Source organism: Coffea arabica, chromosome 3e (genome assembly GCF_036785885.1).
Source record: "Coffea arabica cultivar ET-39 chromosome 3e, Coffea Arabica ET-39 HiFi, whole genome shotgun sequence".
Taxonomy (NCBI): domain Eukaryota; kingdom Viridiplantae; phylum Streptophyta; class Magnoliopsida; order Gentianales; family Rubiaceae; genus Coffea; species Coffea arabica.
The window spans coordinates 44,669,092-44,741,180 of NC_092315.1; the positions used below are offsets into that span (position 1 = coordinate 44,669,092).

At 34.5% G+C, this 72,089-nt stretch overlaps 4 protein-coding genes, 1 long non-coding RNA gene and 1 pseudogene across 8 annotated transcripts in view; 1 reads left to right on the top strand and 5 right to left on the bottom strand.

The window, feature by feature from the left end:
• Window positions 1-1,691, bottom strand: part of LOC113737770 (tabersonine 16-hydroxylase 2-like) — a 2,789-nt gene extending 1,098 nt beyond the window's left edge. The window contains exon 1 of the mRNA XM_027264946.2: window positions 761-1,691. Within this exon, the coding sequence (XP_027120747.1) occupies window positions 761-1,660 (900 nt within the window). The 5' untranslated portion in view covers window positions 1,661-1,691. The remainder of the gene's footprint in view (window positions 1-760) is intronic.
• Window positions 1,692-10,416: 8,725 nt separating this feature from the next.
• Window positions 10,417-15,528, bottom strand: LOC113736879 (uncharacterized). Its single transcript, XM_027264071.2, has 4 exons — window positions 15,235-15,528; window positions 12,201-12,259; window positions 11,152-11,333; window positions 10,417-10,823 (listed from the first exon to the last, which is right to left on the bottom strand). Exons 1-4 carry the CDS (start codon window positions 15,434-15,436, stop codon window positions 10,751-10,753), a joined length of 516 nt encoding a protein of 171 aa, XP_027119872.1. The 5' UTR covers window positions 15,437-15,528; the 3' UTR covers window positions 10,417-10,750.
• Window positions 15,529-16,550: 1,022 nt separating this feature from the next.
• LOC140038289 (uncharacterized) lies at window positions 16,551-19,283 on the top strand. Of its 2 annotated transcripts, XR_011842123.1 has the most exons (4): window positions 16,551-17,044; window positions 17,718-17,974; window positions 18,070-18,390; window positions 18,843-19,283. It is a non-coding gene; the product is annotated as an uncharacterized lncRNA (long non-coding RNA). The 2 variants fall into 2 exon arrangements; XR_011842122.1 differs by having other exon boundaries at window positions 16,568-17,974.
• A 7,061-nt stretch (window positions 19,284-26,344) lies between these two features.
• Window positions 26,345-26,925, bottom strand: LOC113735927 (cytochrome P450 81Q32-like; annotated as a pseudogene).
• A 3,705-nt stretch (window positions 26,926-30,630) lies between these two features.
• On the bottom strand, window positions 30,631-48,356 carry LOC113736880 (BAG-associated GRAM protein 1-like). 3 transcript variants are annotated; one of them, XM_072083521.1, is made up of 18 exons: window positions 47,850-48,356; window positions 45,413-45,463; window positions 45,128-45,225; window positions 42,983-43,058; window positions 42,370-42,498; window positions 42,216-42,262; window positions 41,043-41,163; window positions 40,792-40,908; window positions 39,615-39,644; window positions 39,403-39,502; window positions 38,806-38,912; window positions 37,393-37,527; window positions 37,197-37,301; window positions 35,121-35,267; window positions 34,957-35,010; window positions 32,998-33,061; window positions 31,130-31,191; window positions 30,631-31,003 (listed from the first exon to the last, which is right to left on the bottom strand). In XM_072083521.1, the coding sequence occupies exons 1-18, from the start codon at window positions 48,054-48,056 to the stop codon at window positions 30,884-30,886; spliced, it is 1,770 nt and encodes a 589-aa protein (XP_071939622.1). In that variant the 5' UTR covers window positions 48,057-48,356; the 3' UTR covers window positions 30,631-30,883. The 3 variants fall into 3 exon arrangements, with proteins under 3 accessions (XP_071939622.1, XP_071939624.1, XP_071939623.1); XM_072083523.1 differs by having other exon boundaries at window positions 45,413-45,511; window positions 47,850-47,868; XM_072083522.1 differs by lacking the exon at window positions 40,792-40,908.
• An 11,000-nt stretch (window positions 48,357-59,356) lies between these two features.
• Window positions 59,357-62,249, bottom strand: LOC140038555 (uncharacterized). Its single transcript, XM_072083938.1, has 2 exons — window positions 60,685-62,249; window positions 59,357-60,614 (listed from the first exon to the last, which is right to left on the bottom strand). Exons 1-2 carry the CDS (start codon window positions 62,247-62,249, stop codon window positions 59,357-59,359), a joined length of 2,823 nt encoding a protein of 940 aa, XP_071940039.1.
• Between the last annotated feature and the right edge of the window lie 9,840 nt (window positions 62,250-72,089).

A 72,089-nucleotide genomic window follows, 5' to 3' on the forward strand; every position in this document is an offset into this window, starting at 1 on the left:
TGCCCCATGCATTGAACCTTGTATACTGTAGCCTGACCAATTCAAAGTTTTTCATCGATTAAACAAATGATCATTTCAATTAGATGGGTATACATCTTGTCTCCATGTGACAGTTAGGCTATAAGGTGAAGCTGAAGGACAAAGTAAAAAATTACATTGAAGTTAAGAGAATATTGTACGTAAAGAATTTTTAAATTAGTGATTAAATAGGGAAAAAAAACTCAGGTATAGACTTCACACATGGATTAATCAAGTGATGATAAATCAAAGAATGAGCACAACAGGGTTCTATTCTCACCAAAAGCAAATTGTTGGAGCCACCCATACAACACAAACTTGGCCAGCCATAGGGTATGGAGTCTTGTTGGGTGGTACTTGGACAGTAGCAGATTAAATTGTGATCAAACACTTCGCTACCCAAAAAAAATAAAAAATAAAAAATCCAACGTTTTCTTTTTCTTTTATTTTTTGTATTTTTAGGCAAACAACAGGTAATATTGGTGATTGCTATCTAATAACTTTGATTAAAAATTTAAATTGTCTTGCAACAAAAAAGTATTTAACCTTAGGATTAATTTGATGGTACTAATTTGGTTTTTTGCCCCGGTTCTTGATGTTCAATTGGCAGGATTAAATGTTCAGTGAATTACTTCCATTGGCCAAATTAGTGGGTCTTAACATCACAACATGCAATGCAGCAATTCAAGAACCAAAACAAATGAGAAAGATCAAAGAATTTAAGAGGTGAGTCGTTACTTACAAAGATAACTGCTTTGATGATTGTGTCAGTAAGTTCAGGATCAAAGTCTCCACGTTTCTGAATTTTGAGAAGAACATCAACAATAGTCTCCTTCGTTTCTTCTGTACTTGCCTGATTTGCCTCTTTCAATAATTTCTCTTTATGATCTTTGAGAATGTTTTCGACTATTTCATCAACCTGTTTGTGCACAATCTCCTTCTTATACCTCGTGATGCTCAAAACTTGAAGCAGTTTCACAGAAGGATACATGTCAGCTAAGCTGAAGCCTGATGTCAACTTACTTATTTCCTCTGTTAGTTGGATGTATTTTTCTGTATTTCTATCTTTTTTCCCAAATGCAATGCAGCCCGTGATGCCATAACTGAGAGAGAAAAGGCTTTTGCTAATATTGATGATGGATCCCTTTTGAGAATGTATTGATTTGATGAGATTGAAGACTTCCTCTTCCCTAATTGATTTGAAAGCCTGGACGCGATTTCGACTTAGGAGCTCAACAGTGCATATCTTTCGCAGCTGTCTCCAATGATTTCCATATGGTGCAAGGACAAGATCTGTAAAACCATAGGAGATGATATTGAATGCAACATGATGATTAGGTCTTGAAGCAAATAACATATCATTGGTTTTGTAGATCTCTTTTGCCATTTCTGGTGAAGTTACAATGATGGTTGAAATTTCACCAAGCTTTAGATGCATTAATGGTCCATATCTTCCTGCCAAGTCTCTGAGCATGAGATGGAGTTGTGATCCAAAAAGTTGATGTATGTTTCCTATGATAGGAAGTGGCTTAGGACCAGGGGGAAGCTTCAATCTTGAGTTCTTACGTATGGGTTTTGAGAGCATTTTTATTAATATGATATAGAAGATAAGGAACAGACTGAGGAAAAAGATGAGCTCCATGGAGAATGGATAAACAGCAGTGCAATTTGAGTTGATTTCCTCAAGGAAGAGGAGAATTTATAAGCACAATAGAAGGATAAGAGAATGAGACGTATCACCAATAATAATATTTATTTTAATAATCAATCACTAATGTCAAAATATGACAACAGAAATTCTAAAGTAAAACAAAATTATCTTCAAAAAAGTGGTGTTTGAAGTGAGATTATTATGAGACTAAGAATTGGACTGTTATAGGACAATTTTTGCAAAGAGAAATTGAACGAAATTCCTCATGAAATAGCTATACAGTAGATGAGCAACTCCTAATTAAGTCTTTCTTGGCTGCCGTTCGAGGGTTAGTCAATTTCTAGGTGCGTTATGAAAAGTATGGCCTCAGCCAATTCTTAGCACATACTAATTTATCCAAAGTATTCAGCTATTCAAACCTTGTAATATCTATTTGGAAATTTGTCCTTTTCTCTAATAGGGAAAAGTTAGAAACTGCATACCAACGGAACTTGTAACCAAGCTTCCATTGAACAAAGTTGAACGAGCCTTTTGTTCAACTTAGGACTGATTCACATGCAATATTGGCATCATTTGCTAATTTGTTACTAAATGTTCATGGGATATCTTGTAAGTCCTTTTTTGATTCTTTTTAAGTAAGCAATAAAACATTGTAATAGTTGTTTTCTGATTCAGGTAAACACCGACCTTGAAGCACATCAATTCATAAACATGTAGCTATAAAAATGTTATACTCAATTCATTCACATCAATCCACGAACGTTGTGATAGTTGTTCATGGGATAGGCAAGAGGGATTTGAATTTAGAATCTTTAATTCCTGATATCTCAACTTTAATCACTAGGTTAATACCTTCTTGGTTGAAGTTATTTAGTTGATGTAGTGTGTATGCTTCTCGGGTTTAATGCAAAGTTATTTTTTCCTTAAAAAATATTAAAATTCAATAAGAAACTTGCAGACTTGATTTTATTTTCAACACCACAAGGCACGATTACGTGTAGCAAGAACACCAAATTTTTGAATAAAATTTAATTTTTTATTTATTTTGGCATTAAGAAATTTGAATAAAACTAAAATATTTATTTTAAAAAATAAAAATTTAATAAAAATCGATTGAACCTTTTGATTTTTACCAATTTAACTGATTCTTAACCATATTTGACCAGTTCAATTGATTCTTTGAGTTATTAATTGAATCAGACCGGAGACATGATCGATTCGTAGTTTGAGCAGTTCAACTGGCCGGTCCAATCCGTTTTTCAAAACACTGCTCCTTAGATTGGATTGGTGAATTCTAGATCTTCTACGACAGAGTAAATATCTCAAAAGCCAAGTACGCTTGCGTGATGAATGCCGAATTGTTTCAGTTGACAGTGAACCCCTCACAATCACACGCGCGTTGTCTCCAGACAATTGGTAGTCTTATCTACCTTACTGCTGCTCGATGAAATGCTATCAATTTTAGTATTCCGTGTAACAAAGTTATGAATGTTCGACTTTACATTTTATCAAACAGTTCTCAAAGAGGAAATAAATGGAATCCTTCTTTGAAACTACTAGAAATAATCAGTATAAGAAACACAGAAAGGAAGAAAAAATAGCAAAATCAGAATCGAAACCTCAAGAAAAGAACACCCTATATTGTGCATTATGTAATCAAAATTAGCTGATCACTTCTTTTTTTATTTTTAAAAATTTTTTCCCCCAGGAGAAGCGCGAGATTTATGGATTAGCTAATCTCTTATTGTTGGGAGCCAACATATTTTTATGCTATATGGAGATCAGTGCAAGCTATGATATGATATATCTATCATAAGCCATCTCCTTGGCTATTTGAACTTCAGCAGTGGTTCCGTCAGGGAAAGTCCCGATCTTGTTTTGATAAATCAACTAGGTTAGGTTTGCAGTAGCTCTCCATGTGGAAGGAATCGCTTTACAGTAGGAACTATGAAATGTCTCAGGATCATGCTTTGTGCATTTTGGACCAGAAGCTCGGATCGCTCAGGAATCGTCTGGCTAAAAGCCGCAGAATGGGTGGAATAGACGGGATATGCTTGGATTTGAGATAGTATTGAGGAATATAGGTTTGGATGCAATCTATTTATATGTATTTTGAGATTAATTTGAGCGGGATTACTTTGGGATGAGTTTGGATTAATCTCGTCTAATACTCAGATTTATTTTCTACATTCTTTTTTCCTTTAATTCTTTTTTTTTTTATATAACTTTTCATATCTTTAATTTATTAAATTTCTTTTGGTTTTATTGTGAATTTATATTTTCCTAAATTTTTTTTCCTCAAATTTTTTTTTATTTTTTTTCTATGTATATATTTTTTTATATTTAATTTCCAATGTTGCTAAATTTTAGTTGGGGAAAAAATAAGTTCTATAAAACATAAAAAGACTCATACTTATGATTACAAAGAAATGGCTTCAAAAGTATTCGGCAGAACTAAATTCAGGTTAAATTACACGTGCAACAACTCACTACCATCATTAACTACAATAGCTAAGCTCTTCCCAATGAGAATGCATCAATTCATTTTTTTTTTCCTTTTTGAATGTGGTGCTTCACACACAAAAGAATGAACCTTACCAGAGGACTAAAAGTAACAACCCTCGATTACTTCAGATTTAGAATGGCTCAAATCACTAACATGGCCACTAATGTAATATAACTATCATTTGGGACAGAGGAACTAATAGATGAATTAAATTTTTGGTGAGAAGTTTGGATCCCAACAAGTGTCCAAGAGTTTTTTAAGAATTTCCAATATTTGAAGGGTATAAATGGTATTAGTGTCATTTCAGGTCTAAACTCAAAACTAGAAAGCCCATCGCACCCAAAGTTCCTTTGGATATAAGTAATTCATTAAGACTTGGGATAAATTACCATCTCTACGTCTAGCATTTCCCATTATCGATGGTGTCACGTGTCCAAACAACCAATTGACATGGAAGATGGTGTCCAATCACGACTACATTGTGATGGGGAGATCAAGTCTCGTGCAATCACGCGCGATGTGCCTAGTTCTGGAGTATAGGTAACTAAAATTTGGTATTTTGGCAAATAAAAACTAGTAATTCTTCAGAACTTTATATTATACAATAGTAGAATTTAACTATTTTGTAGCATAAATTGTTTCCACATGGTGTGTTAACTTTTTGTAAGAAATTTTGCATGAACCATTAAGCATGATTTGTTAGTGAAAATATGTTGAACTATTGAAACATTCACTACTTTTACTAACATAAATATTTACAATTACAACGTTGCTAGTGATAAATCATTTTTTCAGTGTCGACGTTCCATTTCAATTGATAGCATGATTTATTTGTTTTCCAATACAAAAGTTCTTTTTATGGTACGTTTTAAAAATGTAATCCCTTTTTACTATTCATTTTTGTTATTTGGTTGTATGAAGCAATTTCTTGACGATACATTGTCTTTACAAAAAGGGATAATTTCACATACCTCTCGGGAGATTTCTGACACTTGCACTGACACCCTTCAAGGTTATAAAAATTTCACTGACCTCCCCTGACAGAAATTTGGAGCACTTTGCTTATATCATGATAGCTAAAATTACCACTTTGTCCTATGAAATTGGGACTAATAACTAATGTAAATTTGGGGGGAAATGCATCAAAATTAGTTAATTACATTTAACTAGAATAACATAAATTTGATGCCTAATTAAAACTCCATTATAGAAAGGTGCCAATTGAGGAAGAAATTTGGTGCCATTTTTGTGACTGGTATGATTTGACAAAGATGATTGAACAAATTTCTAATATTGTAGCCATGTAACTAGAAGGGAAGAAATAGAGAAGAAAAAGACAAAGGAAAAAGAAGAAGAAAATGGAGACAAAGTGAAGATGCTATTCATTTATTAGGAGTAAAGGTGATTTAAAGCAGAGACCAAGGTATAAATTTCCTTTAGCCTACTATTACAAATTGTTCTTGTGAATTGATTTCAAGAAAACTAGTATATTATCTACAATACATTATGAATTGCTTTGCTTGATCAGTAGATTTTTTTTGTTGGTAATAAAACTAAATTCTTGTTCTTCATGTATCTTGTTATTATGTGTAAATTTATACTATGAGAAAGGGATAATAGAAAGATATTAAGAGTTGAAATAAATATTGGTGTGTTATTTTAAATCTTATATTAAGTAAAAGTTGTATTTTGTTGTTGAAATATGAGGGTGAATTCCATGATTCTCCCTTATGGTTTGAAGAGGCCATAATTTCTACTAAATGTTTTCACTATGAACTCTAAATGCAGCACAAAACAATAACTTTATATGCACCCAAACCCTTGCTGCTCATAATCATAATCTTGAGGGTGTAGATGCAATTGTGATATTTATATACACTTTCACCTGAATAAAAAATCTAGCAGTTAAAACTTGCAGGTAGCCGTTGGTATGGCTGTTAAAACATTACTTATGTTTCCATGTGATGTTTGAAAGTTTTTGAATTATGCTGACACTCCCTCAACTTTACTAATCATTTCAACCTTTTAATAACTTGCAATCTTCTACTCATACATGGACCAAGAGGGCATTCATGGAAAAAAAATCTCATCTTACTCATGAAAATAATATTTTAATCATATTTGGACTAAATTGTTACCAAAATCTCAAAAGCAAGGGTGGTTGTGAAATTTTTAAAACCTTAGGGGGTGTCAGTGCAAGTGTCAGAAACCTCAGGGGAGGTTTGTGAAATTATCCCTTACAAAAATCAGTAATTACAAAAAAAAAAGGGATAAATTTCAAATGCATTCCCTATTTTAAACGGTTTTTAAGATACATTTCTTGTAGTTTAAAAACATCCATTTATACCTATGACGCTCTAGATTTAAGTGGCAAACAGATAGAAACGGACTCTATTAGTGAAATTTTAACCACATACAATCCAATAATACAACTGATTATTTGTTTTTAATAATGTCGTACCTTAGTCACTTTCTTATTTCGAAAATACCCCCAAATGAATGTTTGTACTCTATAAAAAAAAAAGGATCAAATGTTTGCATTCTAATAGTAATGATTTGCAATTTTTTTATAGACTGCAAACGTTGATTTGGAGGTATTTGTGGAAGAAAAATGTTATTAAGGTCTCACATAATTAGAATCAAGTAATTAGTTGCACTATTGGATCGCATATGGTGAAATCTCCATTAATTTCACAGATTCCACTTAGATTCCTGCGTCTCCATTAATTCATGAAATCTCCATTAATTTCATACGTCTTCCACTTAGATTCAAAGCACAGGAGATGTAATTGGATTTTTTTAATCATAAGGGATGTATTTTAAGAAGTGCTTAATCACAGGGGACTTGTTCCTCTCCCCCCCCCCCCCCCCCCCAACAAAAAAAATTGAGACTACATAGTGGTGAGTTCTCACCGTTTGAGTGGCGATTAATTCTCTATATTGTCAAATTTGACATAATAATAGAAATCCGTAATCATAGTTGATAGGGAAACCTCAATAGATTCCGCACATTTTCGCCACTTAGTTTAGTAGTCTTCCCCACTTAAGTGCTTGTTTAGGGTTGCGGTAGCTTATTGAAATATACTTTTCTAATAAAGTTTTAAATAAAAATAATTATTAACTATTTAATCGATTTTAAATATATTATTTAGAAATATAGTGTAATAAGTAATTATTATATTGGATAATTTTTAAAAGTGTTTATCTCTTTATTTGGTTCATAATATAGAATAAAATGATTAAATTTGATGTTTTATTTTTTAAATCGCAAAAATTACTCTTAAAGCACCAAATTTTAGTTTTTGTTAAAAATATTTTTAACATCAAAAACTCTACTCCTAATTTTATGGGATAATATTTACCAAACACTTTAAAAATACTTTTAACACCTAAAAATGCTTTTTATCAAAAGCACTGCAACCCAAAGCCGGACTAACGATCACTTGATGAAACGCTAGCAATGTCGACACTCAGGTGAGCCATTCATGTCTACTCCACTACAGTACTGTTACTAATTTCCATGACTTAGCCTTCTTACAGGACGAGACTTTTCTGATGTTAACTAGAGTGATGGATTCCTTGTTAATTAACCGTTCACACATCTCCTTAGATTATTTTCTCTTAATTTGATTACGACGGTTCTAAATCTGCAAGAGACTACCATAACTTTGAAGCCAGGTGTGTTTCAGATCTTCTTTCTGACATTGGGTCAATAGATACTAAAACTACTCACTCTCCAGTTGAGACAAATGTCAAATTACTTGGTTGATAAAAAGCCCTTACAGATCACACGCGTTGCCACCGGTTGGTTGGTAATCTTCTCTTTCTGCCTGGTACTTGATGAGATTGTAGTAGCGTTGGCACTCAGGTGAACCATCCATGTCTACTCCATTCTGTTGCTGATTACAAATCTTGAGTCAGGTGGACCATCCATGCTTACTCCATTCTGCTGCTGATTTACAAATCTTGGGATACGTAAGAGAGACAATTTTCGTGGCTTAGAATTCTTTTGCTCTTCTTATAAGTCAAGAGCCTTTTTTTGACGTTAATTGCCAGTGATTATTACTGATTGTTATTCTACAAAAAAGGGTATTGTTTCTTTCTTGGCGGCTCTCTCATCTTTGGCGCAAGTAAGAAGTCGTCTGTAGTTTCTTGCTGTACTTCATGGCCAAGTATACATATTAAGGATAATTGCAGAAACTTCCTTTGAGATTTCTAACATTTGCACTCATCTCCCCTAAGGTTTGAAAAATAGCACTAACCTCCCCTGAACTTAAGAGATGGAAACAATTAGTGAAATTCAAAAAATATATATGCAAAGAGAACAAGAGTAGCAGTAAAATTTGAAAGAAATAACAAACATATATTCAGAAATATGAGATTTTAAAGCATATAAAGAGACTGTTGATTAAGCAAGGAAATTCAACTTTAATCAGTACAAGAGAGTTTCTTATTATCATACTTTATAATATATCGATCTTACACTATTTACCATATTTCATAAATAGTTATGCTATCTCATGATCGACACAGTAATTTCATCATACTATAACTAGCACCACAACTTTGTGTATTAAGTTGAGAAGATAAAGGATTGCTTACCTATTATCTTTTGATTGGCACAGATTTTTAACAGAAAAATTCTCAAATTTTGCCTTGATTTATGCTTGCTTTCTCCTTTTGTTTCATGAATACATAAGATGAAATAAACTCAACCAAAACCACCAAAACTTATTCTTTTATGAAGCCTTATCTCAAGGTTTCTTTCTCCTACATTTTCTTGCTTCTGTTTCTCTTCTATGTAGAAAATATATTATTTGCATCGTCCTTTCAAGTGTTGTCAATCACAAAATGGTACCATGTTGGAGCATCAAAATGGCACCATTTTGTAAGTGCACTTACAGTGCCTAATAAAACAAAAAATAACCGTTAATCTTATTTAATTAGTTATCTTAAACTTTTTTATTGCCCTAATTTTTTGCCCTAAATTTGTTTACTAACAACCTTAAACTCTTAGGGTATAGAAGTAAATTCATCCGATCTTATGTCAACTATAGGCTCCAAATTCATGTTCGGGGAGGTTAGTGCTATTTTTCAAATTTTAAGGGTGCTGAGTGCAACTATTAGAAATCTCAGGGGAGGTTTATGCAATTATCCCTACATATTATATGCTCTCGCTAATACTAAACTAAGCTCTTCTAGTTGTAATGGCTTCTTCATGACATAGGGGTTTCATTTCCATTAAGCAGATCTATTTGTCAGGAGAGGACGCTGGGAGTCAGTTGCCAGTTCAACTGTTCTGGAACGGTTTTGTCCAATTGAACAAAAAGTAAGATCATTTCTTCAAGATGTAAATAACTTTGAACACAAAATAAGCATGGAACAAATTTTGTGAATTCCATGTATAACATTAAAAATGATGTACATTGTGTAATTTGAGTCTTACATTTTTTTTTTTACGATCAAACTTAACTATTAACCTTCCAGGAACGCAAACTATAGCAACCATCCCTGCCCTAAATTCCTATTTATTATGTTAGCCAAAGTGCTATCCAAACTAACCTTAGTAAAGTCTTTCTTGATCATACCAATCACACTGAGACTGATTAGCATATCATTTGACATCATTCTATATGCATTACCTTCTCTCATCTCCCTGTTATTCTCCATGTTATCCAAGCATCAGATGTTTGATCTTTTTTGCCAGACCCTCAGAAGGAGGTTTTCATGATCTTTGGCTTCAGTTGATTTTTACCTTCCCACCTTGAATTTGAAGCGTTTGAGGGAATGTTGGATATCAATACGCTGTTGCATTACTTTTTTACCTGCAGTCCAATACACTCATCCACATGTATTTAGCATATAAAACTTATCATTGAATTCTAATGAGCCGAACAAGAATACTTCTTTCCACTATTTACCCTAGACATTATTATTTTCTCTTAATTAAAAAAATGATTTATTTTAATTTTACCCTTTCCACCAATTCAAAAAATTTTTAATTCCTATTTTAGTTATTTTTGGGGTTTTTAAGTCCAGGATATTTCCTAGGAAGAATGAATACAAACGTCATGCATTTATCTGTCAATATAACTAAAGGAAGGAAGAAACTATGTCTCCAATTGAAAAAGTCACAGATAGGTTTGGAAGGAACTCTTTTAGTTTTTTTCTAATGCGTTGCAAATGTGCATCAGAACACAATATAAAAAATAAAAACAAAAACTATTAAAAGACCAGCATATCAAGATCCAGTCCCTTAAATTTGTTTCTCATACATAATGGATAATATCATCGGTTTTACAGACCTACAGATAACGGATAGCCAAAGACAAAGGATTGGAACTGCTTGCACAAGAGTAACAGCAATTAAAATTATGTTTTCTGAAGTATATCAGATGAAATGTTTCTAAAAATGTTCATGTAATTGAATTCTGCTATCCAAAGCTAAACGCTAAGCAGCTTTTCCTTTACTGCAGCAAGCTTTGATTTCTTCAACACTGGATGAGCTCAGCAAAAGTCTCAGACCAAGAATATCACCAAGGATCAACTGAAAGATGATCTGAGTACCTTTTCCATCAACTATCAGAAGTTTGCTTAACCTTGCCATTCAAGAACTGCAGTATGTGTTCCCTTTTCCAATTATCGATTCTGCAGGAGAAAACAGGAATAGCATAAAATGTCAATAGATCATGCTCAACGAGCCATCATCATCTCAATGAAACAACTCTGTTCAAGTTGTGAGACGTGAAGCATAAAAAATGTGAATCAAACAAGTCCAGGCAATGAAAAGAACTAAACCTAGGAGCTTGAAATTATCGTAGTTTATTCTGTGTCTTAGCTGGGAAGATACTGGTTATAAAGAGCATAAAATATCTCGAGGTAATCAATCTGGTACTTAATTCTTCATACATACTAGGTAAATGCAGTTATCAAAATTAACTTAATCAAAGTACAACGAATAATTCGCCTAACTCACCTAATTGTTTCCTTCTGTTCTCCATCATCATCCAGCATTATCAACTTTGGTGGCGAGTTAAATGCATATCGAACTTTAACCGATGGGAACTTGTCCTTCTCTTCTTCGATGAAGCCCACAATTTCAGGATAAAAGACCAATTTTCTCATGCAGACCTCCAAGATCGCTCCAGAATATATAATCTGAAATAGCATAAGCAAAGTACCTTTTACTTGAGCTGTGATAAAACACCAGAAAAAAAAAAGACGGAAAAGTTCCTTGAAATTGACATCTAATAAAAAAGAAATATATTCCACTCATATAATTAGAGAAAATGAAGAACAAGTACACATGTTTAGGCAACTCTAGAACAGAAAAACATTGAAAGACACATGATTCTCTAAAGGAAGTAGTATTTCAACTTTGATGTAAATCCACTTTTACTATCTGCATAACCTAGGCCCAGAAAATTCTATATCAACGTTCAAGTCTTTACTTACTTTTCGTTGGAAAAAGGTAAGTCTGTTCAAATTTTTGTGCACTGTTTGTTTCTAATCCTATAAACGAACAAATCGCAGTTCATAAGATTCTATTCACCCAGACGCCCGTTCTTAACTGTTTGAACCATAACCTAGTAAGCAGAGATTCTAGTTTCAAGTACACAATATGTGACCATCTCATGGTGGGGCAACTCATGTTGTTGTGGTAAGGCTTCAGAAGTAAGCACGCATGTATATGTATAGTAATATGATTCTTTGAGAGCTAGGGACAGTGAGATCAAGTATTTACCATCAATGAGATTAGGCAGAATATGATTAACATATACACAAATAAAGAAATAAATGGATGATAAGGTGAAAAAGTATCATTATTATCCAGAAATTTAAGACAAGTATCCTTCTCTCTCAGCCTGACACACATACTAAATAGTATAGGCATGTATTAAGACCACAATAGGAGGAAGAACAAGAACAGCCTACGTACAAGACCGCTTAAGTTCAACAAGCAAGAAAATCAGATTTAACACAGCAAATCTGAACAGATAATATGCCAAACCAGTCCAAAATTACCTTACTCATACCATCATCAGAATCTTCCGTGCAACACCTTCGACAATCAGACACCAATTCTGAAATTAATAGTTAAAAAAGATGATGAGTTCAATGTATTCTACTGGAGAAAACATACATAATATAAGAATTTCTTGGATAAAAGAACAGAAGGATGATGCAAATAACTTCCCTATCTCGGTCCATAATGCATACTGAATATCATCTACTAATCACATTGGCATTAAAATGTCATAATCATCCAGTATCATAACAAATTGATTTGGATAAGTGTGTCCAACAACCTATTTTTTTATTAAGTAGTAGAAGGTTCCTGGTTTTGCGGATACAAAGTTATTGTAAAGCAAGCATGGCAATTTGCATTAGATGTTCGCCTGGTGAAAAATGGAAGAAATAAAGGAAAGTGCATCTAGTAATCTGGCAAGCAGTACAATGAACTGATGCATACTATCACAAGAACCTTTAAGATAGCCATCACAATTACAGTTCAATCCTTCACATCCAAGTCATCAATAGTTGGACATTCACGTCTGTAATAAGCTCTATACTTGATCCCATAGTCAGTGGTCGGCAACCATGAGAAGATGTTTACTCCTTTTCACCCATACTTCTCTATTGTGAAACCGAAGAATTAAGAAAAGGAACAGTGAATAAGTATTAACCAAGGTATTATTCTAGCCTCTAGAATTCAACTGTAAAATCATCATTGAGACTAAACAAATCGATAGTTAAAATGTCCAACTGATGCTAAATTGGACTTTTGAGAGCCAAAATAGAATACTGTGAACAGGCTATGGTGCTAGGAAACACCGAAACAAGCTAATAGTTTTTTCACTTAGTAATCATACTGAGTTCCATAAAACAATATTGCCAAAATTGTCACATCATTCAGCCATAAATGGTTCGGAGATCCTCCATCCAACAACACTCTAATCACCATGTTTCCTAGCCTCATTTCACCTTTCCATGTCCAAATATAATTCTCCTAAATAGCAGACCTAAAGTATAAAAGTTTCTATGAGGCACTACACTTGTGCAGTATTTAATTCTCCAAAACCGAGCATCTCTAGAAAACAAATACGTCAACCAATTCTATGCAGCTAAGCATATGAGAAAGCAAAGAGAAAAGGAGCAAAAGCAAGATGACAAGGATATGCAGATCTCATCCTGAGTAACCAAAACACAGAAAGGATAACCCTCAATGCAAAGTTAAGTCAATAAATTGTACTAAAACCTAACATTCTATGCTAATTTATTATTTTCTCTGTTGCTTTTCATTGATACTTCTTTTAACAATGCAATATACTAAGCCACACCAACTATCCAATTGAAAACATGTAAAGGACAAATGCATGGACACACAAGCCACCTCAATACAAAAAACATGTAAAGGAAAAATACATGGACATATAAGCCACCTCAATACAAGTGTCACCATGACAACAGTTGCAATAGCCCCTCAACCTTCAATGCAAAGTTAAGTCAATAAATTGTACTAAAACCTAACATTCTATGCTAATTTATTATTTTCTCTGTTGCTTTTCATTGATACTTCTTTTAACAATGCAATATACTAAGCCACACCAACTATCCAATTGAAAACATGTAAGGGACAAATGCATGGACACACAAGCCACCTCAATACAAAAAATATGTAAAGGAAAAATACATGGACATATAAGCCACCTCAATACAAGTGTCACCATGACAACAGTTGCAATAGCCCCTTAAACCATACTCATTTACCAAGACAATTGTAAATCTCTACTACTATCAACAAGGATAAATTCGTCATTAAATATAAGCCTCAAACTTTCTTATGATTAAAGTGAGACTCCAAACCTTTCTAGGTTAGTCACTCACAATTGATAAAGCATCAAGAGCCCAAGGGTGCAGTAGCATAACTATTCTAGGTCCAATAGTAGAACTTAGAGGATCCACACCAAACAAAGAACTAAATAGAAGCCTTCCCAGTTCCACCCTTGTTCATCTCAGCAATGGCTACCCTCTAGGGCATATCCATGGGTAATAAAAGAGTATACGCAAACCATGGATACTCCTCTAGTTGCAAGTGAATCATGGTAGTCCTGCATCCTTTCTCCAAAAGAGCAATCTTCGGATGAGGAAGCTTCAAGTTCAATATGTTCTTATTTGACAAGTCCCATAGACTTTGAATTAGAGTTCATCACACTGATGAGCGTGCAAACTCCTTACAAATACATATACAGACAGCCAGACAGACAGACAGAACACTAGCTCACTACAATCTCAAGATCTCTAAAAGAGATCAATAGGTATGGTCCTAATCATCAAATATAAGGAACTACAAGTCGTAACTTAGGAAGTCGTGATCGTTGAACTCTTGTTCTTGCATGGCTTGATCATCGTCAGCACAGGTGCAACACATCCTCAAGAGCAAGAAAACAGAACCATTACCATAATCCAGGCTAGTTACTTAGAATTCTACAGATTACAATTTAAGGCCACTAATTGCATGAGATAATTTAAGAATCCCAATAAAGATCTTATTTTGATTTCTGTGATTGTGCTTAAGCTATCTGAGGCACAAAAACAAAAAAGAGAAATATTCCGAAATAGACTACTATTTACCCATCCATCTTTGATCAAACTTAATCACAAAAAACTACAGCGAAAACAATAAAAATCAAAATACACTTACTGACTGTTATAAGCATAATAGCTCAATCTGATTGGTATAAAAACATAGCCTTTTTCAACTTCTCGTTTCAAATTATCACGATTGACATCTCACACATAAATAAGCAATTCAGAAATCCATCAAAAAACCCAGACCTTAAATCAACTAAAACCGACAAGAATCGCATCTTTTTCCCACTATTCTTTAATTTCGACAACCAATCAGCTATAGTAAAGAAACAAGAATCCCAAATATTACCATCTTACAACCCATGTGAGTAATCAATTCAAAAAACCCATCAAAACCCAGAAATAAAATCCACCAAAAGCCATAAATATCTAAGGATCAACAAAATTCATATAATAAAGGTACAACCTTGGTCCTTGACATACTCAGCAAAGGTGTTACAGTCTGAGCAGAGAGCCAGACCATTGAATCCCAGACTCTCACACTCTTTGGTGCTAAGTTGCTGCTCTTCTTCTCCTCTCACCGAAACCGCCCAAAGCAATGCTAGCAACATCACGGCGTAGATCAGCAACCTGCCCATTGTGGTGAATTTGCAAAAACACACACTCATACAGTCCTTGCCTGGAAGGGAAAGAAAATAGAAGAACAAAGTCGGTCAATGAAGGGCATTTGCTCGATATATTTTACCCTTTTGGGGACCACGCTGAATTTAAACAAAATACATATACATAAATATTTGCCTCTCAGGTATTACTTTTGAGTTTTCACTACTCCTTTGACCCCAAATGGTGGAATTTGGTTTGTACAAAATTCATTTTTTTAAGTTTTAGGAACTAATTTTTTTCTTTTGTATACTTCTATAATTTAATTAAGTTTAAAAACTCGAATTTTTTTCCCCAAAGCTTAGGGACCCTAGGGTACTGATAATAATCAAATATTCATATTAAGTTGTTATATGGTTATTTTATTAATGGTCAATTCCAATAAACCCCCTCAAAGAAGGCTTCTTTGTTACATTACCCCTTGAATGTTTAATTGAATCAATCCACCTCTGTATTATTATAATTTTTCTCAATCAAGTACAATTGGGCAGCAGCCCCTCCTGGGCAGCTCATCTGGCAGCGCACGCCTCCTTAGGAGCGCTTGCCAGGGGTTCGAGTCGTGCAGGGTTACCGTGCTTGGGGGGATGGGGCCTCTCCTCCCGGGCCGCTGGGGATTAATCGGGCCGCCTTCGGGTCTTGACCCGGACACCCCAGTGTCGACAAAAAAAAAAAAAAAAAAGTACAATTGGGCAGCACAGCCCAATTTGGAGCTGAATTTGGCATATGATACGCACATGTTTTTGTTGGGATAAGTTATGTCGATCAAAGGACGGTGGTGGTCTTGGTTTTAGGAATATGAAAGCCTTCAATTATGCAATGCTAGCTAATCAAGCATGGCAAATTCTCCATAATCCTAACTCTCTTCTAAGTCTCATTTTGAAAGCCAAGTACTTTCCTGATACTGAGTGTGTTTGGATAGTCCATTATTCTGATTTTTCCAAATAATCTGACAGAAAGGTGTTTGAACAACACCGCAAATAACCCAAAAATGCATGACGCATGCCGCGTAAGAAGTAATCCCATGTGGAATTGTTACTGCAAACCAAAAAGGGCCCGCATCCACGTGGAGAAAACTCTAGACCCACATCGTGTCGTGTCATGTTTGCTGGCCGTGTAAGACACAGCTGAGCGGCTTCTTTTTAATTTTTTACTGTTACGTCCACCCGTGAAGAAGAAAAGTAAAACTAAAGCTGCGATTCCTTGCTATTGCACAGAATTTATTCGCCATAACCGTCCTCCTGCTCTTGATTTCTCCTTGTCTTCTCCCATCAAAACCTGCAAAAGCTAGGCCTGCATTTTCATCCAAGGCCAGAAAGCTAGAAAAATCCGGCAAAGGATTCGATTTCTCTGCTCAAAATCCACCTGAAAGGAGAGCAATTTCCCACTGTGCTACTGGAAGCTTGGAGCATTTTATAAAGTTGCTCTCCCTTGGGTTTTTTTCACAAGAATACCACGATAGTTCCTCTAGTAGCCGTGGTTGGGTGACGGATCGCGATTGTGCACTACACATCGCGTATTCCTAGCCGCTGTCTTCTTGTATGCAGCGTTTACGGAAAAGAGCGATTGAACGAAGGTGGAGATTGCCCTAACACAAGCTGTTATGAGCGATTCGATTAGTAATTCACTATTCCTTTGTCGGAATTTCCAATTATATATCCTCAATTTGATTTCTCTTGTGGTCTGTATAACGAAAACATATGTCGAAAACTCCAGTATCTATTGGTAGAACTTGGAGGTTGTTAGGGTTTTTGGGATTGCTACATTTATGCTTTTTTTTCAAATTATGTTTGACGGAATTAAAATTCATGGTGAAAATGATAATCTCCTTGTCCTTTCATTTGGCTAGTTCACTATCCCCGCAAGAAATACCAAAGTAGTTGGCCTGCTAGTTTGATTCAATACCGAGTAGTTTTAGAATGCCATGTTGAATGAGCAAATTGGATTCTCCAAATTTGCAGCTGTTTTGCATTGGATAAGGTTTCATGTAAATAACTGATTTATTCTGACTTCCTAGGTAGAGATGTCTATGTCCAAATAATGCATTTCACTTGCCATGGGTGCTGTATTCAAGCACGAAACTGACCTAACAAGGGTAGTAATAGGCCCACTTCGCTCAGTTTTTTAGCTTGCTTAATTTGACTGAACTTTCCACCTCATACAAAGTTTTGATATCCATGAGACCACCAAGTGTTTCCTATATGCATATCTTCTCCAATGCATTTATTGGTTTCCCTTTTGTTCATTTGTTATGGACATGTTTCTCTCACTGTTTTTGTCATATTTTTTTAGTGTTGAAACTACAAAGTTATAAGCTACACATCAAACGGAAGTGTTCATGCCCACTGCAAAAAGGAAAAAGGCTTTGAAGGTCACGTGGACAGTTGGTTGTAGCATATCTTGTCTTACAAATGCATCTCAGTTAATAAAGTTGAATGCTATGCTTGTTCTTTTGATCAGAATCCCTATCCAGCCCTTTAAGTTTTGTCAGTGCCCATTTTTTGTGCGACTCAAACGACTTTGAAGAAAGCCTAATAAACTACTTTGAGGTGAATTTTTAATTTCCCTGAAGATACGAATTTAAAGGCTTGTCTGCTCCCCGAAAATTTTTCTGTTAAATCCATACTTTTCTGTTCATCCATAGATGTCTGAAAAAAAGTACTGGCTGGACTAGGAAGAGAAGTTGTATATCCGCACCTATGTTGAGTGGCAGAAAAATGGAAAGTGAGAGGCAACTTGGAGCACCTTAGCAAATCACACTGCAATGGTAATGTACTTGACTCAAGCATGCGGGGTAACTTACACTGGAACTCAATTCCAGTCCAAGTATTATTAAGTGGTCGATAAGTGGAGATTGTTCAAACATCTCCGGGGTGATTGTGCCAAGCCAGAGACGGGGATAGGATGGGATGAGAAACACAAATGCTTCTTAGCCGGAGCAGATCAATGGGCATATTTGTACCAGGTATGGTATTCCTTTATACCATGAATCGATATTGGCAAACGACTTCTGTTGTCTATTATTGGTAGATGTCAATGTATGGTTATAGTTGATAGTTTAAATTTGCGAACTTTTTTTGTGGTTGGAAATTTGCAATCCACGTTGGTTTTAAGGTGTGTGTTATTGTAGCAATTTATTTGATGCACTAACTTCAATCTTCTGGGGTCGTTAATAAACCAGTTTGAAAAATGTTACAAAATATGATCATTCAATTACTACTCTCAAAGATGTTGTGAAATGAATGTGCCTTGGAATTATCCCAAACAATGACAGTTCGACCATGCTTTTATTACTTCAATCTTTTTGATAGGGTGCATTTTAGTAGATTATTTCGTTAATATTTCATAATTGTTTTGACTAAATATTGCACTATTTGGAGGATTCTACTTAGGTTTTGTGTTTGGTGTTAATTGCAGAAATTGGAGGAAGAAAGGTGCTAAAAATCAATATTTCAGAAGACTTTCTGACAGTTAGACGTGGGCACGCCGAAGTCACGTCCCAGGACAGGATTGTCGGGATCGCACACACACGGGAGCAGTTTCCAAAGAATTACGGACTCCAAGTCCGAGGCTATGCTGGAATAGTTACTGCCTTTTTCTATTAGGTAGTTGAGTACTATTAGGAATCATTTTTCTTTCCTGTTAGGATTTTGTGAGATTAGGAAAGTGGAGAAAAAATCCGGACTAGCATGAGTTTTCTTTCTCTAGTGGGCTTGGCCGCAAGAGGAATCAATTCATTAACCTTTTTGGTGGCTAGAAACGCAGAGGAGAGAAAATTGTACTTTTGATCTTTGACATTTCTTGCCTTTTGGCAAAATTTGGAGAAAATCAACGAAAGCCACAATTGTTGACTTGTTCTACTTTTTCTTTCTTTGACCGAAATTGTGAGACAAGATTTGACAATTTTTCCCAATTCTCTTCGCATGTTCTGTTCTCTACTTATAGAGAACTAAATTCTTATTTTTAGTCAAAGGGACAACTGAAGATTTGGTTTGGCGATAACTGTGAGATCTAAATTATTTTAATTGCTCCTTTCATTCATTGATATTTGTATGTTTTCTGCTTTTAATGGTTGTAGCTATTGTGTATGATTAAATAGTGCGCAATATTTGATTATTCACGTAGTCTACTTGCTAATTGAGGGTAGTTGAATCCGTAATTGTTCGATTACTTTTGTTCCGGTGGCAACTGGATTTAGGTCAAGGAAACATACAATCTAATTTAAATAAATTCTCGTAGCGTGTTTATTAATTAGAGTAGGGTTTCTCTAGTTTCTAATACAATTGGGGAGTAAACCCTATGGTCATATCTAGGGTTATTCCTGAATTCGGGAAATAGTCAATGGTCGTACCTTGATTATCGAAACAGTAAGGAGAGACTGACTGTCAGATCGTATTGGCAGTTAAAAACCTACTTATTAATGAATGTCAGGATTATATCTGAATCGACGATCAGTTGTCTGAACCATTTCTGAAGTATACCCTTGGCTAGAGTTTTTTCCAATTATTTCTCTTAATTAATTATTTTTCACAGTTAATTTATTTAGTTAACAATTCATTAGCATTTGATTTTCAAACCCGTTGTTTGTCTTAAAAAGAAACAACTTTTCCCCAGTCCCTGAGGAGACGACCCTACTTGCCACTGTCTACTAGTTAGTAAATTTTGTCAATTGATTAATTCTGGTATATTGGATTAAGCAAACTCTTCGGAACCAGGGTGAATCAAGTAACCCATTGCACATCCAAAATCCCTGCTCCAGTACTTGGAATTGATTGTTGACTAATTTTAGTGATAGTTAGGTTTTTTTTTTATTATTGCACAAGTTCAATACCTGTCACTTTTACAGAATACATTTTCACTGTGTGTCAGTACAATTCTAGATGGTAGGTCACGGTCTGTACCAACTTGTGAATATCTTTTTGGTATAAAATTACACCAAACAAAGTGGAGATTTGCCTTATTACAGAAATTTGTAGTGCTGACCCTGATTTTACTTCGTGTTTAGCTGACTAACTCCTGCCTTGTGAAAGATCACAAGTTCAACTGATTTTGTTATAGCTTTTGGACTTGTCCCAATGCTAATTTCGTTGCCCATTTGAGCAGAAAACTATTGCTTTTACCTAATAAACTTTGTCCTGGTGTTTGCTTAATAGCTAAATCATCAATATGTGGACTTTCAACACCCACATAGTACTAATTTGACGATTCTATGAGATGAGGTGATGTATGGCAAATAAGCCACAGGCAATCGAACTCAATCTTCGGCTCAACTCCCACCTCAATATGTGCCTCCTGGAATCCGCAGACGTAGGGATGATTCGAACATTAAAGGCAAAGGCATGGTTTCAAGTTCTATCATCAACCATCCAAATTTTCAGGGAACATCTGATGATGATGGAAGACCTATTCTAAGAAATCCGGGCAAGCGACCATTGGGTAGTGCTGCCTACAGTTTTGATAAGGAAGGCTCAAGAGAAACCAAGTCCCGAAGGTCGGATTCGAATAACTACCAAGGGGCACTTAGCAATTTCAATAGATTTTCATCCATCGTTTTGAATGAAAAAGTAGCAAAGGAGAAATATTCAACTGAAGTAGCCAAAAAAATTGTGGAAGGACTGAAATTAGAGAGAAGACTGCACATGTATCTGTTGAAAGAATTGTTAGATGAAGAGTTTCGTGCTTTATTTCTTAACTTCAGTGAGAGTGAGCGGATGGCATGGATTGAGTTGTTCATCATGCCGAAGATGGAGGGGAAGTAAGGAAGTTCGGATAACTTTAAGTTTTAAAATGTCACCTAACTTATATGTTGTGATGGATGACGTTTGTATTTGATATTTATGATTAAATTGTTGTCTGTGATAGATTTTATTTGCAATTTACCACCAGATTTTGGCCCGGATATCCATTTTTCCAACTTTTGATGTAATTAAGTTACTTTTTATTTAAGTAGTCCCGGATATCCTATATGATTCGGCATTATTGAACTTATAACTGATTCAGGCATATACAAGCTTTTAATTTAAGAACGCTATGCAATGTACACGTGAATTTTTTTTCCTACCTGAAGATCAGTTGGTTCATCGGCTCATTTGTGAAACAAACAAGCCATTATAGCATACTTTTTAACTTAAAGAAGTGACCAAATAAAGCATGGCCATTCTCACGGTTCATTCAACTTTTAGGGCCAATAATATGACTGACATGTCTAGTAATATGGGTAACTTTTATTTGAAACCTATGTGACTTTCATTTAAAACCATTTATATATCTATGATTCATATTGGGGTAACTTTTGGCAGACCCGCTAACATGGACTATACATTTTTTTCTTAATATAATCAATTAAAAAATAAAATAGGCAACCGCTTTGAAATGAATCACCATGGCTTTATATCTATTTCTCTGTTAAATATGCTGGATACTACAACTTTAAATGTTACGACAAAAGCAATGCAAGCCTCCCTTTTGTCTATGTCGTTGAAATGAATCACTACATATTAATGATCTCTGAAACGATAGGAATTATATTGATAAAATCATAATTGTACACTTGTAGAGTAACGGCTCCAAGAGACTATACAAAGGTGTTAGACACCTTGAGAATTGTTCCATTCTTTATCACCATAAATGCCTACTGCATAAATACTACATATTAATGATCGACCACGCATTTTTATCTCTATTTGAATAACGTTAAATTTGACTTGTCGTTTCTAACTTCCTTCAAAAGCAGTGCATTGACGGTTCTTTATTGGAATTTCCTGTATTTAAATGGCAGCAGAGTAAGTTGTAGCCTTGCCTTTGATATATGTTACTGCTACATCCTCTATTTAAAGCCCTATCATGTATTAATGTTCCACCTCACCATCATTCAATTAGCCTATCGTTCACTATCTGTATAGTCTTGGTCTTTTTTTTGTGTTCACTATCATTCAATTAACAGTTGTTTTTGTGTCCTCAATTGCAGGCTTTTGTCCAAGTTCATATATGGCCAACTTTAATCCATATTTTGCTTCCTCCTCTTCTGGCTCAAGCTCTCAAGAAGATGAAGAGGCCATTCTGAACGGTGCAACTATGCTGCTTTTTTCACTGGATACGGAACATTATGATGGGTCTCTTATCAAAATACCATGTCGCAATGGAGACATGCCTGGTTGGAAGTGGGTTCAAGAGCTAATAACAGGTCACCCACTACATATATTGGAGAATTGTCAAATCACAGTCGATAATTTCATGCAACTTTGTGAAATTCTAGTAGGCAATAACTACGTTCTTCAAAATCTACACAAGCATGTGTTGATCGAGGAATCGCTAGCCATGACTTTAGTTATGTTAAGCCATAGCATGCGAACTCGTGTACTAGCTGAAAGATTTCAACATTCAACGGAAACCATCCATAGAAATGTAGTGGAAGTACTGTTGGGGTTATGTCCATTTTCAGAAAGAATTATTCGACCAAAACAAAGTGACGATGTGCATCCACGAATACGATATAGCACCAAGTACTATCCTTGGTTCAAGGTAAAAAATGTTTTCACTCTCTCCAATAAATGAACTAAGGATGGAATACAACAAAACACTGATATTTTCATGGTACTTTCTATACTTAACTTGTGGATATTTTTGTTCCTCCATTTCCAATTGTTATGCTGTGACTGAGGCCCAATCATTCAATTTACCTCCAAATTGTATAGGCATATCAGAAGCTCTCAACAAAATCGCTTCCTCTTAATAGTGCCACCTAAGCCTAATATTTTAATACTAAGATTTTTTAATAATTGGATTTATAACTGGCTATGCTTCAAATTATAAACTGCAGGACTGTTTAGGTACTTTGGACGACACTCATATCCCTGTTTCATTTCCGGCAGTAGAGCAGATGGCCTACACTAATAGGCATGGGACTCAATCACAAAACGTATTAGCTGTATGTGACCATGATATGCGATTTATTTTTGTCTATGTCGGATAGGAAGGTAGCGCATATGATGCACGGGTGCTAGAAAGTGCAATGAGAATGCACACCGACTTCCCAGTTCCTCCGCAAAGTTATAACTAAGTTGTATTATTTATACAACTTGGATGCACATATATATTGGGGTATTTGATGGTTTAAAATTTTATACCTTAAAATAAATATATTTATGCCACTATTTTGATTTTCGCAAATGTAGGCAAGTTCTATCTCGTTGACGCGGCTTATAGGATGGTGCCAGATTTTTTTAGCACCGTTCAAGGAAGGACGTAATATAAGAGTTGGACAAGAACGTGGTCGAGGTCAAGGGCCGAAAGAGCTATTTAATACTCATCACTCTCAACTTTGTATGTAATTGAACGCACTTTCGGTGTCTTGAAGCAATGATTTGCCTATTTAAGAGGGTCGATTCTATATTCATAGATGCAAAAATAAATTAATGTAGTGATTGTGTGTTATGCACTACACAATTTTCTAAGGAAAAATCAACTTTCGGATGATCATTTTATGCTGTATGAACAAGAGGGTATGCAATTCGAAGGCGAATGTGGAGCTCCTCCATACTCATAGATACAACTGTTGACAGTGTCCCTGCAAGAAATAGAAGATTGGAAGGCAATGAGAGAAGAAATGGCTAATCAAATGCATGCCACGTCATGAAGGCGAAGACAGTAATTGAATGAGCATCATTGACCAACACGCTACATGCGTAGGTGACGACGAAATAAGCATAAAAACGGATGAGGGGTATGGTGGAATTTACCTCAAAATGCATGCTATTTTAAACTCTTTCTATATGGATGAGTTAAATTTAAGAAGTTATTAAATTCATATAGTAGGAGATGTAGGATGAGTGAAATAAATTGTGCAATTGCTTGTTTTTGTCACTCTCCTTGGTCTTTACTTTCTTGGAAACCCGTATTTACGCCCGATGTACTGGTGTATTTCAAGCATTCTATATTAATAGAAGTTGTTTCATTATTCACCACAACCGCCTATACTCACAACTTTCAAAGTAGGCCACTCACAACTCCAGACACACATCCAAGGAGAAACGGATAAGACCCAAGATGTAAATCCACCTAAGAAGCATTCCTCCTACAATGGCCACATTTTAGAACTTTGCTCCTGGATTTTTCTGAATTGTCCTCGTCAACATTACATTTTGTTAATACATGCAGTCTGCAAACTGCAAAGCCAAATGTATTTTTCGTTATCTGAAATAATTTGAAGGAGTGGTAAATATTATGTCGAATATTATTCCAAATATTATCTATCCAAACACTCTCACTGATTTTTCCATGCTAAGTTAGGTCACCGACCATCACTTACCTGGAAGGGTATTCTCAAAGGAAGGAAAGTCCTAGAATTGGGCTGTAGACTTCATGTGGGTTCGGGAGATTCTATCCGGATTTGGAATGATAGATGGCTCCCAAGACCAAAGTCCTTTCGCATCTGTTCTCCTCCTCGCTTTCACGCATATGTATCTGAACTAATTGACCATGGCACTCACTGCTGGAACTTAGGTTTGATCGATAGCATTTTTTGGGCGGAGGAAGCTGAACTTATCAAAAGTATACCGCTGGCAAAGTGTCAGACGAGGGACAGATAGATTTGGCACTACTCAAAGAATGGAAAGCTCTTAGTTAAAAGTGCCTATCATGCAATCATGGATTCCAGCATTTTTCATGTGGGGTGGCAAGAGCAGGCTAGCACTAGTTCTAACAACGACAAGGTTTGGATGAAGATTTGGGCTTTCGATATCCCCAACAAAGCCAAGCACCTCCTTTGGAGAGCCTGTCACAACTCCTTACCATCAAATGATAATCTGATGAAGCGTGAAATCATATCGGATCTCACTTGTGCTATTTGAAAAGAGAGCTATGGCAATCTATCCCATACTTTCTTCTACTGTCCAACGGCAATGCAAGTCTGGGCACTTGTCCTCCTAGAAAGAAAAATTCACAATTGCCATCACTTCAGTTTTGAACTCTGGTATAAAGAAATTTTTGCTCTACGGAAATTATTGCTCTGGTATAAAGAAATTATTCGCTCATTAACGTCTGCGGAATGTGAAATTTTTGCTATGTTGTGCTATGCAATTTGAAACAATAGGAATGCAGCTTTGTTCAATGGTAAAATTTGAAATCCTCTATCCTTAGTCAACTTGGCGGCTCACAACCTTAGAGAACTTCATGAGGCCAATACCCAACCTATTATGTTTCCACCCCAAACTGCTCAACTGAGATGGTTAGCCCCGCCTTCTCCCCATTTTAAAATTAATTTTGATGCTGCCATATCCACAGCTCAAAAAATCTTTGGCGTTGGAGTAGTGGTCCGTGACCATGAAGGCTCTTTTATTGCTGGCCTTGCAAAGAAATTCGTTGGTTCGGTGAGTGTAGAAATAGCGAAAGGCCATGCTGCTAGGGAAGCGGTCTATTTGGCAAGAAATCTAATGATTCCAAGCTTTATTTTGGATGGAGATGCAGCTTCAATTATTAGCTTATCCTTGATAAGGAAGACATCCTGTCTGACTTAGGCCTAATTATTGAGGATATGCGTTTAGCCTTACTAGATCAACATTATATTGATGTCAAATAGATACCGAGGGAGGCAAATAAGGTTGCGCATACCTTAGCCAATCAAGCTAAGAATGCTAGCTTTTCTGAATCTCTTTGGAATGCTCCTCCAGTCTTTGTCAAACAAATCGTGCTGGACGATTTCCAGCAACCTCAATAATAAAATTTTGGGAGAATTGTAATTTTGGTTCCCAATCTCTAGTGTATGCACGGAATTATCCCAAATCTATTTCGAAAGTCAATTTTGGTCCCCAATCTATTCAACTGTGTGCTAAAATGGACAATTGATGGAATCTCTTCAATTTCAATCGGAACTAAGTCACGTGAGATTACGTGCCGGCACCTAAAACCCCTTTTTCAAATTTTTAATTTCTAAAACACGTTTTTTCTAGTGGCTTGGCTTTTGGCACGGACACTCCTGTCCCTTCAGCTAGATCAATCTCCTCCTCGCCAATTCTTTTCCAATCAAAACTCTGAATTAGAGATCCCAAGGCCAAACCCACCACCCGCTGTGCTAGGCCAGAACCAGGGAAAGATCTCCTTCCCATCCCAAATGGAATCAGTTTTGATGGCTGAACCTGCAAGCCTTTGAATCTCTCTGGCTTGAAGCTTGTTGGATCATCCCAAACGTTTGGATCCCTGTGAACTACCCACGTATTAACTAGCAAAATCGTGCCTTGCAGAATATTGTATCCCCAAATTTTACAGTCATCGGACGACTCACGTGGCACTAGCATTGGTGCTGCTGGTACAACCGAAGTGTTTCTGAAATAATGTTATGAAGATAAGGAAGATTGGATAGATCATGTTCGTCGACCAATCGATCAGTCCCTACTTGAGCATCCAATTCAGCTCGAGCTTTCTCTAGCACCTCAGGATGGTTGAGCAAAAGAGACAAGGCCCATTCTATAGTCACCGATGAAGTGTTTGTTCCAACTGTAAGCATGATCTACCAATAATATACTAGTGGTTCAATTGAATGCTCATTCCAGTTCAACGGTGAAGAATGGCTAATAGGGAAAGAATATACTTACCAGTATAATCCCTTTGATGATTTGGTCCGTATAATCCCTTTGATTTTCAATTATTATCATCCGCTCTTCTCTCTCGGCTGCTTGCTTGCTTGCTTATGTAGTAATAGTGCTGCTGCTGCTGCTGCTCCTGTTGTTTGTGTAGAAGAGTTGAACTGGGTCCGTCTCTGGCGTTGATTGCAGATTATCTCCATTACTAATGGAGGCAAGAACAAGACTTGGACTTGGAGGCCAAGCTTAGCTTCTTACTCGTGCTGTGGGTTCTGGTGATTTGAAGGCGGCGGCCAACAAGAGGAGTAATTTGGATTGTGAGATTACCCATTTCATGTCTTTGTTTAATAAGACAAAAGGCAAGAGAAAGCTGAAAATATTAAAAAACATGTTTTAGAAATTAAAAAATTGAAAAAGGGGTTTTAGGTGCCGGCACGTGATCTCACGTGACTTAGTTCTGATTGAAATTGAAGAGATTCTGTCAATTGTCCACTTTAGCGCAAAATTGAATAGATTGGGGACCAAAATTGATTTTCGAAATAGATTGGGGATAATTTCGCACATACACTATAGATTGGGGACCAAAATTACAATTCTTCCTAAAATTTTTCTGTTTGTTTTCTTATCAAAAAAAAAAAGAAACTACTCCCAAGTTCATAATTACCAAATTTGTAATTACTTACTCTTGATAAAACATTTTCTAAAACAATCTAGTTATTCTCTATATCACTGAAAATTTTAATTTTATGTAGCTTTTGATTAATCATAATTGAAATTTATCTTACTATTTATTAGCTTATGACTAATGTTTTCGTTATCTTTGTAACAAAGCAAATGTATTAAAAAATAATTTATATTTTGTAAGGTTAAAAGTTTGTACAATATGTCTAATAATTATTCACAGTTCATCTTGACTTATTTTATTAGTTCAAAAGTTTATTCAAAACTATTTTGTGAAATTTTATATAGCGTGTAAAGGGCATTTGGCCCTGCATAGGAACAAAAGAAAATTTTATACAACATGGGAAGGTAATTTGATCAATTCATGAACTCATGTGCATTGAACATGTCAATTCAGTCCGAAATTGAGTTGTCCAACCCAATTATATCTAATTGAAAAAATTGTAATAACATAGGAGGATAAAATGATGCAATTAGACATTGAAGGGGGCTACACAAGAAAAATGCATTGGAATTAACCATTTTTTTCTTATTTACAATCCCTCTCACCTCACCATCCAATCCAACCCTCCCCCTCCCCCCAGCCGGTCTCCCCCACCAAATTATTGTAAATCTTAATTCTACTATCAAACAGTTATCTGTAGTAAGTATGAAAAATAGATATGAAATATTAAATATAAGTGCAAATAAAGAAACTTAAAAATCACTTAAAATTGCTTGTGTGTAAGTGCAAACACTTGTTTGCATTAATTAGATGAATTTGATATGACATATCAAGTTTAAGTGCAATAAGGAACCTTAAGAATCACTCAAATCCCTCGATTGGTTTACCAAATTTGTCATAAAGATGAAGTGGGATTCATTACTTTTAAGAATAATGGTGCCTGAAATTAATCATGCCTATAATAGTAATATTTTTCTAGTTAAGAATATGTTTGTGCAAAATTTTTTTTTCCAGCTGATGAGTAGTGAGATTTAAAATATAGAGAGAGTGAAGGAAGGATTTAAATTCGAAACTTCTAATTCCTAAGGATTTAGCCTTAATTACTAGACAAAAAATATGTATGTGCATTCGTATATTAGTTTCATTGCTATTTCACTCCGCCCTCCCCTCAAAGATTTTTTGTAAACCACTATTAACCATGGAATCACATCTTTCATGTACATGGATAGAATTTATAATTAGGATTAATGATTCCATCTTTAAAAACCAAACAAAAGCAATCAATTAATACTTTATAATATTAGAAGAAAAAAGATTAAAATGATGAATAATCAATTAGATTATTAGATGGTCAGTCACTTTATCAACCAAAATAAATGGAAATAGGTCACAATCAAACGTGCAAAATGAGATGACAAAGATGACATGTAGTATCAAGCCACTGCACCAATAACTTTAAAGCACTTTCGTTGGATATCATGCCAACTGCTAAGTTCTATCAAAAATTCAGGTTGACTCAACTGACAACTAAAAACATCGGATACCTATTAAGATGAGTCAAAGAACAATTTGCAGTTTTGATGCCCATCAAGAAAACACTGCATTAGCAATAATTTAACAAAGGAATACGAGTTCTAGCAACTATAAAAGGAAGAATCTGCAGCAGAGATGAACAAGTCCTGTAGAGAAAGAAAAACTCACATCTGCCTCCAAACTCAAGCATCCACTTTGAAGACGGCAATCGCAAGAACAAATTCCAGACAATAATCCAAACCACTTTTGGATATTTAAAAAGAAATTATTTTCTTGTTCCTTCTTTTTGTTTCATATTTGAACCATCAATTAGTATATTCAAAATCTTCAACCGTTGTACAAAGTTCATCAATTCAACATTCCAACCATTGTACAAAGTCTATCAACCAAGTAAGTATTTTAGTTGATGTACATTTTCTTCATCAATAAAATATTTTGTCTCATCTTGATATCTATGATTTTATGTTGCATTTATTTGATATAATTCAACATAAAAAACTTGTCTAAAGTTTCTTCTACTTGTTTTTAAATACTAAATTACAAATTAATTTTTAAAGGCCTCTGAATCAATCTTATGTCGAAAAGTACCCATACCTGAGATAAATGAGGAAAAAAAAGACTCTAAAGATTTGAGCATGCCGATAAAGAATTAAGAATAATTTAGGTATAATAGTATTAACAAAGGTAATGACTTAAAAATCTTTACTTGAGTGGAAATTGCCCCTAAAGGATAGTGTTGTGCCCATGTGAAGTGCTTTTAGAGATTTTTATATGAGTTTGAGAACGCAATTGTCATGGATTTAATTTAGTTAGCATTTTATTTCATTTGAAAATTTTAAATATAACTATTTTACACATAAATGACCATATTGATCAAAGATTCAAAATTTCAAAGATTAGGGACTTAAAAATGCAAACTTCTGACTAATTTCAATTTTATTTTGACCATGATATATTATAATTTTCTATTAATTGTCCTAAATCTACCTAAAATTAAAAAAAAAAAAAGCTTTGAAAACCACTTTTATTTTGATCGAAATATTAAGAACTACTTTAGCACATAGACCAAACATTAAGGACCAAAACTACAATTCTCCCGTTATAATAATGTGCAAGGTGACATTGCCTACTGCACCAGATTTTCCACATCAACCTTATGCAGCTAGACTTAGCATGAAGCGTGATATTCCCGTGCAAGCGTCTTAACACTTCACGAGGCCGTGGATGCAGTGAATTCCGAATTTGTCGACTAATTGGCGCTCAATAGTTTCCGGTCATGTGGAGCGTTCTTGTCAATTTTCTGTTACAAGTGCTGAAAATTATGCTCCTAAATAGTGCTTTTATTTCGTATAACAAAACCAATTGACATTGGCGCTCTCACCAGCTACTAGAAAAACAACCAGAACCAGTAGATATCAAAATGCTTAATAGACGTGCCAAAAGAGGTAAGAGTAACTTGGTTAAAACAAGATTCTCTTTCAACAAAGACGGAAAAGAATTTCCATTCTTTTAATTAAACAAAAATTTCCATTAACACAAGGATTACAAAACACACCACTGGTTCTCTACAAAGGAGATAGGGTGGGACAAAACATAAAGATTGGCAGCCAAATGACATGTTACAGAAGACTGCAGTTGTTCACAACAGAATGCCAATTGAAGAATGGACTACAAGAGGCTTAAAACCCATATTGACCCACAATAACTTTAACAAGGGCGCATTACTATCTGATTTCTGGCGCGACCGACGGAGCAGAGGCAACATTTTCGGTTGTAGCATTTGAAGTTCTTGATTTGATACATGAACGAGCGACGTCCAGCATAATGTCAACCTCTTTCTTATACTGCATATTGTGACAATGAGCATCTATTGCACTACTATGTGAAATATATTGGCAGTAAAAACTTGACATTAACTGAAAATAAGTACAAAAAAGAGGAAAAATTTAAAATGCACGATGGGTCCATACCTCATTGATAGCACCTGCCTTGATTTTAGACTGCATCACACACCATTTCTTAAAATGTGCCCCTACAGTAGAAGTTGGGAAGAAAAATATTGAGTTGACATTCTACACATATTTACTTAGAAGGCTTGAAAAAACTAGGCTGTGACTGCTTAGCTAATTATGTTCTGCCTAGTCCAAGAGAGTATGTACATCAATGATTAAAGGCAAAATAGATGGAAAGGTAAAAGAACATTAACAACTCAATTAGGAGTAGGTAAAGCCAGACAAGGTAATGAGCACCATCCTTGGCTGCCAAATATTCCTCCATTAGGTTTAACTTGTTTGACTCGAAAAACTTTTCAGTCTAACGATTCAGCCGAAGGAAGCTTAAACTAATTAAGCAGCTCGAGCAACAACAGACTGTAAACTTGAATACATAATAGCACAGGGAAATTCATGCAGAAGCACATATTCTGTTTGCAGCTGCCCTAAGTTTAGTTGCTTCTGTCAAAGCTTTTTCCCTAGGAAGCTGCCATTGCATGTCAGAAGGGTAAATATGGAGTTTTGCAGCCCTCTTAATACTATAGGAACAGTAAATCTATTGCTCAATTTATTTCTTGAAGATTGAATTCAGCTCTCTGGGCTTTTCCTGAACCTTAGAAACTAATCCCTCAAGAACTATTTTGCTATTTTGCTGGCCTTCTCACATTTTTCTCTGAACCAGAATGGAAATACAGTACTACCAAAAAAAAAAAGATATAATGTGAATCCTCTGGAAACACATGACAGCACAGTTAACCTCAGGATCCTAAAGGAAAAACTTTAGAAGCCATAACTGGTATAGGTAGTTTATATTGAGTTTGCATACTGATTAACAAGAAGAAACCCCATAGATCCAAGAAAAGCTGTGTTGAGAAACAGGATTACAAGAGTGTTGAAACAGCAAAATTACATCCTGAACACTGAAAATATATACGATAGAGGTGAGCAATATTGCCTAGTAAAACCAAGCCCCATAGCAACTACCTAGGTGAGACTCTAAGTGTGCTGGATATTTCCTTAAAACCATGATGTCAGTGTTACACTATCTCTATGATAGTAGCTCAGAGAGACCAGCATTGTCAGGAATGACTCGTCATTCCTCAATCACTCGAAGTGTATGCTAAAAGGTAAATGGAACCATAGCTAATGACTCATCATTTAGCAGGCCTTTAAGAAAATAACACCCATACCAAACATCAGCAGATAACTCTTTGCTCTTGCAAAATTCCAATCTTGGCCTCCAGCAAGAGACCACATCTTCCTTGATTATTAAGTAAGTTATATCATGAGTAAATTTATTATTACTGGACCTTACAAATGCATCAGTACTTCAAAGAGACTATTAGATCACGTTTACTTTTGGACACGAAACATTTTCCAAGAGACTGCTCATCCTTTGCTATTTTTGAGGCCAAGCGCATAAATGTCTTCATAGATAGGGTTTTTTCTATATTTTGCATTCAACCCACTTGATACATCTGATAAGATTTTTTCCAAAAAGAAAAACAAAAATTGGAAAAGATGACTTTGAAGTGTGTAAGAAATATTCTGGAAATATTTAGGGCTTTGAAATGGAAGCAATAAATGGATGACATCCATCAGTGTTCAGTCTGTTAAGATACCATTTTCAGAGATATGAGAGAGAGAGAGAGGGTTAAACTGAAACACGTGCAGATTTCCTTGATTAGGCCAACCATAAACCCCCTGTAACACCCATGACAAGAATGTTCATCGAACGTTCTTAAACAATGCCAGGCCAGTGCATCATGATGCCGAAAAAAAGAAGACAATTCTGCAAAGTGAAAAAGCAAAATGCTAGCATGTTTGAACCGCAGGATGAAACTTACCCACTTTTATATCCATGTTGCATGAGGAGTCAGACTTGGTATCTAAAGACCATCTACAGTGAACCTGAAACAGGAAAGTGAGTAGTCAGACACACATGCCTCATATATTGACATCTCAATGTGAACAACACTCGATGAAGATGCAGATGGTAGGAAAACGTGGTAACGGTGTTGAGCACATTTAAGTTATAAAGAATTTTTATGCATGGAAATCAGCTACACAGATTGCAGCATATTTGAAACAAATACTCGTACATGTCAAGCTACTATCTTATCATAATATAGTCTGTGGATTTAGAAAGACTTCTAATGCAACTGACATACCCTGTACTCAACTACTTTTACAAATTTTAAAAACCAATCGTATTCAGTGATGCCTTAATGTCTAAGAGTTTGATGATGTTCCCAACATCAGTCTCCTATATTTCTTTATGGCAGTGCCAGAATAATGTGAACTCCCTTGAATGGAGATTTTCAACTACACAACATTATCCTTGTCAGATACCAAAGCACTTGCATGAGTTTCCAAGCCATGTTTCCCATCTTCGAACTAAACTAAATTTTTTCAACTCTTCCTTGTGCCCAACGAAAGTAGTACATCCATTTTAATATGCAGGGAACAACATGTCAGGTGAAGTTTCAGTATTCATGCCTTTCCCATTACTTGCAAAATGCAGAGTTGGAATCAAGAGAAGAATCTAAGATGCCATCATCATCATTCACTCACCAGGAAACTCAAAATTGGGTAATTCATATTTCTCCTTTGAAGGCCATACAAAAACCAGAAAGAAGCAAGGTAAAATTATGAAAGAGTAGGAAGAGTACCTTGGCTTCAAATAAACTTGTTTTCCAAGAATAAGACTAGTTTACATTTTTTTTTTTCCAAATACCCTACCACCCTCCTCACACCCAACTGCCGGCCCAAGATTCAAACCCCAAACCTAGCAGTGCAAAAGAAGCTGAAAACATTTGATATATTATCTCGTAATTACCATTCCTAAATTAATTTTATGAAAGCAAATCCCCAGTCATACAAAACATAGTTTTCCAAGTATCTCCCATTCAATTTTATCTATACTCCATTCTATACTTTATTATTTTTATACTTGTATTTCCAGCGTAGCAAAAGTTTATATATCAGTGTCAGCAAAGATTGCTGTACATTCTTTATTTCGAGAAACTCATTCTCAAACATGACACAGTCGCTGTTAGTACCAGTTAAGTATAACAGGTTATCAACTAATATCAAACATCACCAAATTTGGCTCTCGAAAACTGGATTTAAATCATACAAAAGGACATAAGAGAGAACATCAACGCAGCAGGAAAATCTGAACTTAAAAACATTTTAGTACTACGAGTCCAACTGACAAGCAACTCAATCTTTTAAATGCAATATACCATTAAACAGAATAGTTAATCCAAATCTTAAAACACATTACAAAAACATATGACAGTGAACCTCATGTAACATATGAAATGAGATTAGAACTCTTTGTAGGGATAAAAGAAAATGAAGTTTACAAACAACAGAACAAAGAAAGATCACAACACTGATGAACCCAATATATCGCCAGAGGTAGGGACTACACAAATGGACAATAATTCTGAGCAAATTATAAAAAAAAAAAAAAGAGGAGTTCAAAAGAGGCATAACCAGTTTCACGTGACTCTTTATTCCCCAACTCCACCCCACTTCGCCCCTCCCCACCCCCCGCACATGCGCTAAAAGGAAAATTTGAAGGTAATTTAGAAAAAGATCACTAAATGCTAACAAATATGATGAGAAAAAACCAAAACTTCAAGCAGTACACACAATTGGTTACTAGATGACTAGCAGACAATATGAATATATCAATATTATCAGTAGATAACTCAGTCCAAGACAATTAAATATTTAGGAAAAAGAGGTAATTAGAATCTAACACGGTATAAACGATGACCAAAAAACTGGCATACCTCGAAATAAGATCCAAAAGGAACGTCATGTGCCTGTTGTACAGTCTCAAAGACCTAAAAAGAACAAAAAGGAAATGAAAAACATCAACACCACAGGAGGAAAAAGGAAAGAAAAAAAGACACATAACTACAGTAACGGAAATACGTAACATAAGAAAACAGACCAGCATCTTTTTATCTGCTGATAAAACCGCATGTTGCCATTCTGTCATTGCTGTATCTGGAGGGCACATTGGGCTGTTGCATAGTGATCTGAGTGTAATTTCCCTGACTTGACCATCATACTCATCTGCAGCATGCCATGGACCCATCTAAAGACAGCAGAAACCAATTTCAAAATTTTCCACAACAGCAAACCAAATTCTAAATGTCTACAATGGATCACCATGGCAAATCTTTATCTTCCATCAGACTACATAATACGCTAAATCTGTTAAAAACATAGCTCCAAGCTTTGCCAGCTATATATCACAAATTGACAAAACTGAAACATCTATTGGAGTTATTCATGACAACAGAAAACTGCATAAAGCGTGATATTGCATGTTGTTTGGTCATCAAGTCAGTTGTCGTTCTCCCTTTTTGATTTCTATGTGCAAGGATGCCTGACAAATTAGTGAGGAACGCTTAGTAATCCCTGATGGCACAATACAGGGCCAGCTGTTAGCCTGGTTCCTAGTTGCTTTAGTCAACTAGAGTGTGTTGCCAGCCGTTTAGCACCAGAGAAACAAGAACACTAAGCCTAACCTTATTGAGAAAGCAAACTGACAACATATAGCAACTAAGCCAGCAGATTAACATGAAGCAAATCTATGACGCCATAAGTATTGGCAAAGCTTCCTTGGCTTGTGTAAATATGGAAGATTGTGCATATACTTGTGATCACAGAATTATCACCTTCTATTCAGTTTTTCTCATTGTTCTTCTTCAACTGTTAGTGATGTTATGCAGATTTTATCAAAAAGGAGGCAAATAGTAAAGCCAACTAGGCTGGACAAACACCTCACAGTACAGTACAGGTCTAAAATAATAATTAATTTACAAGGCCTTACCTTCCACTTCAGCTTGAAATCACATTACTATGCATCTTTACAATAAACAAAAATAAAGCCCACTAAAATCTAATCCAGCTATAGCTATGTTTCAAAAGCATTTGTTCAACAAACTAGAAAAACTGGCTAGGTCATTGGTCACTGGTCTAACCATTCGGCCAGACACAATCAACTCATCAACTCATAACATCAAAATAACACTGTAGAACTGTGGACATTATCAGAAAGATGTGGATATTTACATAAGTAGTTACAGCAATTACCATATTAGTGTAGAAAGCAAAATTTAAACCACTATTCCATCTATGAATGTAAACCATAAAAAGTTTCTGGTAAAGATTTTGGTTGTACCACAAAATAAGTTAATCTCATGCTAAAGAAAATACAAATATTCTAATTGTAACTTTCAATGGGACAAATGTAGATTTCCAACTTCCAAAATTTAAAGAAAAGGAAAAAAAGAAAAAAAACAAATAAAAACTGAATGAACAAGAGAAAATCAACAGTAGATAGGAACAGAAAGTTCAAGAGAAAGTCAAAGGTGAAACAGTTCAAAAAGAATATGAATGAGTATAAGCTCGTTAATGTGAGAGAGAACAAAAATAGATCAAGTGAGAGAGAATAAACTTACATGGGCCAACAGATAAATCAAAAAGATAGAATTTATACTGTAAGGTCCTGAATATATGCACGATATGTCATAAAGGCATGTGGATTCTACGAAGAGGTAAATGTTTGGCAGTCTCACAGACACACGGAAAAAAAAAAGTGTCAAAGACCATCATCAAAAGTCCAAATGACTAGACTGTTTGATCCATTAAAGTTTTTTTTTTTTTTTTAAATTTATTCATTGTCCTTTTCTTTTTAGCAGGGGGTGGATTTTAGAAGCGGGAGGAGGAGGAAAGGTTGGGGAGGAGGGGTTTTGAACCCAAGACCTCGAATCCGTGGGCCATCAACCTTACCTTAGCCATTTGACCAAGGCCTCTCAGCAAGTTGGCTAATTTCTACGGTTTGATCCAGTCAAATTGCATAATGATATTTAGCGTCATCCTCGCTAAGAAAAGCTAAAACTAATCAAGCTTAAAATAGGAAGTCTATAGGCGGCACAGCTAATACCACTCAGCAAACATGCTGATTTAGCAGTATAACAATGAAGCTTGTTAAGGAACAATGAAGAAGGTTACCCACCGAAAGATTGGTATCTTTTCGTACTGCTCGATACTCATTTGTGAAGGTTGACCCATCATTCAGTAGTAATTCAAAGAATTGCTCTGCCGTGCATGGGAAAGTATCCTGAGAGGATCTTTGTTAAAATTTTATTGATCATATATGATACAAGAATTTTTAATTCCAAATGCAAGAAAAGCTTAAATTAGATACATACACTGTAGATACTAGAAAGTACATCCTCCCTGATAAATGGTTGAAACTTTGCAACACTTTCCTTTGGAACCTTATCTTGACGCTCGCTACCTCTTACGGAACTACTATGGGCACGTAGTGCTGATTGTTCCTTCTCCTATACACCAGAAAGGAAAAGATAATGAAGCAGTAATGTTTCCAAAAGATTATGATTTCATTTCATTTGATGTCTTTTATTTATTTATTAAACACCCCTTGAGAAAGAGGGTGCTAAGAGACGTCTTCTTGAAAACAAATGAGCTCAAAAAAAAATTTCAATATCAACAAAATTCTCTATACAACTCCAGGAGTAAGATATGGCGCTACATGCATCAATTATGATAACATTGAGGCAGAAAATTACCCAGCATCATCATAGAGAACAAAATGCAGCTGCAGACTGAACTAGAAGTATCTGATAGCTTGTCATTCTTCAATTTGGTACTGAGGTTTCATTATAGATTAAAACTAGGGCAAATTGTCCCCAACAAACACATTCAGTTAGACTATCATTGTCTTGAAATATTTTTACAGGTCAAGGGGTTCATAAGACAACTTTCATTTCTCTTGTTGGCAGGAAATATCTAAATAAGTTTTTCTTTTTTTTTTTCCAGTTTAGTAAAGCAAGAACTTAGACAAATACTCAGGATTACAAAGATAAATTAAGGTTTTTCAAAGAATAAAATTTAGACAAAGCAGCAATTTGTTACACTCACAGAAAACAAAAACACCAGAGACAGCATATATATATATAAAATAAAAAAGAGAGAGCTGTGAGGCAAATATCTGGAAGGCAAGTGGGCTCCATGTCAGACCAGGCAACTCCCTGAAAGCATTTCTATGGGAGTTGGCCTTTTTATTCTCCACAGAAAGAATTTTAAATTTTTGGGTCAAACACCCAGTAGATGAAGTCCAACATTCCCTATGAATTACTAAATTTAACTGCCCATTAAATGGGGGCTTTTAGGAACTAACTCACACCTCTGTACCAAACTTGAACGTCAACCTTTCCATATTCCGGACTGATCTTACTTTCCTTCATAGAATACCACAAAAACAGTTTCGCTCTCCTTAATAGGATATCTTAAGTGCAAAATGCTAACGCACCCTTGCGTAGTTAAAGTTAAAATTATCAGCGTAGCCCCAGATTTTCCCTGTATTGAGAAAAATTAAAATTTAAGGTCTAAACACATAGTAAGACGGTTTACAACAGAAAAGGAGATTGTTTTCCGACATTTTACATTCATCTTACATGAAAAGTCCTTCATTATTTTGACGATCTATGAAGCAAGGCTGTCTAAGCAATCCACATACAAGCAAAATGAATCCCACTGAAGTAGATGATGTAAGAGATTAATTCACAAACAAATGAAGAAAGAAAAGCTAGCACTCTGACCTTCTTCTCAGATTCAAGCATTGTATGATAGTTCTTTGCTGAACGCTGTAAACCTCTCAAAGCATGGTTTCTGTTCCAAAATGATGCAAACTTATACCTAACTCTACCTGAAATTGTAGAAAGTACAGCAGTTTGGCTCTTATACAGGCATCAAAGCATATAGAATTAACAGAAGTCACAAAATCACAAATATGACCCCACAGATTTCCCCACTAATCTCTGTCTAAGCAAAAATATCCATCAACAGAATAGAATAAAACACAATGAACAGCAAAAAGATTTGAAGATTCACGGCCAAAGAAGGAAAAGAAAAAAATCAAGATAAACTAAGCTACCTAGGTACAGCAGAAGTATATGACAGAATATTTTGGGGATTCCCCATTTAGAAAACAAAAAATTATAACATCTTAAGTTTGACAGTCCATTGGAGTTCCATAACTGCACCCACTCTTTAAGTTTCATTCCTTGCTAGCAATTTATAACATCTAGACCTGTAATGATTGGAGTAATCTAGCATAGTAGCTGAAATTTAGTTCAAATTCGAAACCATATACTATAAGTAATAAATCAAGCAAAAGGTACTTAACAAGTACCAACCATCAGGACTTCCCAGAGGAGGCACTCCATGCCCACCAGCACCCATGCGGAGAACAATGGTAATTGCTGGATTGATGACAGCATGCTGGCTTCTCTTTATCTGAAACAACAGCAAAATGAATTCAGAACATTCTGTACATAGATTTTCCTTTCAAAATCCCCAGTACTAAGGAAAGAATGAGTTGACAACAAAGAATGAGTGGGTTGCCTACCTCATCGATATCTCCAAAAGGTATAATGACCTGCCAACCAGCATAAAAAGAAGTTGGTAATGAAAAATGCTCAATGACTGCAATGATTGGAACATTTTACAAGCAACAGCTCTTGAAAAGACTGACACATTAGTGAAGCATGAATTTCACATGAGAGATAAAAGCATGTATAGGAAAGTACCAGACTAGAAAACAAGAATTTTATTCATTAGTCAAGTCTCAGCTTTCTCTGTTGAGATTTTACTGATGGGCATCTCGGTGTACAATCAAAAACAAAGTGAGGCAAATCAATATTACAATGCAATTGCACAAAATTGTCGATCTTATATAAACAATTACTACAACGCAAGAAAAGTAAATTATCATTAGTTCACAAGGGAGATTCTCGAAGTCAAGGTGCTTTTAAAACCTAAGAGCACTTTACTACTTTTATAAAGTTGCTATCAGGCATTGGATGTTCATCAACTGGATTGGGTGTACATCTCTATTACAGTAAAAAGAATTACTCAAGCAGTTGAGAATATGTCCATTAGTTTCTTCTACAAGTCTAATCATCTGCCACAAAACACTTTCAGAACTTCTAAACAGAAAGTAAAGAGCAGAAGACCCTGAAAATTCTAGAAAACGAAATTTGGACTACGAATGCCTTCTGAACATGTTATAGTCTTTATTATTATTATTATTATTATTATTATTTTATGTTATGTTCTTTTTATTAAGATGCATCAACACGGTAATGCTCAATATAAACAAGTAATCTTCTTATACGAATGATGAGCCCTAACTGAAAAAAATCCACAAAAGATTTAATGCTTGACAATTGCGTAATTAAAATGACAAAAGAAAGAGGGAATAACACATCTCTAACCAAAAGAAAATCTTGTGGTATAATGCCTAATTGAAACAATGAGCTTCCTAATTAACTACTTTACCCAAGTGGTTTTCCAAGAAATGCTCAGATACATTATAACGATGCACCATAAAGCTTCAAATGTGGAAGCACCAGGGACATACCAAAGACAGGAATAAATAAGCAGAAGTAGAAATATAATGAACTCGACCAAAAAAAATGGAGAAGATTTAGAAAGAAACTACAAAACAACAACAGATTCCAACATAATAATCCAATGAAAACACAACGTTGTTTAATCCTTGCAATTACAGATCTGAAGTCAACCTTTATTTGCTTTGAGAATACATTAGAATGGAAGCAGATGTGCCAAGCGGAGACATACATTCTGCCATGATACAGAAATGATCTCTCAAGTGCACATGAATAGCTGTGCTCAACAACCTGGAAACATATTATTGAGTCAATGACTACTTAATTTGAAAAGAGACATTTATTCTGACAAAGGCCTAAGCTAAACATGCAGTGATGCTAAGTCAATTATAACTTATGTAGCATATGATATATTAGGACTTTACCTCATCTGGAAGAAGACCAAATATTGTTTGCAGTGGCCCTGGTCTCTGATGAACAACTGTTGGACCCTGTTTATCCAACGTCCTCCTCCTAGCATTTGCTCCGGCAAAGCCATTCAATTCCCTAACAGAATTTTTTAAAATTAACAAAATTTTTCTGGATGAGTTTAATCAGAAAAAGATAGATGACAACAAAGCAACATCCAAATTGGTTACGATGGTCAACACTAATAAATATTCAAGATACTAACTGAATAGTAGAAAGATTTCAACTAAACTTGAAGCTCATTCGCAATAAAACCAATTTGATCTCAATCAGTTGGTATTCGTCCATTTTGGTTTAACCAAAACTCAAACTTTTTCCATTAATTTATTATTGGCTCATTCATAAACCATTGCAATAAGCCAAAATCATTACACAGATTACATAATGCAATGATCAGCAATGTACTCCATGTCAACTAGTGCTATTCAACCAAATTAGCTACAGTTTAACCAAGATGACCATGAATTATGTTATCTGAAATCATCACAGCCCACATTACTGACATAAGATTTTAATAGATACAAACAAAACATGAAGCAATTATCTGCAACTTGCTCTGCTTAAAACTGATCGACCACCCTTATAGACATTTACATTATACCTGATTGGGCTACATTAAAATAAACTTGTTGCAGCCATTACCAACCTGTGCAACTTCATTTCAATCAGCCCCAATTCATTAAAAAGCAAATCAGGTCGTTGAATTGATTGTTATTAGCATATTTTAAATCAACAGCTCATTATTAATCAAAATCTAGCAATTTCCCAATAAACTTGTTGAGCCAGTTCAAGCTCAGCTGTATTTCAGATCATTTATTGCAAGTCATGCAAATCAGCTGCTCTAGTTCAAGGAAACTTATTGCAACCGTCCACAACTTACTGTAATCTGTAGTTTACGTATTGCTATTCATCTCAACTGGCAAGACAAGAAGTAACGTGGTTGTATCTTATTCAAAGTTAAATCATTCTAATTAAATTTTGCATCCAAATCATAATCCTCCAGAAAGACACCTTCCTCCATCATTCATAGGATACTCCAAATGATGCTCAAAAGAAATACTTCAATGTCACCAAAAACAAAGAATTTGTAATCGTTCATAATTGAATGCACATGCATATGAAGAAAGTACCTGGGAGAATTGATATGAAGCCTAATTGTTTTGATATGAAGACAAACCTGACAAGAAAGAAGAATATTTGTTTCATGTGTACAAATTACTTGAACTGACAAAAAAGGCACACAGTAAACTCCCAAATATGAAGATAATTCAGATAATCAGCTACCTGCCCAGATGTACTATCCAGTGAGTACCACAAGGCACCAGTTTGACCTTCAGTTTCAACAGGGATAGTTACAGAGCCAAGAACTGCACTTTTCCAAATTATATCCCAATCATATATTGTCACATTAATCTGCCCATACAATTAGATAGAAGAATTAATGCAAAAGAACCATATGGAGACAGGACACTCAATCAATTAGATAGATGTATCTTTAGAAAAAGTATGCCACTAGAGAATTTCAGTTTTAAGAGGTTTACTACATAAATTCATTAGTAGTGCTCTCATGGATAACTTGCTGTTCAAGCCCATAATTTAAACCTTGAAAACTCCATTTGCTGTTTTGGCCCTGGTGAGCAGTTTCTTCCTACAATATAAACACTGACTATTTCCACCAAAAGAGGCATACGAGTTTGGAAAAAAGGTGGTTAGAGAACCTGTTTGGAGTCTCCCTAAAAGATGTTTTGAAACAAAAAACACTAATTTATTGGAGGCAGAAATTTGTAACACATTACAAAGAAAAGATTCATAACCTAAACATTTTTTCCAAAACTTAAGTATGAGGACTATTTTTTAACATCTACAGCCTTGAAAGTTAGGATATAAAAACAAGTACCTCAGCAGGAAGTTCATCAACCGGAAAGTTAAACTCCTCTCCCCACATAGGATTTCTTGATCCAGGAACCATTGAACTGCAGTAATTCAAAAATTAAAGGTTCACTAAGTTTACATTTATATTTGCAAATATGTGGCAAACCAACAAGTGGTAAACCACATATTCTATCCAAATTTTATTTCAAAAAACAAGAAGAACTTAGTCGTTCTCCATTCTTAGGCACAAGACTCAGCCATATGTATAAAAAATTTTGGAAACAGAACTAACTATAGAATCTGAAAATCCAAGTCATTTAGAAGCTCACAATACAGTCAACTACTGATACAATCCTTGCAATTATGACTTTCTGCTAAAACTATTTCCCTGCTCATCAAATTTGCAGGAGCATGACAGTCAGGAAAGAGGAACAACAAAAATTAATGCAACAAGCTTCAAAACAGCAAAGACAACGGCTGGATGAATCTGATGAGATTTGTGGTATCTTTTCTGCAAGGGTTTGATGATCCTGATAAACAAGCCAGTTTCTTGGTGTTTTTGAACAACTAAGACATTTTCCCAGAATCCAAACAAAAATCAAATGCCCAAGTAACTAGAGTCATATAGACAGAGGATGCAACATAATGTGGTCTTGTCACAACAATTATACTTGTACTTGTTTGTGCTCAGGGGAAGGCAGATAATAGACTGCCTCATCAGAAGACAAAAATCAAGAACTATTGAACTTCAGCATTGCCGACCCAGGCCCCTCCCCCTTCCCCAAAAGAAAAAAAAAAATGAAGTCGTTCTCCTGCAGATAACAAACTGTAGGGTAAGCAAATAAATATGTTGATCCTGTACCCTGCACTGAGCCTCTGTGATAAAGCAGGGTAAGGGTTGGAAACAATTCTTCAGAGGACAAGATAAGGATTCAAAATTTGGGTTAAAGTTCAAGCCTATAGAATACCGGTTATATCCCGTGTTGGCAGCAAAAGGGTCAGATTACATAGGATAGGGTAAAAACCTATCCCTACTGACTCTCAGAAATTGTAAGATTCTTTTTTCTTTGAAGTATTTAACCACTGGAAAAGTTTGTTATATCAAGTATTGCATCTCTAGTTTCAAGATAACTAAAATTTATGGCCACTTAAATCATGGATTACATGTAATGATTTTACTAGTACTGCATGAATCATCTTTACCAGATTTATACTTAATTAAGTCATTTTTTAATGTTTAACAAAATTCTAACATTTCAAAATGAGGTTAATTTTGGAATTTTTTAAAAAAAATTACATTGTGCATTACAAACTGAGTTCGATTTATTATCTATTGTTAAAAGCTTAGCTTCATTTTTCAAATCATAAGTTTGCAATTTATTACTTTTCATATCCTTAATTTGAGTTTAAATTTCGGTTTTTACAACTAACTTTCATGTTATTCTTCTTAATCCATTTTATAAGTTTCTTTTTATTTGTTTTCGTGTTGAATTTTATTTTCTTTATTCATTTTTGCTAAGGCACAATAACCACTTTAAAATCTCAATGTCCAATGTTGTTTAGTTTTACTTTCCAATAACTTCAACAATGGAAATACCTGCCCAAATTCTCATGATTTGCATCTATCTATTCCAATGTATTTTCCAAATGTTGGTCTGCTAATCAACTGATTTTAAACAACATTTAACAGAACAAAGCTTCTAAAAGGTTTACCTGAAACACTATTAAACCTGTCTAGGTAGATCAAAACACTCATTTCATCCTTGGGCTAAGATTCATTGGCAAAATCTGAATGATAACTGAAAAGGCAAAATAAACATATATCTCGAATGATATTGGGATCAAATACACAGAGAGGTTAAAAGGCTCTTCCAAACTTGTCTAACCTAATTCGAAATAAACCTGGACCATAGTCAATGGTACTTGGTGATGCAATGTGCATCACCAAAATAAAAAAAATGACACACTAGATGTAATATATAACCAGCGAACTACTCATCAACAACAATGGTAAAATTGCTTAATGTCCCCCAAGCTGACTAAAATTAGTCTCACCTTTAACACAACTAGTGATTAGCAGTTTTCGCAACAAGATTTAAAAAAAAAAAAAAAACACTCATAGACCAAGCCTGTTTAGTAATACTAGAAAAACCAAATAAGATCTCGTCACCTGAATCGTTTTTCTCTGCCACAGGTAATTATTGCATAAGGATCTGAAGTGCCATTTAAATTTGCACCAATAAGATTCTTAGCTGCAAGGAGTTCCACCTAGAAAAGAGAACAAATCTGTTATTAATCAAGTGTAAAATCTGACTATTCCATGCACTTGAAGGTAACAGACCTCATCTGACTCTTCAATGAATATGATAACTACCAAGACCAACAAAGCACCATAAATATGTCAACTTGATAGTAACCAGAATGGACATTCAGGTTTCAAGATATCTCAAGGTACCTTAATCATGTATGCAGCATTAGCTTGAGACTCTGCTTTATATTGGCTTATCTACAAAATAAGCGCACGACTGCACGTCAAACAACTGGAATATTATTCCTGAAACCAATTATGAACAAAATGGCAACCACATCAAAATAGAATGTAACCATTTTATCCTCTAAAAGAAACCACTATCCAAAGAAACAAAAACAATAACACAGCATCCATTGGGAAATTGTAGTGCGGTGCAAAGAAATCGTACTAAAAAGGGTTTGATAGTGTTTAGTCATACACTCAATCCATTGTATACTTTATTTGTCAAAAGAAAATAAGCACAAATTCCTCGAAGGTGAAATTAAATTTGAAAAAGGGTAAAATACAAAAAATTTTCCCCGTGGTTTGTCAAATGTTCAATTTAACTCAGTCAGGTTTGGAAACCTACACTATAGCTCCCTGCGGTTTCAACTAAATTAAAATTGGATGGAAAACATCCAATTTAATGGTTGTACGTGAAATGTCAATATTGCGCCTATATAAATGAACTCCTTGTGGTTTATAAATTTTTAATTTAACTCCCTCTAATTTGGAAAACTACACTATAGCTCCCTGCAGTTTCAACTAAATTGAAAATTAAATAAAAAGCATTTCACATATAGCAGGGGCAATATTGATATTTCGCGTACAACCATTAGATTGGATGTTTCCGTCCAATTTCAATTTAGTTGAGACCACAGGGAGCTATATTGTATCTAATGGTTGTACGTGAAATATCAATATTGCCCCTGCTATACGTGAAATGCTTTTTGTTTAATTTTCAATTTAGTTGAGACTGCAGGGAGCTATATTGTAGATTTTCAAACTAGAGGAAGTTAAATTGAACATTTGGCAAACCACAAGGAGTTTTTTGGTATTTTATCCTTTGAAAAAATTTAAAATTACAAGTCATTATTGAATCACCAAACTTTATCTTCATCAATACATCACAAGCCACAATCTTATTTCAGATTGTAGCCTGGGTAACAGGGTTCATGACTGTATATTCTTTCAGCTTGGGAATATACCAAACAAATTTTTCCATCTATTCAACTTCATCTGTTAAATGTTAACATCTTTCAACTAATACTATGTAACAGGAATATTATCCAGGAACTAGACAACAATTTCAACAACTTTTTCAAATAGGTGAAAGGAGGGTAAGTTGAGCGATGAAGGGGTCAAGAAACTTAACAAGTTCCAAAGCGCCACATGCATATAGTTGCAAGAATGAGGATTAAACGTTATATACATGCATCACAAGTAAGAGGGGCCATCCAAGGTTACTCAGGAATTCAAAGGCTAAATGTATTTCAGAATTTAGCTTAATGACATGAATAAGGGAATAAAAGAAAATGATGATTTGCAGAAGTCAGGGCACTTGGTCATTGCTGTTCAATCTTATCCATTATGAACAATTTTCTTAAGATGCATTATTGCACATTAAGAAAAAGATAATGAACGCAATCTAAATTTAGCCATCTAAGAAAATCTCTTAAAAACAGAATAAAAACACAGGGTTTGTTTGGACAAAGAAAATTTGCAAGATTTATTTCAGATTTTGTTTTGCTTGCATCATACACACAATTCCCAATCACCTTTTTATCTCACATACATCACATCACAAAAAGTACTACAGTAACTGGATCAAATAAATCATCCAAATAAATATAGCCATCTAAGAAATTCCTTAAAAAGAGAATAATAACACAATTTTTACTACGATTTGGCCAATAAACTTTCTTAATAAAACATAAACTCAAAAGTGTGACAACCAAGCCAAGAATCATTAATTGCCGTCGTTGATTATGTTCCTTTTCCTACTGCAGCTACATCATTTTCAGTACAAAGAAAAATATTGTTGTTACATCAGTGTCAATAGCTAATCAAGCTTTCTAATTTTGCATAAGACTGTTAATAAACTTTTTTCTACGCAACTAACTAACAATGAAACAGGTTTATGAAGCAATGCAAAATATTTACACCAAAAGAACGCAGTCAAATTACGCAGATTACACTCATTTGATTAAAAGCTTATAATTCTCACATAAGGAGTTTACAAAAGATAATAACAAGAATAATTTTTCGTTCTTTTTAAACAATAAAATGCATAAAAAATGGAAACTTTGAAAATCTACAAAATTGGAACTTTTTTTCTCAACAGACTTGATTTCAACAATCTTGCGTAAAAGATAAAAATATTAAGCACAATTATCAGTAATTAAGCTAGCATATAACTATTCACAACCACCATTAAAAAAAAAAAAAAAGCAATTGAAATCGCATTTCCGAATAAAAATTAAAAAGGCAGCAAAATTGAGAATAATGATATGAAAGGGTAGAAATTTTTTCAGTAGCAAGAAATAACTAACTAAATAACAAACTAGTGAAATGATGTAAGACAGAGGGAGGCTGAAATTACAGAAACGCCCTTATCTTTCTCATCAATTTCATCGCCGCCAACCATCATGCGATCATCCGCGTTTCCTTCTCCTCCAACACCGGCGCCGCCACCCAGAGAGAGAAACCAATAAGCCAACACCACAAACGCCGCGGCCGCCACCGTGACTTGCACCTCCCACCATGACGGAATCAGAAACTCCATAACCGCCGTCTCCAAATTCCCCATATTACACAAATTTCTCAATAATTCAAAGAAAGAAGAAGAAGAAGACGAAGAAGAAGAAGATTTATTGAACGTGGAAATGAAAAGCCAAGATGATCGGCTATCAATTATGATATATAACGCAGAATTTCATTAAATGGGTTCTAGAAGAGGGAGGTTGAATTCTTCCTAAACCCATCAATCTGAAGAATTCTGTCAAATTTGTCATACTATAATATTGTATTTGTAGCGAGCCAGAGAGAGAGAGAGTGTGCGTGAGTGTGTGTGTGTGTGTGGTTGAATGGGACATGGGGGAGTTGTGGAAAAGTTAGACGTGGAAAGGTATTAAATTTTGTTGGGTAAAATGACAGAAATGGGCTGGCTAACTGCCTAAAATAGTTCTATTTTTATCTTATAACAACTATGGCCTTGTTTGGTAGATAAGTTTTTTGCCAAAGTTTATTTGCTACAAATTTTTAAAAAACGTTAACTATAATATCCTCAAAAAATTTCTCAAAGTTGTTAAATTATACACTTTAAAATATTAAAAAAAAAACACTTAAAAATTTTTAAAAAAAACTTATACAGTAAGTTACAGTAAAATTTTAGACAAACATTTAAAAAACTCACTTGCCAAACGAAGCCTATATTATATATTAGATCATTTTGTTTAGCATGATTATTATCACAAGATTTTGATATGACAGATTGTTCTGAAATATTTTCATTTTTGAAAAACAAATTATGATGTATGTATGCCATAGATTGCTCTTGTATTAAAACATTTCGTTTTATATTATCATAAACTTTCGACACAGCAAATTATTCAGATAGATTTTTGAATGAAATAGTTTTTTATTTTTTGAAAAACAAATTATGAGGTATATTATAGATCGATGTATATTATAAACTGCTTAGAGTAACATATCTTTTGTTGTTTATAGAGTTTATATAAAAGAACTTTTTTTAGTATGTTCAAATCATAAATGTGATATTATATGTCATGTTCATAAAAATTTTGTATCTTGTCAAAAATTTTTAAAAAAAATTAGCTGTGGCTTTCAATTGGTAGTCTTATTAGTCAACTTGATTTATTTGTAGGGTTTGACTTGACATACTTATAACCTTTTGTAAGGAAATTTTTAATTTATAGAATAATTTACTTTCATAAAAAAGCCAAAAAAAATGAGTATTGTTGCATTATAACATACACAGCTGCTTACAAAGAAAAATATAATCAACAAAAGATAGCCTATAGATAAAATGGAAACTTGGAGTTGTGAATTGAAATAAAATGGAGGGTAGTTTGGGAAAGAGAGGTTGAGGTTGGAATATCCATCTTGTAATTAGTTATATAAATTGTAACGCGTGGAATATTTACGTAGGCGAAAGAGACAAATGGGGAGTAGAGTTCAAAGTCTTTGGCCGTTGCCATCACTCCGCTGCCTTAAGTCCTCCTCCATGTGATTTTCGATTTTGTCAATTTTCATTTTCGTACATGTAGAAGAATTCTATTTTGTTAATTTCAATGCTGTTTGTTCAAATTTTGTTGCTTGTTGAATTAAGAGGATATATTGACTTTTCTTGTTCTGTTTTTCTTTTAGTCTTCCGAGTTAGGAGTCTATACATTTCTTAGGAAGTTGCCAAATTATTTTAGAATGGACTAATTCGATTTTTCTCTCGAAAAGAGCAGAGTTACGAGTTTTGATTCCCAGAATTTTAAGTGATTCTTGAAATTTTATTGAAATCAAATCTAGTTTTTAATGTTTCTAAATTTCGATCAACAAATAAAAATTGGCATAATTTTACTCTTAATAGTTTCAATTTTGATGAAAAGAGCATTTATTGATGAATGTTAGACAATAACTACCCGTAAGAGTTATGTGACTTAGTCAAAATGGAAAATTAAAAAAATATGCTACCCTTGAAACCACCTGCTAATTCATGATTTGTCTACTTTACCACATTGTTGCTATTATTTATAACAATTGCAATTTGTGGATTTATTACAAAGATTGGATTTTTGTTAGAAAGGTAAAGTTGTTTGTGCACATTTTCTCGGGTACTTATATTTTATTGTTCAAGCGAACATCCAAATGACACTTACAGTTGGCAATCAGACAAATTGCAACAGTTGTGGGTTTTCGGTCCAAATCGAACAACTGAGGAACAGAGGACTGCAACCGTCCCAGACGGTTTTGGTCATTTTTAACTGCGCGTAACTTTTTTTGCACATCACGTAACTTTAAAGCAAATTTTTGTGGATCCCAACATAACGTGAAAATCGAGTTACAACTTGTGATTTCAGCAGCACAAATTTTTGAGGCCAAATCATGGCCATTAACTGTTTAGGGACGGTCATACTGGAATAGAGTACCACTTTGGCCGGCTTTTGGAATATTCATCACTTTGTTCTCATTGAAACTTTGGAATCCGCGTTAGTTAGAACGATTCTCAAACATAGGGACCAAAACTATATATTTTTCCTTGTCATAAACGTTCAACAAAAGCAAATGAAAAATATTTCATTTGTCTTCAACTAGATTGGTAAATTAGAAATACTATACACGAATAACTTCATTTGTTAATACGAAAATGTTGTGCTACCAAACTGAAGAAACGAGACCTCACAAGTTGAGTTGTTGTACAATTTAAACTAGTTGACCTAATTTTTACTACTTTTAGCATAAATTTGTATAATTTTGGTGTAATTTTGATTTTTGTACTAACAAAGTTGTATGATTAGATAAACTCAAGTTTACGCGATATGTTATGATAATTACATAACGGTTTAAATTAGACAACAAATGAACTACTGAGGCTACAGATCTCCAAATTGATCCGTAGACAAGACAAAAAAATCCTTTGTTTGATTCGTTAACATTAGAAGTCATTTTGATGAATCAGACTAGGGGATATGCTCGCGCATCGCGCGAGTGTTTGGTGTCTGTGATTAAAGAAAATTTTTTATTGAACAAAAAATAGTATATTTTGAAAAGAAATAGTCATCAAATATGACAAAATTAATAATAGTATATTCTAATTGTAGCACACATATGTACATTTTACTTTATCAATACTTTTACAATTTCACCATTCCCAAAAGACCACTACAGATGCCAGTTGAAAATCATCCAAATGTAGACATAAGTTGTTTCAGACAAAAGAATTTCCTCCAACGGTTAGTTATAGCAACATGTTAATTACACAACATGTTAATATGTTTTTGTGTTAATTGCACAACAAAAGCTACACTTCAATGAAATGTGTCTATAACATCATTTCAATAATTATACCAACACATAAACTTATATGAATTGTACTCGATGCAAAAATGGTTGCAAAATAATTCCATATTCCAGAAATATCCAGATGTTTCCATAAATCACAATTTTAAATGTTTCAAAATGAGGGCATTTCGATAAATATACATAAACACATGATACCCTCAGTTGTACCAAAAATTTTTAAAAAACTACACAACATTTCATATTTCCAAAAAACCCCTTTTCATACGGTTGAAATTCAAACCCCCCTTTTGACCACAATTCAATCTTATATAGTATAAGAATACTTAAATTCCAAGGCATCCATCTAGCAAATTTGGATCCATCGAGCAGCTTGAACACTTCCAGGTGTCACGGGCTGCTTAAATTCGTATACACAAACACGCCGTGCAGCACTAGCCAACCGTTCATAGTTCAAGTTTTGAACGATTGCTAGTGCTGTACGGCGTGTCTGTATATAGGAATTTAATCAGCCCGTGACACAGGGATTTTGGTGCCGGATGTGGTGGAATCTTATGCCGCGAAATTTGCTGCATAATTGCTGATCCGGTTGAGTTTGCAGAAAGTCAATGTTGAAGGCCATGCACGAAAGATTTTCAGCATCTCTCAGCACCATGAATATGATGGCTCAGATTGTGGCGTTTTGGTGGATAATGTTCTTAATCTCTTGCAAAACTTCACAAGCTAGAAGATTGAACAACGTTGCTCATTTATTTGCTAAACATTCTTCTGAAATTAATAAACGAGTGATGCATCTTGTTTGCAATTAAATAAAGAGTGATGATATTTGCATTCCATCTTCTTTGTAATTGTCACAAAGAAACATTAACAAAGTAAATTGATATTAGCAAAAAAATAGAGTGCCAATAACATTAGCTTTAATAAAATTTATTAGGTTTTCTATCAATAAATTATTTAAAGCCCACGCAAATCAAGATGACCCAATTCCATTTGTCTAGCAAATTAAATCAAACCCTTCAAGAAAGGTCGAACCAATCCAAGCCCATCTTCCTAAATCAATTGAATCAATCAAGGTAGGCAAATTAAACCTTATTTGAGATTTCAATGGCTTTCATTAAGGAACCTGAAACCGCAAAGAAGTGGCAACAGAATTGCTCAATTTTCCGAACCTCGAGTAGCAAAAGGTTTTTTTTTTTTTGGTAACGGCCCAACCTGAGTCGATTAAAAATAGATGGATTAGTCGCTTACTATGTTCTAATCCAAGCTCAGAAAATCAAAACCATAAAATTTACACATTTCAAAAATCATAAAATCCATATTGAAATCAATTTCTTAGTAATACAATAAAAGTTATACAAAATCATCAGAGGATAACCTCAACTTAACCATCCAATCAAAAATTCACGTGTATCCAGTCTCAAGCTTTTGATGCCGATCAATCCATCACATAATCCCCTTGATAGTTCCTCTAGTTGAGGAAACATTTTTTTTTTCAAATCTTGATGAGTTAAACCCAATGAAACTCATTGTGTGTGCAAATGAAATTAAAAAATCATTGACAAATTATTATATAAAATCATGATAGAGATTCAAAATTTATCTATCAAAATGCTTTGTGATAACCATCAAAATTTTCAAACATCTTTCACAAAATGAAAGATCAATCAGTGACACATTAAAAATTGCACACAATTATCAATAGAAAGGATTTTACCAAACTTGATTGGTTTAGCCGATTCAACCAAAGATTCATACATTTTTTTTTTTAGTATAAGTGGAAGAGTTCAAAATTAAAATTTTTCACTTACACTCCCGCTGCCCGAACCACCAAACCTATCCCCTCTCCCAAAGATTAAAACAACTCAAAAAATTTACGCGTGCAACTTGACGCTGTCATAACACACCAAATTTTTGCCTACACGACAGCTAGCAACGGATTGGGATACTCGAAATATTCCCAAAAAAACCTCTTGATCTTGTTGGATGGAGGTTATGGCTACTTATTACTTATCGTTAGCCCGATACTTTCTTGACTTTCATAAATCAACACATGAAGAATCCAAAATCTCCTTGACATAGTCGAGTTTACATCCTCCTAACTTTCATTAGAACATACGCAAAACAAAGTAATATGCACAAATTACATGAATAATATTTAGATTAACAAACTGAATTTATTAATCTCACTACGAATAAAAAACTCCACAAAGAATTCATATTTTCATAAAGCTTCAAAAATTTAAACTCAATCTGTTTGCACAATAATCCATGAGTTATGAAAAACTAATAGTTTAAATGCACAAAAATCTCTATCATATATTGTAAGATGTGAAATTTCATAAAACAATTGTTTCTAGTTAAAAAATATATAATTTGGGAAATATAGTAACAAAATTTATTTGCAAAGTACATGAACTTCAAATAAGTTTTCGAACCTAGTACTCATAGTTATTGAGTCGATTTGAGTTTCTAAACTCCTAATGCTTTTCATCCGCTCTTGTTTGCTCCATTTCATATACAAGAAAATACTTCTTCAATATTCGACCGTGTTCACCTATAGATTTCTATGGACCTGTGGTCCAAATTTACTTCAAAACTTGCTAATCAAAATCAATTACTTAGGAGTCAACCAGTGCAAATTACATTCTGGTACCTAGCATATATTGAAACATGTAATTTATGTTGTGATGGAAATTGACTAAGGATCAGATAGAAAAAGCAACATAAGTGTAAATTTGGTTTCTCAATACCTACCAACTCTTTTATAACAGCCATTTCTACTCCCATTAACGGACAGTAGACTATATATTTTGCAACTACTTACGAAGTAAATTCAAACTTATCCCTTCATTAGTTCATACTAATAACTTGAAATAAGTCGATACTTAATGTTTCACTAGTTAATTATTTCTAACATTAACTTCTGTATGTTACACAACAGATGTCAAGATATATCAAATTCCCAACATTTCCTTTCCTTCTGATTTTCCAGTAATATATTCTTATCATTGCATAACAAATTGCTTCGAAATTTCATTTATAAAGAAATCATTACCATTAGCATACTTAAAATGTATTCTTACAAGTCATTAAATTATACCAATGTAAATCTTATTTTTCTTCTGATAACTTATCAAAAACTCGTCATTAAATTATACCAATGTAAATCTTATTTTTCTTCTGATAACTTATCAAAAACAAAGAGTTTTATAACCACCACATAATAAATTCAAGTTTGTCTCCTTCTTAATAATTGCATACTTGTCACTCTGGTTAATTCATACTTATCATTTGTTGTATTTATTTCTTCCTAATAAACTTAAGGGTTATTATCATTTTACGTCCTTAAACTATATCACTACTATCAGTTTACCCTCTAACGTTATCTTTTAGTCACTTTACCCCCATATGTAATTCAACTCAACATGTTAAGAAATTTTGGACAAAAATACCCTTTTATTTTATAGCAATCTACATTGTTATTATCACTTTATTCGTTTGGATTATAGTGATACAATTACTTTAGTTCCTAACATTATTTTCTAGGAATTTTACCTCATCATTAATCTAACTAGTATGAACAAAAATTTTAAATATATTTACCATTTTTTATATATAATTAAAAATAAAAAAGTTGGAATGGTTATTCTTCCTTTTTTCCACTTTAAGAGATCGAAAAATATAAAAATAAAAGGGTTTTCTCAAATTTATTTTTTTTCACACTTATTAATACTAGGAAAAGAAAACGAGATAGGAAAGAAGGAGACAAAAAATTAGATTTTACAAAAAAAGAAAATAAAGAAAAGTCTAACATTATCATATTACTTCAAGGTTGTTGGGATTATAATTGGAATTTGGTCGTAAACAAAAAAGTGAAATAATTTTAAAATAATAAAAGTATTTCATTCTTTCTTATTTGTAATGTTTAAAAAAAGAATTGAGCTCTCTCTCCCCCTCCCCCTCCCCCTCCCCCTCCCTATCTTTCTATTTTTTTTCAATATTAATAAGATTGCCAAGAAGAAAGAAATTAATATTTTGACTTTTTTCTTGATACTAAAAAGGAGAAGAGTCACTCTAAATTTTTTATTATTTTTATTATGCAAAGAGGAGAGTATTTTCTTCTAAAGTTTTTTAATTTGCTAAGTTAGTTTAATGGTAGGATAAATTGCCTAAAAAATAACTCTTGGGGGTAAATTGATAATGAGACTATATTTTATGGGGGTAAAGTAATAATAATTTTAAGGATTAAACATGTCTTTTCACTTTAATTAACAAACTCCGTTAAGTTTGACAGTTAGTTTTGGGGGTAAAGTAACTAAAAAATAACGTTCAGGGGGAAATTGATAGTAGCACTAAACGTTAAGGAGGTAAAGTGATAATAACCCTAAACTTAAGATTTCTACCAATTCACAACTTAACCCAAATAGATCATAAATTTGCAATTAACAAATTTTTTTCTCAAATAAAAATTAGTCCTTAAAACAAGATATACTTAAACTAATATGTCTAAAGTTTGAATCCAAAATTGTGGGGTGTCACATACTTTGTTACTCCTTGAGATGTTCTATAATATTCTCTTATAAACACCAATATCCTCCCTTAAAAGTTGAGGCACCAAATAGGATCAGTGGTAAAAGTTGAAGACCTATGAGAGTTGTTTTTTTTTTAACAACAATATTTTTAAAATATTTTCTAACTGGGGATGGGTGGGATTTAAGAAGTAGAGAGGGGATAAGGGGGCTAGAATTGTTTATTTTTTGATATATGTACAAGACACATTCCTTCTTTTGAAAATAAAAGTGGTTTAAAACAAAATTTTGGAGTGAAGAATTTCCCGGCTGCGTAAAGTTGAAATAGCAGTTTAGCTCTTTGTAGTAAATTGTAATCCATTAGTCTAATTACCAAAAGATGTGGTCACTATGTATAGATAAAGGACTAGAAGTATGCACACGAATGAAATATAAGAAAATTTTGACAAATCTGGATAAATGAAAACATAAGAAATATAAGATAATTTGGATAAACGAAAGGATCATTTACCACACACTCTGACAAATGAACCAGCCAATGATGTTAATCATTATATTCTATTCATATCTGTATTCTAATTCTTTATTAACATATATTCCACTTTATTGTTGATAGGATTAATTATAATAGTCCCCTTTTTTTTTAAAAAAAAACTAGTTTTTTATTTTATTCGTATAATGATAAACAACATACAGAAATTTCCTTCTACATATGTTTAATTTTGCGAAATGAAGGCATTCCTATTCTGTCTAGACGTATTGCCCCACGGGCCAGTCTTGGGAATGTAGAAAAGGTGTCATACAACCTGACATGTTGCTGTGGATGAGATACCCCCTCATTGGACAACGCATCAGCAACTGTGTTAGCCTCCCGATAACAATGTGATAAACAAGTCGGGTACTCCAAAAAATGCCGAATCTGCCTGACCTCCCTTGTAATCTGCCATGGACACTGAATTTGACGATGAATAATTCGAACTAAGGCCAATGAGTCCGATTGTATACATATATTCCCAAACCCCCTTTGTATACACGTTTGAAGACCAATGAGAAGTGCCCGAACCTCTGCATGGAGACTTGTAGTTTGTCCAAAGTAGGCCGAAAAACCAAAGAGTGGTAATCCCGTTGAATCCCTTAGAACACCACCACCTCCACCCAGACCTGGATTACCCTTAGAACAACCATCTGTATTTAGTATGAACCGCCCTGGCTCCTTTGACTCCCAGCGAATAGCTTTGAAGGTAATTCTTCCAACATTAAAATTCGGCGAATCATACAATTTTCGGAAAGACTGGGATCGGAATGCTTGTTTGAAATGAATCCCTACCATGGACTTAATTTCCAAGAAAATTGCTTGGCAGATTGCAGATGGTCGCATTTGAGCACCTTCGAACATTGCTTTGTTTCTTGCCTTCCAAATTTGCCAACAAATAATAGTAGGAATAATTCGGCCCATAATCCGCCGTAACTCAGAATCATACGACCTCAACCACCATCCTACTAATCGAGACCGCAAAGAAGTTCCTGGGCTTAATCCACATAATCCTCCAAAATAACTCCAAACTACCGACGGCGTGTGGCCGTTGGAGAATAAATGCTCAATAGACTCCTCGGATGCCGAAGGACAACAGAAACACTTGGACGGTAAATGAAAACCAAGTTCACATAGCCTATCTGGTATCGGTATCCTCCCTCGCAACAATCTGAACATGAAAAATGAAACTTTGAAAGGGATACGAGGATGCCAAATCGATGCAAAAACCATCGACTTATTTCGGGTCTGCCTAATATCTTGAAAAGCCAAATGTAAGGAAAATTTTCCAGATGTTGTAGGCATCCAAAAGACTTCCACTTCACTCCCATCTTCCGGAATGGGTTGTTGTAAAATGTAGGACACATACTCCTTTGGTATTGTGCGACATAAGAGGTTCACATCCCAGTGACCATTGTTTATGAAATTATGGAATGACAACTCTAGGTTAACCGGTACTTGTAAGAACAAAGCACCACATCCTAGCCAGTTATCATACCAAAAGTGACATGCCCCCTCTTTTGCAACCCATAACATAGAAAGCTCCACTTGTCGGCTCACATTTACCATCCTCCGCCATATTGAGGAATCCTTATTTTTGAGTTCTACCTGACAAGGATGAAGACCTCTGCAGTATTTTGCTTTCATGTATGTCTCCCACAGCGATGATCTTGTTCGGAAATTCCACCATAGCTTGGAAGAAAATGCTGTGTATACATCCTGTAATCTCCGGAAACCAACTCCGCCCTCATCAACCGGATAACATAGTTGAGACCATCTTATCCAGTGAAACTTTGATTCGTTGGGTGATGATCCCCACAGGAAGGATGAGCAGGTTTTTTCAATAATTTTAAAAACCTTACCCGGGATCACAGATGCTGACATTAGATGCACTGGCATTGATTCCAAGACATGCTTGATTAGAACTATCTTGCCTCCGAAGGAAAGTAACCTTGATTTCCATGACTGAATCCTCCCTATAATAGACTGGCACACTCCTCCAAAATATGATGATTTACATCTTCCAAAGTAGAGCGGAAACCCTAAATAACATATTGGAAAAGGCTTGCAGGCAAATTTTGTGATACGATGAATCACCCTTCGTCTCGCCATTGACATCATTGGATGGACCAAGTAACAACTTTTTTGCACATTAATAAGTTGTCCCGAACATCTTTGATACGCCTCTAACACCTGCATGATCGCCCTTAGAGACAAAGCGGATCCGTTTGCAAATATGAGAATATCATCCGCAAACGCCAAGTGAGTTATATCTGGACAACCATATGGAACTTTGAAGCCCAGAAAGCCCGATTGCAGTGCAAGGTTGTTCAATCCTCTAGACAGTACTTCAGCTCCGATAATGAAAAGCGCAGGTGATAATGGGTCACCCTGACGAAGCCCTCTCAAGGACTTAAAGAAACCATGTGAAGACCCATTAATAATAATTGAAAACCAGACATTAGAAAGCAAGCGCCATACCATATCAATAAATATTTCCCCAAAACCAAAACTTCTCAGGACATTGATGATATGACCCCAAGCGACCCGGTCATATGCCTTAGACATATCTAGCTTCATAGCCACATTACCACCTCTATTCCTTTTTCCAATACCCGAAACCACTTCCTGAGCCAGTAGAAAATTTTCCGTTATATTACGACCCTTCACAAAGCCTGTTTGCTGGGGGGAAATTATTTTTGGCAATATACCAGCCAGTCTATCCGCCAAGATCCGGGAAAGCAACTTATTGAAAAAGTTACATAGACTGATTGGTCTGAAATGAGAAAATTCCTGAGGATTTGTCATTTTTGGAATTAGTACAATCGAGGTAGAAGTGATAAACCGAGGTAACTCCGCCCCACAGAAAAAACTGAGTATTGCATTATAAATATCTTGTTTGATCACTTCCCACGCAAATATAAAAAATTTTCCTGTGAAACCATCCGGGCCAGCAGCACTTTCCTCATCCATTGATTTTACTACTTGATATACCTCCTCGATCGTAGGCAGTGACTATAGCTTTCCATTGTCGTCTGGAGAAATCATACGCGGAATTAGGTGCAACATATTCGAAAATGAATCCAAAGGACCCGTGAAAAGATCATTAAAATATGATATTGCTTTGCTTGCTATGTCCTCATCCTTGTCCATCCAAACTCCATTGGAATTTTTGATGCAATGTATCATTCCTTGAACATGTCTTTGCTTTACCACCGCATGAAAATACCGTGAATTTCTATCTCCCTCTTTAAGCCATTTGACTCTAGCCTTTTGCCTCCAAAACTGCTCTTCAATTGATAGTGCATGACGGAGATCCGCTTGAGCCTTATTTAACTCAATCTGGCATTCGTCTGAGTCATCTTGATCTACCATCTCCTCTGCTCGTTGTACCGCAATTTTCGCAAAATGCACAGTGTCCATGATGTTACCAAAGTATTGCTTGTTCCATGATTGAATAGCCCTTCTCGTTGTCAATAATTTAGAGCATAAAATTCGCAATGGAGATCCATCAACATTTTGATTCCAAGCTTGGCGAATCACCTCTAAGAGTTCAGGTTTGGATGTCCAAACATTCAAAAAACGGAAAGGACGTGGCTTATTATCCAACCTAGTTGCAAATGAAATCTTCAACGGAGCATGATCCGAAGGGTGTCTTGTCAAATGGAGCACAGAAATGGCGTCAGAGAGATCCAAACAAGCCCCGTTGACTAAAAATCTGTCCAACCTTTTTGAAATCCGAGCTCTACTCCTCCGATTATTAGACCACGTGAAACTAGAACCTGAAAATCCTACATCAAAGACCCTAGCCTCCTCCATAAAAGACATGAAATCAGCTCCTTCCGCTATAGCAAATGGACGTCCTCCACGTTTTTCGTGAGGTGCCAAAATGACGTTAAAGGCCCCCCCAATACACCAAGGATGTATTGTAGGTTTATCATTTAACAATGAACACCATAATTCTCGACGCTCCTCCACCGAACACTTTGCATGAACAAAGGACATGATGATTGGACTAGGAAGCAACGGGTTTTGAACATGTAGAGATATATGCTGGTCTGAACTACCAACAGTGGAACAAACGAAAGGACTACTATAGAAAACCCAAATATCACTCGAGCAATTAACAAAGACATAATCAAATGATAATCGAAGACGAATGGACTCAATTTTTGACACATCTACTTTTGGTTCACATATCACAACAAAATGAACTTGATGAAGCCGTACTAGTTTAATTAATCTTCTTAAATTAGGAACCTTTGCAATCCCTCTAATATTCCAAAATATTCCATTAATCATGAGAAAGAGCATGGAATGAGTTTTTGGATGATGTCTCTGACCTTAATTGTCTGTCGGATGTGAATCGAGCACGAACACCCTTTCCTCGCATTTGTCGGAACTCATGGTCATCCCTTTGTGATTGATCAATATTTAAAGCGTCGCTTGATGATTCCAGCAGCTGCTGAGGTGGGACAACCAATCTTGGAGACAAATTGCCCGCAACTGCATTGTCTGTGGAAACAAAATCTTCCTCAGCCCCACGTAAGTCAACATAAATATTGTCCAATGCATTACTTTCGGCCATATGATGATTTTCCAATATGAATGAGTTGTCTGCTGGAAGATGGGTCCCTTGTTTCTCATTTGCTTGTTGCTTATCCAGCTGGTCACCCATTATTGTTTGTTCCCCATGATGTGCATGCGATGAACCCTCCATGTGCGAAAATGCTTGGATAGCAATGTTGTCGGTTTCATCTCCCATAGCTGCAACTTGTCCTTCAGCAAAAATTGAACTTGGTTTGCTTATGAATGAATGTTTAGGAATTGATGCGTCATGTTCCTCTTCAATCATAATAGGACCAGAGTCCTCCTTCATTGGATTTTTTCCCTTCCTTCCTTCATCTCCTTCAGCTAACAGTGGATTGAGCTGGTCATCATTTTGAACCATTTTATCTCCTTCTTCGGCCATCATATGAGAACCAGCAACTTCCTCTACTGCAATCTGTTGTGTTCCTCCTTCATGAATCATATCTGTAGTTCGCACATCCTGAGATTCATTCACAACAGCTTTTTTATGGACATTTTCAAGGTGGGACAACTGAACGTTATTCCCTTGTAACTTTAATCCTTGCTGCTGATGATGTTGCCGCATTCCATCCTCAAGCAAATTTTTTTTGCACTCCACTTGAGAATGACCCAATCGTAAGCAAGATGAACAATAAGTTGGCATATTCTCTGGAACAATTCGTTGCCAAAAACCAGATTCCCCTTCTACAGCAACCCAGACCCTAGACACGATGATTTTAGCTATATCGATCTCAACACACACTCTGGCCACACTAGGACGTGTTCCAGCAGCCGTTGCCGAATCCAAGAACATGGGTCTTCCTACTGGTGACAATATGGAGAACAAAGAATGTTTATCAAAATAATGAATAGGGAGAGCCGGAAGAGTTACCCAAACCGGTACCAAAGAAGACTCCCTATGCACATGGAAATCCCTGGTCCATCTGAATACACGCATTGGATATTTGCTCAATTGCCAAACTCCTCTCGTCCAAATTCTGTTAAAGTCTGCTTCAGCATTGCATTTAATAAGAACATGCCTGTAATCCATCAATCCAATGGAAACTTGGTCTTTCAGGTTTAATGAAGCAAAAAACTTTCGAATAGTCTCCAATGAAGGTCGCCCGTGAGAAAATTTTCCAACCAAAGCCCATCGAAATGGTGCCGCAAGTCTGTCCGCGTCTGCTTTTGAAAAAACAACAGCAGCTTCTCCCTTGTAAACTGATGCCTGCGTGATCTGGATTGTAGATACCGCCGGTTGTGTAAAGAGTTGAGAAAAAGATTTTTTTCCTGTAGGAGACATCCCTTGCCCCTCAGCCGACGGCTGAAGGGCAGCCATGAATCCTTACTTCACAAACTAATTCAGGTGAAGAATGAAGAAGTTGCGAGGTTTTTATTCCCTAACATTATTTTTTTCTCATCTTTACTCTGATTTTTTGTCCACTTTCCATATTAGCCCACTTCCATCACTCTAGTTGAAAATTGAGAGGAAATTACCTCAGCATAGTATATAAAAAAACAATCCTAGAAGCTTGTAAGCCAGATCCATCATGATTTTCCCTTTTCATGATTGGAGCCTAGATTTGCTTGCTTTAACTTGTGGTCGTCTAAATAATAAAAAAATTTGAAAACCATCGTTAATTAACAATCATTCCTATGGAATCGATACCTAGTATCCCCTATACTCGATAAACTATCTTTATACTTGTAAAAAATTGGGTATTGAGGTTTTTAAAATTTAGTGCAAAGAAAAAACCGTATTAGTATAGACACTATAAGTACTTTTCAAAAGATAATTTTTTTTTACTCAAAGTAGAAACATTTACAAATTTCCAAGGTTAAAAGAAATGATTTTTTTTTTCATTCACTGCCAATGATTCCCATGACAATGGATAAGGCTACACCGTACAACTAAAAGCAGTATGTTACCTTTAAGTGTTTATTTTTTTTGATACTATTACCTTTAAGTTTGATATTCAAGTTATCTTTAATTGCCTAAGGGACTTAAGATAAGTTGTAGGGCCATAGCCAGCTATTTGGTAGCCCACTTTAAGTCACAGGGGATATATTCATTAAGTGTGTGTGTGTTAATTTCGTCTATGGAAAAAAAGGATATATTCATTGTACCAGTGATTTATGTTGTTTTTCATGATACCGCCCGCCATTGGGAAGTTTGATCACAACTGCCCAAGGATTATTCCTTAGAAATGCCAGAACGTATGTTGGTTTAATTAGTTTAGAGTCTTTAGACTATTTAGATCTCACTGTATTTGGATAAAACAAGATAATCCCACATCGCTTAATTAAAATTAACTAAACTAATCAATAAAGGATCTTGGTCTTGACACTAAGGTTTCGTTTGATAAAACTGAATCTGAATTCTGAAATCTGAATACTGAAACAATTAATTTGCTGAATTTTAAGCACTGAAAAGAAATATATGAATGTCTGAATTTTAATGCTAAATCTATTTATACTGTTTGATAAATATTTATAACTAAATGCTTAATAAGTTAAATTTGACAATTTTGCTCTTATATCTTTTCATCCAAAAAGAAATAGAACCTATGATTTAATTAGCTAAAAATGTTAGGTATGAAAATTACAATATTTACTTTTAAATTAAATTAATATAAGAGATGAAATATAGTATATGAAGAGTATACAGAAGATGTGAAAGTCATTCAAAAGGGAGAAAAAAGAAATAGAAAATCATTAGATAGAGAATATTAGGTTGTTTAATTAGATAAGAATTTTGAACATAATTAACAAACAAGGGTAGATTTGGCAGATAAGATAAGGTAATTGAAGTAATTTTATTGATTCTTATCAGAATTAAGCATTCACTTAGGATTCTTGTGCTGAAAAAAATACACACAAGTTCAGCAAATGAATTTTCATTTATCAAACACTCAAAACATCTGAATGTCTGAAAAAGTTCAAATTTAGCACTTTTTTATGTTATCAAACAGACCCTAACTGTTGATTAGTTTTTGCTTGAAGTCCATATTCAGTTTAGCGTAAATTACCTTTTATCCCCTTGTGATTTAATGTTTTACCATATTATTTCCATGTGATTTTAAAACCCATATATAATTTCCACATAATTTTTGTTAAAGTGGCATCGTTAGTTTTCCATTAAAACTAACGGTCAATAGTAAAAAATCAAAGTCAAACTAATAAATGGATAAATTAACCCTTTCATGAATTCTTTTTTCCCCTCCAAACATAAAAAAGAAGAATTGAAATAAAAAATAGATAAATAAGAACTAGAAAATACCATTAAAAATTTGGTTTAAAAACTATAATGATATTTGCAGTAAAAAAAGAGTTAGTACTTTTCATTTCTTATTTATTTGATTTATATTTCCCTTTTATCTTTTTTGTTTCTTATTTATTTTTTATTTTCCTTCCATTTGGATTGGTTATTTTTAAAAAACTAGTTTTTCAAATACAATATTACATTAATATACAAACAAAAATAATTCCAAAAATATTTCATCTATACAATATATCAAAAATAATTCACAAATATACACAAAAATTAAAAATAAGAAAATTTTATAACATTTTCCACCTATCACTATCACCCCCACCTAGGGGTGCAAACGAGTCGAGTTGAGTTTTGGCCTAATCGATCCGAACCTCCAGTTAATTTTATGAAACTTGAACTCGAGCTCGACGAGCTCAAAATGTCAAGCTCGAGCTCAAGCTTAAAAAATAAAAAAATAAAAAAATAATTATTGTTTTATTTTTAAAAAATAAAAATAATTATTTTATTTTTAAAAATGAATAAAATAATAATTTTTTAACAAATAATAAAATATTAGGGATATATATGTAATTTTACTATTAAAAAAAAATATATAATCGAACTCGCGAGCCGCTCACGAGTCAACGAGATTAATATTTTTAAACTCGAACTCCAGCTCGATATTGACCGAACTCGATCGCGAGCGGTTCAATTCGTGAACAGCCCTATCCCAACCTATCACTGCTATCACCCCTTTCCTCCTCCCCTCCTCATCCTCTTCGCTCTCCTTCTTCGTTTCTTTATCTCTTCCTTCTCCCATTTTCCCCTTTCCTCTTCCTTCTCTCCTCTTCCCCCACAATCACTGTCACCAACAATCGCCACCCCCTCCCTCCTCCTTTCTCTTACCCCTTCCTCCCCCTCTTCCCCGCTCTTTCTCCTCCTCTCTTCCCTGTCTCTTTTCCTTCTCCCCTCCCTTCCCACCTCTTTCCCAGCCAAATCAGAGGGAGAGGGGAAAGGGGAGGGGTGGTGGGTGGCGGGGAAGGGAGGCGAGAAGGAAGAGAGACGGGGAAGAGATGAGGAGGAAGAGCGGAGAAGAGGAGGAGGAAGGGAGAAGAGAAAGGAGGAGGGAGGGGGTGGTGATTGTGGGTGGCAGTGTTCATTTTTAAAAAGTATTTAATTTTTTTTTAATTTTAAAAGGTACTCCAAAATATATTCCAAAACCCTCTCCAAAAACACCACAAAAAATATTTATAGTAAAAGTTTTTTATATACACCGTTATAGTAAAATATTTCAAAAACACTACTAAAAACAACTAATCCAAACAGGGCCTTGTTTGGCAAACAAGTTTTTGTCCAAGTTTGTCTGCTACAAAATTTTTAACAACTTTAATTACAGTAACCTCAAAAAACTTTTTAAAATTTTAAACTATACACTTCAAAATATCCAAAACTTTACACACTTCCCAAAATTTTTCTACAACTTCTACAGTAACTACAGTAAAATTTTAGACAAACACTCAAAAAACTCACTCGCCAAATTAGGCCTAGGTTTTGTAGACCAAAGTACAAGTTTCTAAAATCATCTTTTCTTTTCTCAAATGAGAGAGACAGAAAAAAAAAGAAAAGAAAAAAAAGTAGTGAAAGGGTAAATTTGTTAATTTATTGACTTGATTTTGACTTTTTACTCTTGACCATTAGTTTTAACGAAAAAATTATCGGTCATACTTTAATCTAAATTATGAGGAAGTGTATATAGGTTTTAAACTATAGGAGAATTATGTGGTAAAACATCAAACCTCATGGGATAAAAGGCAATTTATCCTTCTTTTTTAACAGTGTCCACCTCATGGAAACATCACGACAAACATGAGGAATTTAAGGTCAACAAAGTTCCTTAAATCACATTAGTCCTTCTAGACACTTTTTATTGTACATGTAGCTTAGCAAAATCTAAAATTTATGTCCATGTTCAAAGCATTTGATTCTAGACACTGGATACTAGCTTCTTTTTTTATTTTTTTTGGCCGTTCTCGTCTACTCCTCAAAACCTACTTTAACCTCTTCTGAAGGCAAAAATGCTAAATATCAGAAACAACAAAAAGGATGCTTTTGAATTCTCCTTCTGACATTGAGGATCATAATAAGCAAGTGAAACCAGGCTGGCAAAAGTTTCCATAGATAATCTATCAATTCGTCATCATCTAGAATAATAGTAAAACAAACTTAACATGAGATGGAGGTTAATCTTATGACGAAGAGCACCACCTAGCAGAATTCTTTGAGAAGATTCAAACAGTACAAATTATTTAGGACATTAATGTAGAACAAAATGACAACATAACACAAACACGAGGAAAAACACACAGATATCTTAACCAAACTGCCAACAGTTGTGGCCCTGGTACGGGTAGGGCAACTGTATATAGTACACCCCATTCATCATTTCATGGCAAATTAACACATGCACCAAGGATACCAAGTGCAACAAGTGATTCTGGCACACACCGGCCACATCCACCGCAATCTTCATCGCTAACGGCAAGGTTTTCAGACACAGACTGGTAACGGTCCTTTCTGAAGAAGTTTTCTTGATGCGGTCTTCTCCAGCACTTTCACAGATTTTGAAGCTTCCAGTTTTTGCACCAATAAAGCTGCCTTCATGTGTTAGTTAAATTTATCAATCTGTATATATGGACTTCAAATTTGCAACAATTTTTATGTAAAATCCACTCAAATTTTGCATGACGGAAGAAGTACAATAAAGTTAAACCAAAAACGAAATGATAATAATAATAATAATCTTAAGTTTATGCAACTTTTCTGCAACCAACAAAAGGAAAAAAAAATAAAATTTAATTACCGAAGGCAAGGTCAAGCAGAAGCATGACCAAAATGGATTTACGTGAATTCTTGCCCATAATGCAGATCAGTTGCTTTTCGCTGTCTGATCGAACAAATTAACTCAAGACTTGAATGGTTTGGAGTACATTTTGGCCGAATTTCTGAGGATAAGTTCGTTGAATTTTGCATTAAACGAATGATCACATCCTTAATTGTTAATCTGGAGCTGACAATGGCATTTGCATCCGGCATCAGTTAAATCTTCGAAGTATATTTTGATGAAAGTAAAATAATCCGGTAAACTGAAAATTAAATTATTAAAACAGGTGAGTAGTCCATGTGATTTGATTTTTTAACTTAGGCAATCAGCTAAAGATCCGGTTACCAGATTTTCCATCTATTATTGAAGAAGATATTCACTGGTATTTTGTATTTTTATAAGTAACTAAACAAATTCTAACGTGAATATTAACTTTTCATTGCGGCAAAAAAGCTGGTAGATGGAAAGCCATACTTGACCTATATGGTTCTATCCTAAATCGTCCATTTTTTTTTGCTAATATCTATTATTGTACACTATCATCTATGAGATTAGATCGGATTTAATTACAAAAGGAACTGATCTGATAGCGAAAATCAGGAAAATATTCCATCTAAATCAGGAAAATATAATGATTCAAAATCATAATATTGGGGGGACTACAAGTACAAAATCAAAGTTGTTGACTAATGTCAATTTGATGTTAACTATTAATCATTGTTCCATTTCCATTAATGGTCCTAAATCTACCTAAAATCACAAATTTTGGGGATTAGATTTTTTTTGTCCAACATTGGGGAGCAATTTGACACACTGGCTAAATATTAGGGACCAAAACTGTAATTCTCCCATATATTTATGTTCTCTTGTACGTATATACATATAATTTAGCAATCAGGGCAGAACTGAAAATTTTTATTACGGTCTGCATTAACTATATTGCAAGTCCAATAGTTGGCTCGTTGATCATTCTCAAAGTACCAATTGAATAAAGGGAAAAACATACAAATATTCTTTCACACATGGCTTTGTATCTTTTACGTCCTTTACATATGAAATAATCACTTTTTGTCGCTTACCTATTAGTTTGTAACTTTTACATCCCTCACATATGCAATGATATTTTTTTATCCCTCACAAATGAAAATACACATTTTTAGTCCCCAAGCTCATTTTTACTCATATTCTTGTTGGAAAAAATCACGCGCACCTCATGCCTCACAAACTTTAGTGACAAAATCGAAAGATCGCAATGAAAAAAAGGGAAAAACATCCCTCAATTAAAGTAAAGGGACCAAATTGGCCCAAAAATAAAAGTAAAGGGATGACATTATCCTAAATTTAAGTAAAAGGATTAAAAGTGATTCAATAAAAAAAAGTTAAAAGGCTATTTGGGTCATTTAATTTTTTATATGATTATTTCAAGTTCAAGTTACACAACTAAAGAGTTTATTTCAAAAAAAAAAAAAACTAATGTGTTTATTTACCATTTCAAAAGATTAAGCTCAAGAATCATTTGCTTTCGCCATTTTGACTAAACCCCGTGAATGTTTTATTTCAATTTTCTTCATTAACCCATTCGGCTGTTTGGATTTCGGCTGAGATAAAGAAACAGGTGAAAACATCCACAAAAATTAGAAGTGAAATTCGACAGCCAAAAACAAATAAATATGGGTAAAGACTAGGGGAGCCTGATCCAACAATCGTTGCATTGTGAAGGGTTCAAGCCGCCCTTGAATGTTAGGCTCTGCAATTCAGTTTATTATAGCCCAAATCTAGTTTAATACTACAATAGAAGTACTTGAGAAGGCAACTTTCAGCTTAGGAAAAATTGCAGTAACCTATTACAAGCAACCAAGTCGCTTAGGCATAACATAGTACAGAGAATTAAGTTGATTAGAAAAGTTTGTAATAACCTATTACAAGCAGGTAAGAACAAGGAATTAGGTTCCGATGGTCCTAATATACATCCTTTTGGTAATTGATTCGTCAGCCTGCTGTTGTTGCTTCTTTATTAGTTATCGTATGCTTCCATTTCCACAAGTTCTTCTCTGAGCACAGCCATGGAATCAGAAATTTCAGCCTTATATACGTAAAACTTGGTCATAATCAAGAAAAAAATAATATTCAAGACATTTAATATGGTAAAAAATCCGTAATAATAATCTAGATGAGAAGCATTAAGGTTGTTCTGAATCCATTCATTCCCATCCCTCTTTGTGTCACGAGAAACTGTAGACCAAAGAAAACTGCTGATGAAATTTGCAGCTCCAAGGCAAGTCATGGCATAAGATTTCTAAGACTTTTCATGTTTTCTGGTGCCTGATCATAGAAGAAGTCGACCTTTGCTACCTCCAGAAATGCATCAGCTATTCCCATAAGCACGAATTGTGGAAGCAAAAGGAATTTGGACCTAGGTACTTGACCTGCATTTTGTACTAGGCCATGATTTTTGGCCACAGAAAGTCTGTATCTCTCAGTTAGTGATGCCACTGCCATGACAACAATATGCAGAGTCATTCCAACTCCCATCCTTTGTAGTAGAGTGATTCCTCTAGGATTTTTAGTCCACTTTCTAATGAATTTCATGAAATGTCCATCGTATAATACCAAGGAGATTAGCATGGATGTCTACCTAATGTCCATCAATGTCCATGGTATAATTAGTTGTTAACTAAAATTATATTACATTAGCCCTCCAAATGTGTTTAGTAGTGGTTTTATTTGTTTTCTTTGGTTTTTTTTTTTTTTTTGTAGAAGTGTCCTATACCAAATTAAAAATTAGTTTCCTTATAATAGTAAACAATTAGTATATAATTTACTATACAATTAGCATTACTTTTTTTGGTTCAACAAACAAGTGCTAACGGTGTCTAATAGGCACTGAATAAAAACGATTAGTGTAACAGGTCAAAAGGATGCAATAAATGTGAGTGTTACATGATAACTTAAGTGTGATTTAGATGTCTTAACGAGTATTTATTGAGCACCCGTTAAAAAAATTTTTACTTTTAAATAATAGTTAAGGAAACATTAATTTTTCTTTTAATTAAGTGTCCTATAACAAGCCAATTCCTAGCTTTATGCTTTGTCTTTATTATAAAAAACATCTTATTCACAGTTATCATCTATATATATATATATATATATATATATATATTGTAGGTTCAATGCTTCGAATCTAAGCCATCCTATTCGTAATCCCTTCATTGTTATCATCCAATCCAACCCTAATTTTACAGTTAGCATGCTTTACTTTTTTTTTTCTTAAGATGGAAGGTTTTGAATTTAAGACATTCTACTTGTAATATCTCCTTTCTTATCATCCAATCCAACTCTCATATGTATATATATAGGCCATTTGCTCTTATACAAGTAGTACTCGTGCTACGATAGTAGTAAATCCTAGTATTAACAGTAAAATGATTACAAGTATGCGTGCAGAATTGAATCTTTTTGTGGGCTTTGACCAGTCAAGTTACTCAAATATTCTCATTAGTCAAATGACAAGATTGCCTTTGTAGATTGAACAAGCAAAACAAAATGCAACAATGAAGTTGATCAACAACCATGCATTTATTACTGATTAATTTAGCAAAATATCTATCTTGAACAGTCTAGGATCAAGCTTGACTTAATTTTGACATATATTGTTGATTTTCAAAGTAACCACGTGCTCATTTACAAAACTTTCAATATTATGGATTCAAGGATTGAACTTGATTTAATTTGGCATATACTTGATAACAATAAGTTGAAGACCAAGATTCAATGATTGAGCTTGATTTATTTGACATTTATTGTGGATCGTTAAGACGTACAAACTACTAAGTACTATATTTATTTTTCAAGAAGTAGGGAAACGTGGTTGTTAAACAAATATAAGTCAACTATTAGTTAATAATTGAATATGCATTAAAAGATTTTGAATCAACAATGTAATATTTCTTTATCCCACGTAAATCACAAGACTGATTAGGAATAATCTTAGCTAGAACAGATTGGAACTGAAACACTAAAAAAAAAATACTAGTTTTTCTAAAAGGTGCCCATAGGGCATTCGTTAACACATCTAATATTCATCTAACATATCTTGTATATACACATATTAACAATTATTAACTACCCTCCTTTTCATTTATATATTTTTCTTATTTAATGTTATCTACCCTTCCTTGTATTTATATACTTTCCCTAATTAATTTTACATTTTCAAAAACTATGATACCTAAAATATATTTTAATGGGTGCCCATAGGCACCCATTAGACAGACCAAAAAAATAGTATTGAAATTAACACATTTAAGAACTACGGTTAATTGCTAATTACTTACTTATGGAGCTCAATAGGTTTTTCACAAGCACAACAAAATGAGAAGCACTTTGGCCGTTCATTCAAGTCACCACTCCTTGGTATTCTAGTGTAGTAGTTAGTACTCAACGAAATTTGCTATTTGCAAAAGCTTTGGCATTTTAATTAAATCCTTATACTATATAAGAATGAATTGTGGTCAAAAAGGGTTTGAATTTCAACCGCATGGATAGAAGTTTTTTGAAAATACAGAATATTGTGTAGTTTTTTTTTAAAACTTTTGGTACAACTGAGGATAGCATATGTTTAAGTATATTTACTGAAATATAATCATTTTGGTACATTTAAAATTTTGATTTATGGAGACATCTGGGTATTTATGGAATACAAAATTATTTTGTAATCGTTTTTGCATAGAGTATAACTCATATAAGCTTATATGTTGGTATAATTACTAAAATGGTGTTATAGATACATTTATTTAAAGTGTGGCTTTTGTTGTGCAATTAATACAAAGACATATTAGCACATTGTATAATTAACACGTTGCTATAACTTGCCATTGGAGGATATTCCTTTGTCTAAAACAACTTATGTTTGCTCTTGGGCGATTTTCAACTGATATCAGTAGGGGTCTTTTAGGAATGGTAAAATTGTAAAAGCATTGATAAAGTAAAGTGTACAAATGTGTGCTGTAATTAGAATATACTATTATTAGATTTGTCATATTTGA

Excerpts from the sequence above, each read along its gene's own strand:
- LOC113736879 (XM_027264071.2), bottom strand. The coding sequence starts at position 15,436 with ATGAGTGTGTGTTTTTGCAAATTCACCACAATGGGCAGGTTGCTGATC. Across the intron at positions 12,260-15,234 it reads TGAGTATGTCAAGGACCAAG|AATTGGTGTCTGATTGTCGA; the intron begins GTTGTACCTTTA and ends TATTAATTTCAG. Across the intron at positions 10,824-11,151 it reads GAACAGAAGGAAACAATTAG|AATCGATAATTGGAAAAGGG; the intron begins GTGAGTTAGGCG and ends TTTCTCCTGCAG.
- LOC113736880 (XM_072083521.1), bottom strand. The coding sequence starts at position 48,056 with ATGGGGAATTTGGAGACGGCGGTTATGGAGTTTCTGATTCCGTCATGG. Across the intron at positions 35,011-35,120 it reads CAGCAGATAAAAAGATGCTG|GTCTTTGAGACTGTACAACA; the intron begins GTCTGTTTTCTT and ends TGTTCTTTTTAG. Across the intron at positions 31,192-32,997 it reads CAACATGGATATAAAAGTGG|GGGCACATTTTAAGAAATGG; the intron begins GTAAGTTTCATC and ends CTTCTACTGTAG.
- LOC140038555 (XM_072083938.1), bottom strand. The coding sequence starts at position 62,249 with ATGGCTGCCCTTCAGCCGTCGGCTGAGGGGCAAGGGATGTCTCCTACA. Across the intron at positions 60,615-60,684 it reads ACATCCGACAGACAATTAAG|AGGGATTGCAAAGGTTCCTA; the intron begins GTCAGAGACATC and ends TTGGAATATTAG.